The following is a 71,127-nucleotide window of genomic DNA, read 5'->3' as shown; positions in this document are numbered from 1 at the left end:
TATTTATTCTTGAATGTGTGTCACACTTTCGCATAAACCCTCAGGGCCTTCCCCTCACTCCTCCCTAAGTCCTTACTGTGGATCCCAAGGCCCTGTCTCCTGTTTGGTAGGCTCCTGCCCTCCTCTGCAGCCCTTCCACATGCTGCCTTCCCCTTAGGCAAGAACCACCAAGAAGCTTCTTGTCCACCTCTATACTTACTGCCTTCCCCTCACCGTGTTCCAGTAACATGGATCTTCTGGCTATCCCAAGACTATGCCAAGCTCTTCCCCACCTCAAGCCCTTGGCATTGCCTTTCTCCATGTGGAAAGCTCTTCCACAGGCTTTTTGCATGGTCATTTCTCATTCTCAATCCCCAGGTCTCAGATAATGTATCAGGAAGGTCTTCCCTGACTTTGGTTATATCCAGAGGAGGGCCTGTTGGATACTGTCTCCCACAGAATCTCATTTACTTCCTTCATAATATATAATATACAGATCACACTCTATCATTGTTTACTTACTATATTAGTCTATTCTCACACTGCTAATAAAGACATACCCAAGACTGGGTAATTTATAAAGGAAAGAGGTTTAATGGACTCACAGTTCCGCATGACTCGGAGGCCTCACAATCATGGTGTAAGACGAAGGAAGAGCAAAGTCACATCTTTTTTTTTTTTTTTTTTTTTTTTTTGAGGTAGAGTTTCATTCTTGTTGCCCAGGCTGGAGTGCAATGGCATGATCTCGGCTCACCGCAACCTCCACCTCCAGGTTCAAGCAATTCACCTGCCTCAGCCTCCCTAGTACCTGGGATTATAGGCATGTGCCACCAGGCCCAGCTAATTTTGTATTTTTAGTAGAGACGGGGTTTCTCCATGTTGGTCAGGCTGGTCTCAAACTCCCGACCTCAGGTGATCCACCTGCCTCGGCCTCCCAAAGTGCTGGGATTACAGGCGTGAGCCACTGCACCCGGCCTCAAAGTCACATCTTACATGGCAGCAGGCAAGAGAGTGTGTGCAGGAGAACTCCCCTTTGTAAAACCATCAGATCTCGTGAGCCTTATTCCCATCATGAGAACAGCACAGGAAAGACCCACCCCCATGACTCAGTGATCTCCCACAGGGTCCCTCCCACAACACGTGGGAATTATGGGAACTACAATTCAAGAGGAGATTTGGGTGGGGACACAGCCAAGCCGTATGGTTACTCTCAGTGCCTTAAGAGCAGGGATCTTGTCTGTCTTGTTTTTGGCTGTATCCCTTGCACCCAGCACAAGATCTGGCACAAACTAGTGTTCAATGACTATTTGTTGAATAAGTAGACTAACAGGATGGCCTATTGGTCAATCAGGCTGTACATCACAGAAGCAGTGAGTCTCCTGTGAGCCTGTTGGTTGGTCTGAGGATTTGGTCAGCCTGGAGTAGGTCAGGCAGCTGTGGAGTGGGCCACTTACTCTGTGGGGTTGGTGTGTGTGACTGACAGGTCAACTGGAAAGCCAGGCCAGGATGCTGGGGGGATACAAGAAGGAAAAGGCCCAGACCTACCCCCAAGAAGATTCTTGCCCACCTCTCTATTTAGAGTCTTACTGCTCCACATTCCCCGGCCAGGAGGTGCCATGGGGATGGCCTGGGGGAGTGAGGAGGCTATAGAGCCTGTCCCAAACTGGCAGCTGCTCCTCAGTAATTCTGCTGCAGGGCTTTCAAACCCCATGAACCTCACGTGGCTGCAAGGCTCAGGAAGAGCCTGTGGAGGAGGCACAGAGAGGGCTTTGTGGCTTCCTCCCCACCCCAGCTCGTAACCTCCCGACCTGGGCTCTCTGCTCATGGAAAGTCCCCCTCTGGACCTGGCTGCCTAGCCCCAGGAGACAGGCTGTAGGGCATGTTGCCACTATCTGCTCTCTGCAGGGGCAGAACATGAGCCTGTACCTCTAGGGGCCACTCCTTACAACTGAACCCACCCTAGGTGCCCTTCATAGACCAGGGGAAGCCCAGCTGTCTGGCTGAGGGAGAGGCTTTGGATAGAAGCTGGATATGGGACAGTTAAGCCCAGATCTTGCCACGAACACCCCTGCTATGGGGTCATGGATGTGGCTAGAGTCCCATGGAGTATGTGTAGGAGGGTGCTTGTATGAAAGCAGCTGTTTGCAATAACTGGGTTGCAGCACCCAGACCGCCAGCAATCACCGAGCTTCCATCCTGCTCACTGACAAACTGCATGACCAGGAGGCCCCACTCATGGTGACCTCATCCCCTCGCACGCTGCTGAGGGAAATGAGCTCAGGGCAGCCATCAGAGGCAGCCTGTTTACTTACAGGGACCCTGGCCATCAGCAGCTATTTGACCAGACATTCCCTGTCCTGGCCAGCATGAAGCAGAAATTTCCTTAAACACATTACTTTGGCCACAACCCATTGCTTGCTCTCTTGCTTTCAATTTTTTTCAAGAGGAAAATTCCTAGTTCTGGCCCCAAACAGAGCAGCCAGATACGGTGGGGGACCATCACAATGACCCCCAGGGGGCATTTTGAGGTTTAAGTTACTCCCATCTCTAGGGTAATCCCTAGAGCTCAGAGACCATCAAACCAATTATCTGTGACCCACGTTGGGGACGGTCATTGGGGTGGTCAGCATGACCTCCAGGCAGACCCTCTCCCTGCTTCCCTCAGGGCCTCGGCCACCCTGAGCTCACTTCCAGAGAATTTCCCAACTCAGCAACCCTGGCTGCACCCTAAACCCCTCCTTCAGTCCCTCCAGGTCAGGGATATTTTGGGAGAGCACAGGAGCTGCCAGTTTTAACAGGCTCTAGGGGATTCCCGAGATAATCACCCCCAGCAACCCTGGTTGAGAGGCACTATCTCCAGACCACCCCCAACTCTCCTTGTACCTGCTGGAACTCAGCCATTCCAGAGGCCTTGAGGGTACAGGGGTCATGGAGGTCTCCTTGGTCTGTCAGGTGTTCTATGATTCTCAGCCACCTGAGCCAGGACCAGAGCGATGCCCTCCCAGAAATATCAATCATGGAGGCAGACACCCTCCGCCTGTCTGGATGTGCCCATCCTGGGGCTGGGCAGGCAGGCACAGACATGTCAGGGAGCTTGAAGACTTAACTGACTCAGCTCTGCCCTGTGGCCTGATCCTATTTAGCTCAGCATCCTGCCTCACTGGGTAGGGGCTCAGGGGCAGAATCAGGTCGGAAGAGGGTGTTGAACCTGTGTTTCATCGTACTTATCTGTACATAAGACGAGAAGATGTCAAGGATCCACATCAGAGAATGGGGTGGAGGGAGTGGCTCACACAGATCTCAGCTGGCAACTTCTTAGAAGGTACCAAAGAAAGGGCCAGATTTTCTCCCCCACTGTCCCCACCCTCAACCACCATAGGGTCAGAATTCCCTAAACATGTGGTTTACATGAATTCAATTTGTCAACGTGTCTACTGAATCCAACATTTGTAAGATATGAAAGCTGGAAAGTCTGTAGATAAGAACGGAAGCTATTATTTATTGAACATCTAGTGTGTGCCTGGCATCATGCTCAACGATTTTTTTTCTCCAAGACAGGGTCTCGCTCTGTTGCCCAGGCTGGAGTGCAGTGGTGTGATCATGACTAACTGCAGCCTCGACCTCCTGGGCTCAAGTGATCTTCCAGCCTTAGCCTCCTGAGTAGCCAGGACTACCAGCACAGGCCACCATGCTGGGCTAATTTTTAAAAAATTTGTTGTAGAGACAGGGGTCTGGCTATGTTGCCCAAGCTGGTCTCAAACTCCTGACCTCAAGTGATCCTCCTGACTTGGCCTCCCGAAATGCTGGGATTACAGGCATGAACCACCATGCCTGGCCCATGCTCAACACTTTACACACGTTATTTTATTTAATCCTCACAACAATCCTGATGAGGTTAAAGAACTCCAAAGGACACAAAATACATATGGCAGAGCTGCGATTCAAACTGAGTTCTGTCTGAACCCAGAGCTTCTACAATTAGGCATCTCCCAATTTGACCTCTAAAAAGTAATTAATTAACTCAGGAATCAATCATACTCCTGTAAACCAAACAAGGCCTACAGTTAATGATGAGGTACTCTAACCCTTTCATTCTACAGATGAGGAAACTGAGGCCAGCTCACAGTGAGTCTAAGCTGAGCATAGGCTAGTGTCTTGGACTCTTAGGTCACTGCCCTCTCACCACCCCAACCTGTCTACCCAGGCAAGGGAATGGCTGGAAAGCTGTGAGTTCTACGGAAACACACACATGAACAATCACACAGACACACAGAGACATGTATACACAGGCGATAACACACACAGGCACTTAGACCAATGCATCGTTCTTATCTCTCTACTTTCCACAGTTCCTTTCCTGGGCCCACCCTTTAGATGGCCACATTCTGGCTCTACTCTGGCCATAGACACCTCTTCAAATTCCCAGTGCCTAGTGTGGGGACAGTCATAGAATAAGCACTTTAAAAATATTTGTTGAGTAAATTAGTAAATCATAAATCAAGAATGAGTGAATGAATGCTTCTGCACAGATAGGCATATGTGCTTTCCAAGGCTCACTGACATATTATTTATACCAAAATAACCTCACTTGAGTACCCCCACAAACACACGTAGGCAGGTGGTAAACCAATTCAACTATGCAAGCAGTAGAGACCCACACTTCCCTCAGAGATACTCACATTCATGGGCTTACACAGATGTGAATACTTACACACAGGGAAACACACAAGTACATGCTTTCTACGGAGGAACCAGCAGCAACCAGCAATGCAGCCGCCTATACATACAACCCCAGAAGTCACACAAACCCACACTGACCTGCTCAGCTAGACAAAGGCAAAGCTGTAGGCCCGAAACAGACTGGGAGTGAGACATTTGTCCACAGAGACCCCTGGGCTGCCCCTGGCTCCCACACTGTCTGCCTCCTTCCCCCTTCTGTCTGCGGCCAGAGGGGGTTCCTAGAGGAATTCCTTTTACAGACTGGCTGAAAAAGCTGGCTCTTCCTCCTCCCCCACAGACCCAGGCCAGAGTCCTAGGTCAGGGAAGCAGATGTTATATGTTGGGGGGAACTCCGCCTTCCCAAGGACTCTGCCGTTGGTCCCCAGTTGTCTCCCAAAGCCTGGCTAAGGCCAGGCTGGATGCTGGACACTGGACTCTGGATGGTGGCAGAGCACACTCAGGTTGCACTGCCCCAGCTCTACTGCCGAATAGATGATTTAGGAGCATCTAGTGAACAGCGCTTTTCCAGAAGCCTTGCTTCCTCAGGAAACAGCTCGGCCACCGGCCTGATCTTCAAAACAGGCCTAGGATGAAAACACTCCTGCTTCTTTGCAAAAACATGGGTAGCTCCTCTTGCTCAAAGCCCCTAGTGTCATCCTAACCACAGCATCTCAAGGCTGTAGGAATTAAAGGCCAGGGTTCTAGTCCTGCTTCTGTCTCAACTCTGTGGACTGTGTCCACTTTTGTAAAATGAGCCATTTCAGTGTGATGACTTCAGATCTAGCTGGAATGGTGTCAGAATCTAATTCCCCAGGCAACCCCTGGGCAGGGGTGAAGGGGCTCCCACCCCAGGGACAGTGGCCCAGTAGGGGCCTCCTCTCAAGTGACAGTCATATTACAAACACAGGACTTGTGCCTGGAGTGGTTTGAGGCTGAGGTGCCTAGTGCTGGGGCAAAATGGGGACTCAGGAGAAATGTCCCGTTCAAACTGGAGATAGATACCTACTTTCCTTCTCCCTTGTACCCACTCACCAGATACTCAAAGATACTCACATACATGGGCTTACACAGATGTGAATATTTACATACAGGGAAACACACAAGTACATGCTTTCTACCGAGAAACCAGCTACAACCAGCAATGCAGCCGCCTACACACACAACCCCAGAAGTCACACAAACCTACACTGATCTGCTCAGCTAAACAAACGCAAAGCTGTAGGCCCGAAACAGACTGAGAGTGAGACATTTGTCCACAGAGATCCCTGGGCTGTCCCTGGCTCCCACACTGTCTGCCTCCTTCCCCCTCCTGTCTCCAGGCCTCTGCTGGAGGTGGACGAAGGGCTGCAGCCCCACCCAGCCAGGCAGGCCTGGAGACAGGAATGCTGCTTAGCCCAGCTGGCCAGACAGGGGTGACTGTTTATTCCCTGATGTGAGGAACATCTCAGGCAATCAGGGGGATTTGGCTGCCAGCAGCCCCTGGATGCAAGGTCTCAAAAATTTCAACTTGATCAGAGCAGGCTGATGGCTTGAGCAGGCAGTGGGGGTGGAAGGGAGGGGCCGTCCCCTTCCTGCCCCACATTCAGTGCCATGTGTGCCTCTGGGCTCACCTCCTGGGTCTGCAATGATGGGGCTGGGAAGGTTACAGGAGATGAGCTCAGAGCTCTGACTGAGTGGGTGTCGGGGGACTTCCCATGGTATCCACTTCTGACATTGCAGGTGCCTTCTGCTCACAAAACAGAGCAGAGCTCACAACCCCAGCCTGGAAAGAGAACTCATTTTCTATCCACTAGGCCTGGTGTCGGCACTCTTGTCTTCCTATGCCACCAGCCTAGGTCTTCTTTGCTCAGACAGTCCCTCTAGCTGCAGTCTTGCACCTGCTTGCCTTTTTTTTTTTTTTTTTTTTTTTTTTTTTGAGACAGAGTCTCTGTTACCCAGGCTGGAGTGCAATGGCGCGCTCTCAGCTCGCTGCAACCCCTGCCTCCCAGGTTCAAGCGATTCTCCTGTCTCAGCCTGTCCAGTAGCTGGGATTATAGGTGCATGCCATGTCCAGCTGATTTTTGTGTTATTAGTACACGTGGGGTTTCACCATGTTGGCTGGGCTGGTCTCGATCTCCTGACCTCAAGTGATCCGCCCACCTCAGCCTCCCAAAGTGCTGGGATTACAGGTGTGACCCACTGCACCTGGCCATGCCTGTCTTTCTTATTCCTGCTCTAGAGTCAGCCCTGGTTCTGCCTCTTTTCACCTTGCACGAGTCACCTCCAAACCTGTTTCTTCTGTAAAATAAACAGAATAGTATCTGCCTTGCAGGGATATTGTGAAGATTAAATAATTCTTTTAATATGCACATCATGCAGGAGGCACTTGATACACGGTAGTGTCCTTTTCCCTCCTCCCTTCTCCTACTGCTGCAGACTGCATCTCTGGTCTTCCTGAGGGCCAGGCCACTCCAATGTAGTTTATAGCCACAGCCCTGGTCAGACCAACCCATTGCTGCTTCCGGACTTTGAGGTGCCCTGGGGTTTCCGAGGCCAGAAGCCAGTCCAAGCTGACCGAAGCAGGCACCTTGAGACTGAGGCTGCAGAAGGCCCCAAAACACAGTGGCTTTTGTGTGTGTGTGTTTCCCATCTCTTATTTACTTATTTAGAAATGGAGTCTCACTCTGCTGCCCAGGCTGGAGTATAGTGGTGCGATCTTGGCTCACTCAACCTCCGCCTCACTGTAACCTCTGCCTCCCAGGTTCAAGCGATTCTCGTGCCTCAGCCTCCTGAGTAGCTGGGATTACAGGCATGCACCACCATGCCTGGCTAATTTTTGTATTTTTAGTAGAGACGGGGTTTCACCATGTTGCCCAGGCTGGTCTCAAACTCCTGACCTTAAGTGATCCACAGGCTTCGGCCTCCCCAAGTGCTGGGATTACAGGCGTGAGTCACCATGCCCCCGCCTCCCATCTCTTATTTTGCACAGGTTTGAGTGCCTTGTGGGAATAGTCCAGGGGTCAGGACAGTCAAACTTCATCAATCCAGACTCACTAGTTTGGAATTCATACCTTTCTATAGTTAACAAAGGATTTACATTAAAAATAATGATGCTCCAGGATGGCAAAGGGTGTCAGTTAAGATCTACCCACGTTTATTCCCTGTAAGACCCAATTTACTCTGTTAAATAAAAAGGAATGTATTGGTCACCTAAGTGAAAATTCTGGCTTTAAGCACAACTAGATTCAGAACTCAACATCATCAGGGCAGCAGCTCTGCTTTCCACTGTGTTGGCATCAGTCTGAGACTTTGCATGGCAGCAAGATGGCAGCCTCTCACATTCAGGACCACTGGAGATGCAAGTCTCTTTTCCAGGACCCCCAGCAAAACTTATGGTTCATTTTGATGAGATACTATTATTATATCAAAATGAGATACTATTATCTCAAAACTCATGGCTCATTTTGATGAGATACTAGTTGGGTCCCAGGCCTAGGTCTGAAGCAATCACTGAGGCCGGGAGGAGGTAACTCACTAATTGGCTTGGACCTGAGTCAATGCTCTACTTGTAGAGTGTGTGGGTGGCAGTCAGTCAGCTTTCCAAGACCAATGAGAGTAGGAAAGGGAGTTGGTTCCCCAGAGAGGAAGCTGAGGTATGGTACCAGGAGGGTGAATGAACCCTGGGTGACAAGAACAACAGATGGCCTTATCCAAAGGAAATCGATGGCCAAATAACTAATAAGACAAATATTTTTCTAGCCCTTTAAAAATATAATTGATGTGCTAGTTTTAAATCCCTACAGACCTCTGATAGGCAATATATTATGGGCTCATTTGGGATAGCCTGCACTTGCTCAAGAATAAAACTGCATCTTTAAAGTAGCCTGCGATCCATGCTTCCAACAAATTGAGACTGGCCTTCCTGACCCACCAGTGGGCAGTTTGACTAAATTAACCAATGTCACCAGCGATGGCTGGAAAGCCTGGCAGCACCACATGCTGTTTTCACTGGGGTCCTCCTTTGGCCAAACGGGGTTAGAGCAAAGTTTGATTCCAGTGGCTCCACTCCTTGACATGGTCAAAGCTCCTGCCCTTGAATCCCTAGTGATTTCTCTTTCACCACCCTCCCCTAACTCATTACTAAAACCTGCTCTTGTTATCAGTCATTTGCACATAGGTATGAATAAGTTTCAAGTTTAGCCTCTCTCAGGATCATCTGCACTTTAAATAAAACGCAAGGCGGCCGGGCGCAATGGCTCACACCTGTAATCCCAGCACTTTGGGAGATCAAGGTGGGTGGATCACCTGAGGTCAGGAGTTTGAGACCAGCCTGGCCAACATGGTGAAACCCTGTCTCTACTACTAATACAAAAATATTAGCTGGACATGGTGGCACGTGCCTGTAATCCCAGCTACTCGGGAGGCTGAGGCAGGAGAATCACTTGAACCTGGGAGGTGGATGTAGTAGCGGTGAGCCGAGACTGCACCACAGAACCTCAGCCTGGGAGACAAGAGTGAAACTCCGTCTCAAAAAAAAAAACAAACAAACAAACAATGCAAGGCACTGTCCTTTCTACCCTACTAACCTCAAAAGTTATTTCTGGGGAAACAGCAAATGGGACTCCCTGAATTCAAGCAACAAATGTCCACAACCTTCTTTGAAACCCCCACTCATCCACAATGTCTTGTCAATGAATTTTTTTTCCTTCAAGTCTAATTTCATTCTCTTTTTGCTGACATTCAACTATTACCCTCTACTGTGATAGGGACGTTTCTTGTATCCTTGCACCCCTTTATTCACTCAACAAACTCTTCTCCAGCACCCACCATATCTTAAATACTTGGGTATATAAAGACTGCCTAGTCACTGTCCTCAAGGAGCTTGCAGTTGAATTTTAATGCAGGAAACCAGATTTTTTATTTGTCTGTCTATCTCTTTGTTTGTTTGTTTATTTATTTATTGAGATGGAGTCTCTCTCTGTCACCAGGCTGGAGTGCAGTGGCACAATCTAGGCTCACTGCAACCTCTGCCTCCCGGATTCAAGTGATTCTCCTGCCTCAGCCTCCTGAGCAGCTGGGACTATAGGCGCACACCACCACACTTGGCTAGTTTTTGTATTTTTAGTAGACAGGGGGTTTCACCATGTTGGCCAGGATGGTCTCGATCTTCTGACCTCAGGTGATCCACCCGCCTCAGCCTTCCAAAGTGCTGGGATTACAGGCGTGAGCCACTGCACCCAGCCTAATTTCCAGATTTTTAACACAAGCAAAGTCTAGCCCAGTGGCTGATATAAAGTAAGTATTCAATAAATGTTGCTTCCCCTTTTCAGGGCTGCAGTATATGGACACTACAGCAGAACACTGGAAATTTTCGAAAAACCCTTTCCAGGTGGACAAGGGCACCAGCCAGAGTGGGTGGAGATGGTGGTTTCTATCTTTACTTGGGAATGTCATGATTTGTTTTGGATGTTCCAAATGTCAGGTTGGAGATGCAAGCAGAGGAGAGGGGCTTATTCTAACCAGATCAGGGCTAGAGGCAGCCCAGGACACTGTCTCCATGGTGCACAGCCCCAGACAGTTTGGAAACACACAGAAACCCATCCAGAGGCAGGAGATTGACAAAGGCAAAAACAAACAAAGACCGAGATGGAAAACTCATGAGGTGGGGCACAGTGGAGAGGAGGGTAGTGGGGAGAGAGACAAGTGGGGGCCATGGAGGGGGCTTAGAGAGGGGTGTGGTCCTGTTTTTGTGTGAGCTAAATCCAGCCCCAGGGCCTAAGAATCACCATGGCAACAGGATGAATGCTGCTGACTCCATGCCAACACAAGCCTCCTGGGCTTAGCAGGAATGGGCTCAGATGCGATGGGGCCATGTTCTCAAGAAAAATATCTGAATCGGGCTGTTTAAATCACAAACTCTCCACCCCTCTCCTGGTTTTGCAGGCAATCAGTGTTTAATGAAATGAATTAAACAGAAATGACACGGAACCACTTCCCCTACTCTCTCTCTCTCTCATATACATGTGGACTTATTCCCACAGAGCAAAACTCTTTCCCTTTCTGGTAGAAACTGACAGCTCATGGGATGCTGCACATTTTCAGAAGCAAGGACCTCACCTGTGAGAGGTTCCCCCTTACAATGGCATTAGTGACAGAAGACAGATGGGGTTGCTTTTCACAAGACCTAAGGCAGCTGGGGGCCCCTATGAGGTGGCTCCAACTAAACCACTTTTACCTTTCCCAGAGCTGCTTGGCCTATGGGATCTCCCTGAGATTTAGGGTTGCTGCTAAATAGAATGTTCAGTCTCGTGTAGGGCTTGTCTCCTTCCTGCCTCTCCATTCCCAGGTACCCAGAGGTCTCACACTATCCCCTAGTACACTAGTCCAGCGCTAACTCATCCATTAGACATAGGAGGCACAGTGCCTAAGGCCCACATTGCAAAAATGTTTTGATTTCTTTTAAAATTAGAAGAAAAAAACTTTTAAGTGGAAGAAAATGGTTTAGTACATATTAATATATTCATCTTTATATCAATGCAGTAATAAAATGTAATTTTAAAGAGTTTTTTTTGGCCGGGCGCAGTGGCTCAAGCCTGTAATCCCAGCACTTTGGGAGGCCGAGACGGGCGGATCACGAGGTCAGGAGATCGAGACCATCCTGGCTAACACGGTGAAACCCCGTCTCTACTAAAAAATACAAAAAACTAGCCGGGCGAGGTGGCGGGCGCCTGTAGTCCCAGCTACTCGGGAGGCTGAGGCAGGAGAATGCCGTAAACCCGGGAGGCGGAGCTTGCAGTGAGCTGAGAACCGGCCACTGCACTCCAGCCTGGGCAAGAGAGTGAGACTCCGTCTCAAAAAAAAAAAAAAGAGTTTTTTATGGAGGAAAGGGGGCCCAGAAAGGCAAAAGTGCCCAGGGCCCATGGAAGTCATAATGTGGCCCTGCCCTAGTCTTCCCTCCTGCCCACTCAAACCCTCTAGACTCCAGAGTTTTCCTTCCCCCATATCAAAACGTACCTGCTATCTCATGTCCCTCTACTAACCCTGGAGCTCCTGGAGGGCAAGACCATTCGTTATGTATCCTCTGTGCCCACAGTCGTATCAGGTATTGTGTTACCATTTCTTCTTTTTGCGGGGAGGGGGGTTGGAGGTGGGATGTATGGGATGGAGCAGAAAACTCAGAAAAAAAAAGACAAGGCTAGGTTTGAAACAAATATTGCCAGAATGAGAGGCCCACTCCTCAGCCCTGCTCTCTAGAAGTAAGCTAATGTGACAGCAGAGTCAAGCCAAAGCAGGGGTTCTTCACTTGAGACATATAGCCAGGTCTCGGGGAGCAGAGAATTCCTGGAAACTGCAAAAACTTCCCATCTATGCAGTCTGACTTTGTCCACATCCCCTATACTGAACTCCACTGAAACTGTTTCTGCTGAGTTTGCCAATATCTCCAATCCAGTAAATCCAACAGACACTTCTCAGGTATAACTCTGGTTTCTCAGCACCTTTTGACACTGCTCATCTAGCCCTCCTCTTTGGCTTCCATGACACTTTGCTATCTCAGTCTCCTCCTATTTCTCTGGTCACTACTACTGTCTCCTTTGCAGGCTCTCTGCTCTGTTGGGCCCTTAAAAATAAGTAATAAAAATAGCAGCAACAGATATATCAGTGATTTACTCTGCACTGGGCACTACAAAAGCATCAATCCTTTTAATCCTCAAAATAATCCTAGATCTGTTCTCCAACCACCAGCTACAGTGATTCTTCTAAAAACCATATCTCATCATTTCCTTGCTTAGAACCTTCTAATGGCTTTCCTCTGCCCACAGTTTTTAAAGTCTTTCAAGATCTGGTCCCTGCCTACATCTTCAGCCTGATTTCTCATCACTGCCTCTTCCTTTACAACCCGCCTGCTTTTAGCTTCTCCAAGAACTTCAGGTCTTTGCATGTGCTGTTCCTACTGCCTGAAACATTTTTCCTCCACTGTTTAGCCTAGAACCAATTCCTCTGGGGGAAGGAGACTGGTTATGTGATTGACACTGAAATCAGTCTGCCAGGTTCAACTCCCAGCTCTGCCACATCCTAGCAATAAAACCTTGGGCAAGCTATTAAACTCTCTGGGACTGGCTGGACATGGTGGCTCACACCTGTAATTGGGAGGCTGAGGAGGGTGGATCACTTGAGGTCAGAAGTTTGAGACCAGCCTGGCCAACAAGGCAAAACCCTGTCTCTACTAAAAATACAAAAATGGCCAGGCATGGCGGCTCACACCTGTAATCCCAGTACTTTGGGAGGCCAAGGTGGGCAGATCACTTGAGGTCAGGAGTTCATGACCAGCCTGGCCAACATGGTAAAACCCTATCTCTACTAAAAACACAAAAATTAGCCAGGTGCGGTGGCATGTGCCTATAATTCCAGCTACTTAGGAAGCTAAGGCAGAAGAATTGCTTGAACCCAGGAGGCAGAGGTTGCAGTGAGCCGGGGGTTGCAGTGAGCCGAGATTGCACCACTGCACTCTAGCCTGGGCGACAGAGTGAGATTCCATCAAAGAAAAAAAAAGAAAGAAAGAAAGAAGGAAAGAAAGAGAAGAGAAGAGAAGAGAAGAGAAGAAAAGAAAAAGAAAGAAAGAAAGAAAGAAAATAAAAATACAAAAATTAGCCAGGCATGGTGGCGTGTGCCTGTAATCCCAGCTACAGGGAGGCTAAGGCAGGAAAACTGCTTGAACCCAGGAGGCAGAGGTTGCAGTGAGCCAAGATTGCACCACTGCACTTCAGCCTGGGTGACAGAGCGAGACTCCGTCTCAAAAAAATAAAAAGTGGATAAGGCCTGTTGTGAAAATTGATCAGTATAGTAAGGTGCCTTGCAATGTTACATGTGTCACCTGAGTATTTTCTGACCCTAGACCATGTTAGGACTTCTTGCCAAGTATTTCCCTCAACTTTATAATACCATAAACTCCCAACTTCACTCTTGAAATGTTTGTCCATCTGCCCACCTTGCCAGGCTGGCAGCTCTGTGAAAGCAGGGGCTTTCTGACTTTGATTCTGCTCATATTCCTAGTGCCTGGCATACAGTAGGTACTTATGTTTGTTAAGTCGTTAACTAGAAATCCAAGACCTCCTAGATATCATATCCTGGTGATATATGCTCTCCAGCAAAAAGCTAGTTTGAACAAGGAAGGATGGAAGATAAGGTTTTTAACAACAAGGCATACAGGGCAGACTCATGCTGAGGCTGAAAGCATTCACAAAAGCAACTTAAATCATTAAGAAAATATCTTTATTTATTTTGAAATGTTCCAATAATCAATGTAAAAACTGTGGTAGTGGCTCTTTCACAACTTTACAAATTATAGAAAAATTATTTTTCACCTTCTTTGCAGAAATCTCACTCCCAAATTGTACAGGGCTCTCTTATGGCTAAAACCCAGCAGGAAGAAGGGAGCAGAGAATACAGCAAGCAGGGCTCTGGCTCTCTGGGTGGCCAGAAGGCTTTTCCTACACATTAAAGCCCAGGTTGAGTCCCAAAGACCTGTGACCCCCTCTGAAGGAGGCTCCATTCACACGGTTCTGTGGCACACTGGGGCAGGCCTCTATCTCGAAGGCCAGTAGGCCACAGAAGGCCTGAAAGCATGGCACTCGTGGTTGCAGGCCACAGTCAAGGCAGCTTTGTGAGAATGAGAACAGGAGGCGAGCCTATAGCTCAAATCCCTTTCTCTAAAACAGCCAGGAAAGAGGCTGTGGACACTGGCCAAACAGTGCACTAGGTTTAGAAATTTCCCCTTTTACTCAGCTCACAAAGACTAATTTGTCAAACAGCTATTAAAAAAAAAATCAGAAAACAAACATTTGGTTCCATTTCAGCTGTAATCAGCAGTTGGTAATTTTCAGAAAAAGATGAGTTGAGTTGCTCATTAAGTCTGTATTTTTTGTCAGGCCCCTAACTCCTTTCTTTCCCATCCATAGTTTTTTGGGGAGGTGGGGAGGTACAGCTGTAGGAGAAGGCTGTTTGTTGATTTGAGAAAACTGTTAAAATGTTTTGCACTCACATACAAAGGCTGATGGAATTCAAAAATGATCCCACTGATTTTTATGAGAAACATGACTGTTCCTCTTGGGTGTCTCAAGTCAAAACAAGGCAACCGCCTAGTGATTTATAGTTCCCACATTTTCCGCCTTCCAGAAGGCATTAGAGAAAGGGCCAACCTCCGCCAGGAGAGATTGTAAACACACCACTGACAGCTTGGACACTTTGTTTTTAAATGCAGCAGGGCTTTTTCCTTTGGCCCTGGCTGAAAAGCCAACTCCCTAGGACAGTTTAAGAAGGAGCAGATGGAAGCGCTCCCCCAAAACCTAAGAGTGAGGGACTAGTAGTCCCGGTTGCCTGGAGTGTGGCTAGGAACATCATCAAAGGCAATCGATACATTTAGGACATACGAAAATTGTCCTGTGGTTCCCCAACTGCTGGCCCGTAGGCTCAACCTGGCTGGACATGAGGCATAGGAGGCACAGAACAAGTTACCATAAGGCACATAGTTGAGGTAGCCCCCACACCAGGCCCAGAAAGATTATCTTTTTGCACGATTCCAAAAGTGTTGGAAAGCAGAGGAGTTGATGACACTCACTATGAGCAGCAGCAGCAGATACAGGGATATCATGACGGTAAACCAATGGCTGGAAAACCAGGAGAGCTGGCTCGAAGTCCTGTTTAAGAGGGAAAAAAGAGTGGTGTTGGCAAAAAGAGAAAAACATTTTTTTTATAAGTGTGTACAACAAGTCTGGCTCAAAGAAGACAAAATGATGAATTTCATCCTTTGCCTGAGCCATGAAATGAAGCTTCGTGCTTCCTCGCTCAAGAAACCTGGGGCTGTTTGCCCGGGCACTGACACGCCTTTCAACAGGATATTTTCTAAATGTGCAAAGACAGCTATGCAATGAGCTCATCCTGATCTTCCCGTTTGCAGCTCCTCTTTTACCATTTACAACCCATCTTGATATTTATAACAATGACCTAGCTCAGGGTGCCTGCCCAGATGATGGCAGGTGGCAGGTTATTTAGTTAAAGTCTTTTCACTTTTAGACACATGCAGATATAAATCCAAGCTGGGGAAATCCTCTTTGGCCCACTAGGAGATGATCTAAACCACCCAAGTGTGCACTAAAGAGAGGCTCCAGGGAGAAGTGGGAAAGGAATGGAATTTTCAAGGATAAAAAGTCAGATGATTTTAAACCAAAGCATAATGTCACCCGGACCCAAGCACCTTATGTCGATTTCCCAAATTTGGGCAGGGGTCTAGAGAAGACTCTACTGGTTTATAAAGTCTGGAAGTATGGAAACCACTGGTGTGTACAAGCAGGAGTGGGGATTATTTAAAGTGACCCCTTCTCCTGTCATATCTACTCACCTGCTGCTGGCCTCTGCAAGGAGCACCAGCGTGGATTCCAACAGTGCAACAAAATCTCAAGAGTGGCCCCCAACCCTGGTGAGCCCCATACATACCCCCACACTGCAGAGATGGAACTAGGCATCCACCAAAGCTGATAAGGTTTGAAGGCCCACATCTGCTATTGAGTTCAATGCTCTCATTTTAGAGATAAAGATGAAGCATCTCAGGTCCAGAGAGGGGCAGTCGGTGGTTCAGCAGCCACTGTGGGAAGCTACTGAGCTAGCCTGTGCACAATCCCACCCAGTGTCCAGTCACTGCCCTGCCTCTCAGCTTAACCTCATCGGTGGGTCTCAGACTGCAATCATGGGCCTAGTGGCTAAGGGGCCACACTGTTTAGGGCAGTCAATTTGGACTCAGTCAGTCCCTCATGCTATTTGTGTTTACCAATCTTTCTCTCTTCTCACTGGAATATAGTCCTCTTAGGGTCGAGACCACATCTTCTTCAGCTCTTATCTCTCACCCCTCACTGTGTCCAGCATGGTGCTTTATATACTTCACCCCTAGCGGAAGTCTAAGGCTGGGGGAGGGGAGGCTGATACCTACAACAACTAAGAAAGTCAGCACTCTGAATACAGCCATTAGTTGTTCTCCTGGACCTTACCTCTTGGGTGGCTTCTGTGAATACACCAGGAGGTACTTCACTCGCAGGAGCTGGTTATTGGTGACCACAAAGTACTTGGGAGGGATGTCTCCCCCTTCACTATGTTTGATTCTCGCTCGTCTGCGATCTATCTCCTTGGAATCTGAATAAGGAGAGTAAAACACACCTTCACTGGGGGAAATAGAACTAAGGAAGCACATTATGAATAGAAGTAAGTCAAGCCTCCTGGTGCTGAGGGGGAAGAAGGCCTGGCAGGCTGAGGAACAGACCTGTGTGTGCATAAAGCAGCACTGAAAAAACTAGAGAATCTGGCAGACAGGCAAATGGGAGGAGGAAAAAAGGAGTAGGAAAATATAAGGTATAGAAGGAAGAAAAAACAAAACTCAACAGCGGGGAGAGCAGAAGGAAGAAGCAAATTGATGGCCATAGCAAAGAAATACGCTGGGACTGGGAGCTAGGAACAGGACTTGATCTGAACATACTTCTTAACAGGCATTTTTTACATATATATATATATATATATATATATATATATATTTTTTTTTTTTTTTTTTTTGAGATGGAGTCTCGCTTTTATTGTCCAGGCTGGAGTGCAACATCACAGTCTCGGCTTACTAAAAACCCCCGCCAACCCCCTTACATGCCATCCAGGTCAACCAAGTCCTGGCCCCTCCCCACCCTCTTTTTTTGAGACAGAGTCCCTCTGCCACCCAGGCTGGAGTGCAATGATGCAATCTCCACTCACTGCAACCACTGCATCATGATTTCAAGTTATTCTCGGTGCCTCAGCCTCCCTAGTTGCTGGGATTACAGGCCCCCGCTGCCACACCCGACTAATTTTTATATTTTTAGTGGTTTTGTATTTTTAGTAGAGATGGGGTTTCGCAGTGTTGGCCAGGCTGGTCTCGAACTCCTGGCCTCAGGTGATCTGCCCACCTCCGCCCCCCAAAGTGCTGGGGTTACAGATGTGAGCCACTGCGCCTGGCCCCATGGCCCCTTTTAAGCCTTCACTTTCTGCTGAGAAAGCTGAAGTGGTTTCCTTAAGGCAGGAGACTGTACTGCTTCTCCTCAGCCAAGCTCTGGAATAGTCTTTTTTTTTTTAAGATAGAGCTTTGCTCTTGTCATCCAGGCTGGAGTGCAGTGGCGCGATCTCAGCCCACTGCAACCTCTGCCTCCCAGGTTCAAGCAGTTCTCTTGCCTCAGCCTCCCAAGTAGCTGGGATTACAGGCGCCTGCCACCACTCCCAGCTAATTTTTGTATTTTCAGTAGAAACGGGGTTTCACCATATTGGCCAGGCTGGTCTCAAACTCCTGACACCTCAGGTGATCGGCCTGCCTCAGCCTCCCAAAGTGCTGGGATTACAGGCGTGAGCCACTGCACCCGGGCTTAACAGGCATTTTAAATGAACCATTCTGGATCTGAGATTCTTAGAACATTTATCTTCCACCCTTCGTACCGAGACTTGTTTTAAAACAAACAAATAACCCTTTTCTTTTAATAACACAAAAAAGCTCTACAAAAAACAAAGAAGACCAAAGCTGCGTGACAGCAGAGGTTGGAAGATTTTGTTGTTTAATGTCACGGTTTGCAAACTTCCTAACAATTATAAATGCAAATATCCATGACGTCTGGTTTGGAGGGTGGTGTCAGACCTGGGCCTGTATCTCAGAATTTCAGTTGTTTTACATTAGAGGCCAAAACAGTTTTCTGAATTCTCTTGGAACCAACAAGCCAGATCTTTCTCTTTTTTTTTTTTTGAAGTCTTGCTCTGTTGCCCAGGCTAGAGTGCAGTGGCACGATCTTGGCTCACGGGAACCTCTGCCTCCTGGGATCAAGCGAATCTCATGCCTCAGTCTCCCAAGTAGCTGGGACCATAGGCACATGCCACCACACCCAGCTCATGTTTTTATTTTAGTAGAGTGGGGGTTTCACCACGTTGGCCAGGTTGGTCACAAACTTCTGACCTCAGGTGATCCGCCCGACTTGGCCTCTCAAAGTGCTGGGATTACAGGCGTGAGCCACCGTGCCCGGCCCCAACAAGCCAGCTCTGGAGACTGGAATGACAGTTCTGTAACTCTTCTGCCTTTAAGGAGAGCCACACAGTGGTGGGGGGAGACAAGGCGAACAGTCTCAGGGACACAGTAGGGGAGCGGGAGGAGGCAGCTGGCTAGTCATCACTCTGGAGAGCCCAGGACTCCCCAGCGCCTTGGCTGCCCTTCACATCCTGGAGGGCTCTGACCCACGCCGGTGCAGATCGGAGGGTCTGGACCCAGCGTCCTTTGCTTCATTTAGCAAATATTTATTGAATATCAAGTACGTACCAAGGCTTTCTGCTGATACCAGGTGCCCAAGAATGAACGAGACCTCATTCCTACCTTCAAGCGGCCCATGCACTGGCCTCATCATTCCTTTTTTAAAAACATAAAATCTCTCCTCCTCCTGCAAAGCTTTCCCTGGCTGTTTGGACCCACCATGATTACTACTTCCTCTGAGCTGCCTCTGTGGACCTCACCAGCCTCCTTACCTGGCACCCCCTACCTACCCCCTTGTAGTGAATGGTCTCCATTGTGTGTTCAGTCTCTAAGAAAACTGCTCACTCCTTGGGCAGGACCCTGTCTGGCACTGCCCTGGATCCAGCCCAACCCTTGCGCATGCAATGGGTGCTCTACCCAACAGCTGGGCCAGCAAGAGCCTGTACACCCAACAGAGGCCTGTAACCCAGGTCTGGGCCAAGTGCTCACTCACCCTTCTTCTTGGTTTGGCACTTGACGTCCGGATGGTCAATGACCTCACACACAGCCACACAGCTAAGGATGGGGCCGAGGAGGCTGTGCTGCCACCCGTGGCCGTGGGGGCTGTATATGAGGGCCAGGCTCAAGTCACTGGTGAGGTAGGTCCCCTCTCCGAACAAGGATGTCTGCAATAACAAGGCCAATGGAAAAGAAACACAGATGGGTGAATGTACAGCGGCACAACACGACGACACAGGTCTCTCTTCAAGAGTTGTAAACACAAAATTTATAACCCCCCTTTTTTCCCCCAGCAAGACACAGGATCAAATAATCCTGTGATATCATCTTAGGGTTATTACTAAACACATTCCTGCCTGACAACAGTTTAACTGATTGTGGATTTGGCCATCTGGCCTGGCAAACTAGCAGTTCCTTGTGGTCAAGGCTGAGTGAGAAAAGCATAGGTATAAGCATCCAAACCGACCTCGGTTTGAATCCTCCAGCAAGTGGCAAGTTATATAAACTCTCTGTGTCTCAGTTTCTAGATCTACAAAATAATGTTACTAGTAGCTCCTTTACAAGGTTGCCAGTGAGGATTAAATAAGGCAATATACATAAAAGAGTGGGATACCTGGCACATGTAAATAAATGAGGGGCCAGTACTCCACTGCAGGCTTTTATGTTCTAGTATATAAAGTAATTCCTGTTACATGAATGCAGTAAGCATGGTTACTCTGATGGGCTTGAAATGCAAAGTCACACCCTTAGGTACAGGTAGGGGTCCCACCTGATAAGGGAGGTAATCTGAGTCATTACTTGGAAAATAAATGAGTCTCTCACAAATAAAGAAAAACAAAAATTAAAAATAAATAAGTTAGAAATTAGTCTCTTAGACCAGAAACTGTAACCAAATGAGGGTTACATGCAGGGCAAGGTACGTCTCACTCTTTGTATTGGTGTTGACCCAGAAAACATCTAAAAATCTAGGCAGCATCTCCCTAGTGGTGCCCTCCATGAGGAAGCATGCCAGGTGAAGGACCTGTAAGTTGAGGCTACAGCAGGCATAGTGAACACACCTTTGCCCATGGTAGATGACCAGTAATCAACCACAATCACTAACACAGTAATATCAAGCATGGCACTTATTCCTAATGATCCAGAATCCTCAACTGAACATTCCAGGTAGTTGCTACCAATGAATGGACATTGACACTCAAGTTGAAATTCAATTGCTATCCCTGGGCCACACGATCAGTATCTCAAGATGATAAGTGGACTTGAATAGCTCACAGAATATCTTATGCTCTGGAATTGAGAAATGTTCTTTTCAGTGGCACCAGGCTTCCAAAATCCTAAATCTGTTAAATGAAGCTTAGGAGAAATGAAACAAACCTTTGCTTGGCCTTTGGGAAGCTCTTTGCCAAGTTAGGCAGGGTCTCCATCTCTCAAAAGCTGACACAGACCTTCTCCAGTGACAGAAGATCAGATCTTCTCTGATCTGACCCCACATCCATTCTCTGCTTATGCCATCATGTGTTCACCCTTCCTTGAGAACCCCATGCAAGGCTGCCATGAGCAGTGGTGCACAACAGTGGGAAGCTTGGTGTATCTCTGCCATGAAAACAGTATCAGTATCAACTGGCAGATGGACTCCCTCAAGCAAGCCCTTCATTGAAAACCCAGGCAGAGGAGGTCATAAGAGGATTGATTCGCTTTACCAAAGCATTTTTATAAGATGCCTATAAGCAGCAAACTCCTTGGGGCACTGAAATAAAGGTTTAGTGTACAAGAGCGTAATCTGCAGGCAACTTCTCCAGGCCAGCACCAGTGTAAAGCGGAAGCCCCCTGGATTCCAGTACCCTGGACATAATGGTACGCTAAGAGCTAGTGGTGGACTGAGAGACAGTGACTGTCATCCTTTTACACTAACAAGCCCGTCATCCTTAGCAAAACCCAAAGACATTAATCAGATACAACAGGGAAATGTCTCCAGTCTCAGGGCGGCAGCAGCCACAACTGAGCCCATGGCTCATGGAGCCAGCTCGTCACAGACAAGGCAGATACTGCCATGACTGGGGGAAAGACCTGAAGCTCCTCCAACTACCCTAGGTGCCCATCCATCATCATATAAAAGCAGCAACCTCTTCCTTGGTACTTAGTACACAAAGAGCCCTTTGCCTACATGAACTGTTTCAATCCTCTGACATATGAGAAGGAGGGTAATGGTGTCCTTTTTCACAGATGAAGAACCTGAGACTCAGAGTTTAATTTACCTCAGGGCCATAGAGTTGCTAAATAAATCTCTGTAGCTCCAGGGTCTGTCTGTAATGCTCCTCCTATGCCTGAAGGGTAAAATAAATGCCTGCAGAGAAGTGGGTAGGTGACTCTGTTTTGACTCATAAAAATGGGACAAAAGAAGCTCAAGCCGGGAGGGAAAGGACCCCTACTCAGTGTATCTTGGCATATCCTTCAGTTTCTTCAAGGGCTGATTTCCTGGAGTGTGGCTCCCAAGGAAAGTGCTTCTCAAACTTCAATGTGCATACAAATCACCTGGGGACCTTGTTAAAGTGTGGATTCCGTTTAGGTGGTCTGGGGCTTGAGCTTTGCATTTCCAACGAGCTACCAGGTGATGAAGACGCTGCTGGTCCAGGGAACACACAGAGGAGCTAGGGTTGGCTACACATTGGGATCACCTGGAGAGCTATTGAAGCAACTGATGCCTGTACTCCACTCGGAGATTCTGATTTAATCGGTCTGGGATGCAGCCAGGCATCTGAGATTTTTTATTTTATTTATTTTTATTTTTTATTTTTTTTGAGACGGAGTCTCGCTCTGTCCCCCAGGCTGGAGTGCGGTGGCTGGATCTCAGCTCACTGCAAGCTCCGCCTCCCGGATTCCCGCCATTCTCCTGCCTCAGCCTCTCGAGTAGCTGGGACTATAGGCACCCGCCACCTCGCCCGGCTAGTTTTTAGTATTTTTTAGTAGAGACAGGGTTTCACCGGGTTAGCTAGGATGGTCTCAATCTCCTGACCGCGTGATCAGCCCGTCTCGGCCTCTCAAAGTGCTGGGATTACAGGCTTGAGCCACCGCGCCCGGCCTATTTTTTATTTTTTTTTTTGAGATGGAGTCTCGCTCTGTCACCTAGGCTGGAGTGCAATGGCACGATCTCAGTTCACTGCCACCTCTGCCTCTCAGGTTCAAGCGATTCTCCTGCCTCAGCCTCCTGAGCAGCTGGGACTACAGGCACCCACCACCATGCCTGGCTAACTTTTGTATTTTTATTAGAGATGGGGTTTCATCACGTTGGCCAGGCTAGTCTCGAACTCCCTCAGCCTCCCAAAGTGCTGGGATTACAGGCGTGAGCCACCAAGCCCGGCCTGGCATCTGGGATTTTTAAAAGCTCCCCGAGTGATTCTAAATATGCAGCCAAGGTCGGGAACTATCTTTAAATCGATGCTTCTCAAACTATAACCAGTGCAGGAATCACCTAGAGATCTTGTTAAAATGCAGGTTCTGATTCAGAAGGTCTAGAGTGTGCCCAAGATTTTGCATTTTCACAGGCTTCCAGGTGATGCTGCTACTGCTGGTCTGCAGACCACATTTGGAGCCAGAAGGCGATAGTAAACCTACCCACCCCCCCCAACTCTACACCCCACCTGCAAACTCCTAGGGTTCTGAATCTCCCCCTCCCCACTCTCCCACCTCCATCCCTACTTCCCCACATCAGCAGGGTGTCCCTTAGGCCCCACCTTGTTCAGATGGCAGTGCAGGCCATTGTGGATAATGGAATGGAAGTTTTCTAGGCGACTACCATGAAAGGCATAGATTAGGTCTCGTTCTCCTTTGGTCTCATAAAATTTGGCGTTGGCTGGGTCAAAGTATTCAATTTCAAACAGGAAGTCCGGTGCGGGAACAGGCGTGTGAGGAGCCCCAGTCAGCTTTTGGATCTTTTCAAACTTGAAAACATGAAGAGGGTCAAAATTTTATTTGGGGAGCTGGTAAATGTGCTGCAAAAATAGCCCCCTAAACCCTTAGGCTTAACTCCCACAGACTCTGCTCATGAGAACAACAGGTTTCATGAGGATAGAGACATAAGCAAACTCAGAGCTTATAGCACAAGACTGCTTTCCTTTAATAACATTTTTCCCGGCCGGGTGCGGTGGCTCATGCCTGTAATCCCAACACTTTGGGAGGCCGAGGCGAGTGGATCATCTGAGGTCAGGAGTTTGAGACCAGCCTGACCAACATAGTGAACCCCATCTCTGCTAAAAATACAAAATTAGCCAGGTGTGGTGGCTAATTTTAGTCCCAGCTACTTGGGATTTTATAGTCCCAAATAATCCCAGCTATTTAGTTCCAGCCCTTTAGTCCCAGCCACTTGGGAGGCTGAGGCACAAGAATCACTTGAACCCAGGAGGTGGAGGTTGCAGTGAGCCGAGATCATGTCACTGCACTCCAGACTGGGCAACAAAAGTGAAACTCCATCTAAAAAAATAATAATAAATAATAACATTTTTTCCCTACAGGAGGCCGAGAAGCATGAATTGTTCCTTCTAAGTGGAGATCACTTCTAATTTTCCTAACACTTTTACATCTATTTCCTACATTCCATTTTTACAATAATCTCATGATTATTGTAAAAATTCCCTCTCGTCCTTGTCCATGCACCCCTCTGCAATGTGATTTTGCAGGTGGGATTCTACCAAGATCCCATCAAGAGATGGAACTTACTTCTCCACACTTGAAACTATGCTTGGCCATGTGACTTGCTTTGGCCAATGGGACATTAACATATATATGGCAAACAGAGACTTGAGAAGGGCTTATCCTTCCTTGTTTGCTGCTGAGAACCCCTCACCATTGTCCTGGCTTGTCTCCTATGGAGTATGAGTGTCACAGAGGAAGGCTTCCAGCATGGTGGCCATCCCAGCTGAAGCCCCAGAAATGTAAGTGAGGCCACCCTAGCTCATCTAGCCAAGCCCAGAACCACCCAACCAACCTGCAAAATCATGAGAAGCAATCAGCATTTGTTGCTGTTGTTTTTGAGACAGGATCTGGCTCTGTCGCCCAGGCTGGAGTACAGCGGTGCGATCATAGCTCATTGCAGCCTTGAACTCCTGGGTTCGAGCAATCCTCTATCTTCAGTTTCTTGAGTAGCTGGGATTATAGGTACAACCATTATATGCAACTAAATCTTAATTTTTTCATAGAGAGAGGGTCTTGCTATGTTGCCCAGGCTGGTCTTGAACTCCCAGGCTCAAGCAATACTCCCACCTCAGCCTCCCAAAGTACTAGGATTACAGGCACAAGCCACTGCCCCTAGTCTATTTAAGTGGTTTTTTTCTTTTTCTTTTTTTGAGATGGAGTCTCAGTCTGTCTCTCAGCCTAGAGTGCAGTGGCACCATCTCGGCTCACTGCAGCCTCCACCTCCCAGGTTCAAGCGATTCTCCTGCCTCAGCCTCCCAAGTAGCTGGGATTACAGGCATGTGCCACAATGCCTGACAAATTTTTGTATTTTTATTAGAGACAAGGTTTCAAGATGTTGGCCAGGCTGGTCTCGAACTCCTGGCCTCAAGTGATCCACCTGCCTCGGCCTCCCAAAGTGCTGGAATTACAGGCGTGATCTTGTAGAGTTTAGTATTATTTGGAATGGGGACTGTAGACCTGTGAATTTCCTCTCCATAGTGCTTACACCTATAGTCCCAGTTACTCAAGACAAGCCAGGACAATGGGCCACACCTGGCCCATTTTAGTGGTTTTCTTTTTTTCTTTTTCTTTTCTTTTCTTTTTTTTTTTTTTTTTTTGAGATCAAGTCTCGCTGTCGCCCAGGCTGGAGTGCAGTGGCCGGATCTCAGCTCACTGCAAGCTCCGCTTCCCGGGTTTACGCCATTCTCCTGCCTCAGCCTCCCGAGTAGCTGGGACTACAGGCGCCAGCCACCTCACCCGGCTAGCTTTTTGTATTTTTTAGTAGAGACAGGGTTTCACCGTGTTAGCCAGGATGGTCTCGACCTCCTGACCTCGTGATCCGCCTGTCTTGGCCTCCCAAAGTGCTGGGATTACAGGCTTGAGCCACCGTGCCCGGCCTTTTTTTTTTTTTTTTTTTGAGATAGAGTCTCGCACTTTCGCCCAGGCTGGAGTGCAGTGGCGCGATCTCAACTCACTGCAACCTCCACCTCCCGGCTTCAAGCGATTCTCCTGCCTCAGCCTCCCAAGTAGCTGGGATTACAGGCACCCACCACCATGCCCAGTTCATTTTTTGTATTTTTAGTAGAGATGGGGTTCCACTATGTTGGCCAGGCTGGTCTCAAACTCCTGACCTCATGATCCGCCCGCCTCGGCCTCCCAAAGTGCAGGGATTTACAGGCATGAGCCACCGCGCCTGCCAGTGGTTTTCAAATAGGTCACAGACCAAAGCCAGTGTATGGCAAAGTTTTCTCTGGATTATGACTGAATGAGCAAAATAAGGGCAATATAACAGATATATTGATGTAAGGTTGCCATGTACCTTTCTTTTGAAGAACAGTTCTTTATTCTGAAGTCAAGGCCATCCTCCTTTCTTAGTACTATAATATCCTTTTATAAAATGATGATACATGGTAGGCTAACATACTTGGGCAATACAAAAAGTTGACAATCCTGGGTCCCAATATTCTACATTTTAACAGAAATTTAACCGGTCCACAATCAAAAGTCTAGGAGCTATTTACTGCCTTATCTACTTTAGCACCCGACATCTAATAGGTGCTTGATGCCCATATTATGAGTGAGGTAAGAATAAATGAAAGAATAAATATGAATTCAACAGATGACAACAGTGAAACCCAGAGATTCACTAGGAATTAGCCACCCAGCCTGGACCTGAATACAGATCTCCTGACTCCTACTCCAGGGCTCTTTATGGTGTTTTAACATCTAACACAGAAGAATGTCCCTTAGATACCAGAATCCAAGGTACCAAATTCTACGCCACATAGGGAAGATGTGTCTTTGGCAGGAGCTTGTAAAACTGAATACTCTTAAATTGAAATGAATTAAGTGATGAATGGTATGGGTAAGAGAAGAGCACAAGAGCAGGAATCAAGTCCTACACCCTGGTCCTTGTCATCCAGCCTGTCCCTGGGAGACCCCAGCCAGGCAAGGTAAACCAAATTATGGAATGTCTGACTCATGATAGAAACTGTGCTGGGGGGCGGGGGGGTGACACACATTTTATCATTGCCCCACTTGGAGGTAACTAACAGTATCTCAATTAACAAATGGGAAAAAGGAGGCCCTTTTTGATAGAAATGGCATTTGAACCCAGAGCACGAGGTTTTCCACTTCTCTGAGCTCTGCCTCTCCATCTCCTGACAACTGAACCAGATCAGTGTTTCTTAAGGTATGGTCAGGGTCACCCTTATCAGAATTACCAGCGGTGCTTGTTAAATAAAGTGAATCCCAACACATACCAAGCCCTTAGTATGTGCCCTTAGGCATTATTCAAAGTGTGAAAATTCATTCAATTCTCATAGTCAGTGCCCTGAGGGAAGTATACTATTATCATCCTGATTTTACAGATGAGGAAGCGGAGGTACTGAAATGCACCTGGTACCTACTCAAGGTCACATAGCTGAGATGAGACAGAACTCAGCTTTGTACAGCCAGTGGGAAAGTTCCTGGGCCTGACTCCAGACACAGGAATAGAAAGTCTAAAGGTGAGGACCAGGCATCTGCATTCTCAAGCTGCCCAGGTCACTGGTACACAGGGAAGTCTCAGAGCCACTGGATTCAGTGCTGTCCTAGAGCCCTTAGGCCCCTAAAGTCTGTGATCCTAACGGAAACAAAGTCTCACCTCTGCCTTCCCTGCACTGTGGATTGTCAGGATCTTTGAGGATAAAATCCAGCTCACCAGGTCCCAGGCCCGTTTGTGGTTGTCTCCAGAGGACTGGAGAAGTTCTTTCAGGTTAGGTAACTTGCTGGCATCTGCGAGCTGAAGCGACAGAAGAACTTCCATTAGCAAGGATCCCAGACACAGTGATAATCAGGGGCCCTCTAGTGGGAAGGCAGGCAACGTTCACTCGTTGCACATCTCAAGGGATCTCCTGAGGAAATTCACAGGTCTACAATCCCCTTTCCAAATAATACTAAACTTTACAAGCTCTAAAATCTGAAAGGTATTTTTTTTTTTTTTTGGTGGAGTTTTGTTTTGTTTTTGAGACAGGGTCTCACTCTGTCGCCCAGGCTGGAGAGCAGTGGCATGATCTTGGCTCATTGCAGCCTCTACCTCCTGGGTTCAAGCAATTCTCCCACCTCAGCCTCCTGGGTAGCTGGGACTACAAGCGTGTACCACCACGCCCGGCTACTTTTCATATTTTTTGGTAGAGATGAGGTTTCACCATGTTGGCCAGCCTGGTCTCGAGCTCCTGACCTCCAGTGATCTGCCTGCCTCGGCCTCCCAAAGTGCTGGGATTACAGGCATGAACCACCATGCCCAGCCTTGGTGGTGGTGTTTTTTTTTTTTTTTAAACTCTTTGGGTACGAAACCTGACCTGAGCTGATGGAGGTTTAATCTTTACCTATCCCCTTCCTGTTAGGATAGATGCATTCTGCTGCAGGAATATTAACATGCCATGAGTATGGCATGCCACCCACTGGAGGTGTGACTGAATACGTGATATACGCATATGTGGGTAAAGCGCTACAGTACAAAGCCTTTTCCCTTCTGTGTGAGAATTAGTTAACTTCTATTAAGTTGTTCCCCTGGAGACTGGATAAAGGTAGTACGACAACTACATATATAACCAGGCAACACTGCTTAAGGTGAAAATGACCCAGCATGGTACCCGGCATCTGGCCTGGGAAGAACTGTAAATGGGGAATGCACAACTTTGGGTTTCCCAGAGTGTGACAATGTCTTGTTGGAACCCTGGCAGCTTTGTTGATGACAATCTCATGAGTGAGACCAGCCTCTGAGGAAAATGGAGCTTCACTTAGGCCAGAGCAGTTCCTGCACCCACCCCATGTGGATTTTGTCAGGCCTCTGAGCCCAAGCCAAGCCATCGCATCCCCTGTGACTTGCACGTATAAGCCTAGATAGCCTGAAGTAACTGAAGAATCACACAAGAAGTGCAAATGCCCTGCCTCGCCTTAACTGATGACATTCCACCACAAAAGAAGTGAAAATGGCCGGTCCTTGCCTTAAGCGATGATATTATCTTGTGAAATTCCTTTTCCTGGCTCATCCTGGCTCAAAAAGCTCCCCCACTGAGCACCTTGTGACCCCCACTCCTGCCCGCCAGAGAACAACCCCCCTTTGACTGTAATTTTCCTTTACCTACCCAAATCCTATAAAACGGCCCCACCCTTATCTCCCTTCACTGACTCTCTTTTTGGACTCAGCCCGTCTGCACCCAGGTGAAATAAACAGCCATGTTGCTCACACAAGCCTGTTTGGTGGTCTCTTCACACGGACGCACATGACAGATTTCATTTTTTTTTTTTTTTGAGACGGAGTCTCGCTCTGTCGCCCGGGCTGGAGTGCAGTGGCCGGATCTCAGCTCACTGCACGCTCCGCCTTCCGGGTTTACGCCATTCTCCTGCCTCAGCCTCCCGAGTAGCTGGGACTACAGACGCCCGCCACCTCGCCCGGCTAGCTTTTTGTATTTTTTTTAGTAGAGACGGGGTTTCACCGTGTTAGCCAGGATGGTCTCGATCTCCTGACCTCGTGATCCGCCCGTCTCGGCCTCCCAAAGTGCTGGGATTACAGGCTTCAGCCACCGCGCCCGGCCAGATTTCATCTCTTTACTCCCAAGTTTTCACTTCTGGGGGCAAAGACCAGATCTTGGACCTCTATGTGGACCGCTGCAAGGACTTCCACAGAAACAGAATGGCTGATGCTGTGCTGCTGAAAGCTGTCACTAGTCCTAGAGCCTTCAGATTTAGGCTGATGCCCCGTGGGACCTGTGATAGGGCTCAGCCTAGCTGTCATTACAGCACATTATTTACCATTCTAAAATTAGGAAGAATTGGAATCCTGAAACATATTCAGTGCCAGGATTTCTGATAAGGGACTGGGGACCTGGACTAACAGATAGCAACAAAGTATCTGTAGCTTTTGCTCAGAAGTTATGACTGACTAGAGGTCAAACCTCTCCAGCATGGCATTTAAACACCTCTAGCCTAATCTCAACCCCTTACCATCCCCTCTGTCACAGACTGGTGCTATCCAGGAACATGTCCTGTTCCAAGAATATCCCTTCCCCCACCTCTACTACCCGGGCACTTCTGGCCCAAGAGACCGTTTTCTCCTCTAAGTCCCTAAAGCCCATTGCCCCAGTACTCCCTTCCGAGTATGCCCAGACTCCTGGAGGTCAAGAACTGTCTTGTGTATTTCCACTTCTCCTCTTTCCTGGATGCAGAGGAAAGAACATGAACTCTGGAATCAGATCTCAGTTAGAATCTCTGTTGAGCTTCTATCTCCTCTCCAACAAGGGAACCTCACTACCTCCCCATGGGGTTGTCAGGAAATTGAAGAAGGTCACAGAATCTCAGGGCTTGGTCTATATATGTCCATTTCTTTTCTTTCCATTTACATTTCTCCCCAGACAACACTGTCCTCCCAAACCCTGGCAACCTTTCCTTCTGCTTTGCTAGCGATGTAGTTGGCACTTCAAGAATACCTGTGGTGGCCGGGCGTGGTGGCTCACACCCGTAATCCCAGCACTTTGGGAGGCTGGGGGGTGCGGGTCACAAGGTCAAGAGATTAAGACCATCCTGACCAACAGGGTGAAACCTCATCTCTACTAAAAATACAAAAATTGGCCGGGCGCGGTGGCTCAAGCCTGTAATCCCAGCACTTTGGGAGGCCGAGGCGGGCGGATCACGAGATCAGGAGATCGAGACCATCCTGGCTAACACGGTGAAACCCCGTCTCTACTAAAAAAAATACAAAAAATCTAGCCAGGTGAGGTGGCGGGCGCCTGTAGTCCCAGCTATTTCGGAGGCTGAGGCAGGAGAATGGCGTGAACCTGGGAGGCGGAGCTTGCAGTGAGCTGAGATCCGGCCACTGCACTCCAGCCCGGGCGACAGAGCAAGACTCCGCCAAAAAAAAAAAAAAAAGAAAAAAAAAAAAATTAGCCAGGTGTGGTGGTGGGTGCCTGTAGTCCCAGCTACTCAGGAGGCTGAGGCAGGAGAATCGCTTGAACCCAGGAGGCAGAGGTAGCAGTGAGCCAAGATGGCCCCACTGCACTCCAGCCTGGCGACAGAGGGAGACACGGTCTCAAAAAAAAAAAAAAAAGAATACCTGTGGTTCTTTTCCATTTTTCTAGAAAATTGTTACTGACTTTGGGAGTTCTTCTTAGCTCTGCAGTTGAAAACTAGAAACAGAGCCAGGTGTGGGGGCTCATGCCTATAATCCCAGCTACTCAGGAGGCTGGGGTGGATTTCTTAAGGCCAGGAGTTAGAGACCAGCCAGGGAAACACAGTGAGATGGCTCCAAAAATAAATAAATAAAAAGAAAATTAAAAACATCTTAGGACCACTTTATTTCTATTTCCAGAGATTCAATCAATAGCCTCATATATTGTAATGAAACTATCTCAGGTCAGGTGCAGTGGCTAATGCCTGTAATCCCAGCACTTTGGGAGGCTGGGGCGGGTGGATCACCTGAGGCCGGGAGTTCAAACCAGCCTGACCAACATGAGAAACCCCGTCTCTAATAAAGATACAAAATTAGCCGGGCGTAGTGGCACATGCCTGTAATTCCAGTTACTTGGGAGGGAGGCTGAGGCAGGAAAGTCGCTTGAACCCAGGAGGTGGAGGTTGCGGTGATCCGAGACCGCGCCATTGCACTCCAGCCTGGGCAACAAGAGCAAAAGTCAGTCCCCCCAAAAAAAAGAAAAAATAAATTAAAAAAAAAACACTATCTCTACAGGCCTCATGAGATATCATTGAAAATCTAATATTTATTTTTGTTTTGTTTTTTTTTTTTTTTTTGAGACGGAGTCTCGCTCTGTTACCCAGGCTGAAGTGCAGTGGCCGGATTTCAGCTCACTGCAAGTTCCGCCTCCTGGGTTTACGCCATTCTCCTGCCTCAGCCTCCCGAGTAGCTGCGACTATAGGCGCCCACCACCTCGCCCGGCTAGCTTTTTGTATTTTTTAGTAGAGACGGGATTTCACCGGGTTAGCCAGGATGGTCTTGATCTCCTGACCTCGTGACCCGCCCGTCTCGGCCTCCCAAAGTGCTGGGATTACAGGCTTAAGCCACCGCGCCCGGCCGAAAATCTAATATTTATTAAAAGAAAAAAATTTTTTGGAGACAGGGTCATGCTCTGCTGCCCAAGCTGGAGTGCAGTGGCACAAACATGGCTCACTGCAGGATCCATCCCACCCTCACCAGAAGTGATTCTCCCGCATAGCTGGGACTATAGGCACATGCCACCATGCCCAGCTAATTTTTTTTATTTTTAGTAGAGATGAGGTCTTGCTATGCTGCCCAGGCTGGTCTCAAACTCATGAACTCAAGTGATCCTCCTACCTTTTTTTTTTTTTTTTAAATGTACGTGTGAGCCTGGGCATGGTGCTTTACGCCTGTAATCCCAGCACTTTCTGTAATCCCAGCACTTTAGGAAGCTGAGGTAGGCAGAACTCTCCAGCTCAGGAGCTCAAGACCAGCACGGGCAACATGGCAAAACCGCATCTGCACAAAACAAAACAAAACAAAACAAAATAATCAGCCAGGCATGGTGGTATACACCCTATAGTCCCGGCCACTTGGGCTGAGGTGGGAGGATCGCTAGAGCCTGGGAGGTAGCAGATGCAGTGAGCCATGATTGTCCCACTGCACTCCAGCCTGGGTGACAGAGTGAAACCCTGTCTCAAAAAAAAAAAAAAAAAAAGGATGTGTGGAGTGTAAATGCTCCATGAGTATTGGTACTATTCCTATGCCTTGCTTACTGTTCTACCTCGCCTGCTTCACCCCCAGGCTGCATGGCCTTGCGTTATTCAGGGAGCATTTTCTAAGCATCTACTTTGTGCCAGGCCCTGCGCTTTTAGAAGTGGACATTAGATTTAAAATGGGCCCCTTAATCAAGTGGGGAGGCAGAAAGGTAAATAATTATGACTTAAAAGTATTCATTGTCACCGGGCATGGTGGCTCTCGCCTGTAATCCCAGCACTTCGGGAGGCTGAGGCAGGCGGATCATCTGAGCTCAGGAGTTCAAGACTAGCCTGGCCAACACGGCGAAACCCCATCTCTACTAAAAATATAAAAATTAGATGGGCGTGGTGGCAGGCGCCTGTAATTCCAGCTACTCTGGAGGCTGAGGCAGGAGAATCTCTTGAACTCAGGAGGCAGAGGTTGCAGTGAGCCACCACTGCACTCCAGCCTGGGTGACAGAGCGAGACCCTGTCCCAAAAAAACAAAGAGTATTCACTGTCATAACAAAGTTGGATACAAACTACTAAGAGGACAAGGTGGGACTTCTGTTGGGTAGGTGCTAAAGGAAAAGTGGGTGGGGTTGGGACCAGCTTCACTGAGGAGGTACTGTATGATCTGGGTTTGCTACACAAAACCACAGAAGTATGAAAACGCAGCGTGTAGCTAGGGAAGTGGGTGGTGGCATATGGTTAATTGTGCAGTTCTCCCAGGCATCTGGGGCTCTATTCCTCTACTAGCTGTATGACTTTGAGTGAGATGTTTGACTTCCTGTGTCTCAGCTTTCTCAAATACATAATTGGGATAATATTAGTAGCTACTTCATAGGGTCCCGGTGGAGATTAATCAAGTTAAACAAGTGCTCAAACCAACAGAAAAGTGTTACGTACTCTAATGTTACTGCGACTGCAATGACTGCCATCATTAACAACAGGTGATTCTGTGTGGCTGGAACCTAGAGTGCAGGGAAGTGGTTGCCAAGAGGAACAGTGGGAAGGTGACCTCAAGTGAGGTCATCTCAAATGATCCTGTGAAGGACCTTGCACTCCACTTGGGAACCCCAAGTTTTGTTCTGTAGGTTATATACGGAGTCACTGAAGACACATCCCAAACGGTGTACCCTCAGGTAGCTACCCATACAGGATTGCTGCCTGCACAGTCCAAAGGGCACTGATCCCCCTTCCTTCTTTTCTGTTCCTTGTTATCTCAGAGCCAGAGCTGAGTCATCTTCTCTCCCAGGATTACTACTATTCCCATCACTCCTGTCTTCAAATCCCACCTGTGAGCCACAGCCCTTGTCAATAGTCCATATCTGGGCCCACAGAGCCCCACAAAAGGACAGTCAGCTAGCCAGGCGCCTTTCAGGGACTCAGTCGGGACAAAGGGGAGAGACATCTCCCAGCTTCAAGCTGGACCCAGGCCTCTTCCAGGCCCTCCCACTGCATCTGCCCAGACAGGGTCCCTGCTGCATCCTGCCCTCCTGGCTCCCCATCATCTGTCCACACTCTTTAACTCCTCAACTGACCTTCTTTATGTTCCATTTCACTTTTCATGTTACTCTGAAAAATAAATCTGCTTTAACAATTTAATGGGATTCTTCCTCTTGTGACTAAAACCTGTCTGCATTTTAGCAGGGCCTTTTGGGAACCAGGCACACAAGTAGGGTTGCCATTTAAAATATGCTGTGCCCGGTTAAATTTGAATTTCAGATAAACAACAACAACAGGCCGGGCGCGGTGGCTCAAGCCTGTAATCCCAGCACTTTGGGAGGCCGAGACGGGTGGATCACGAGGTCAGGAGATCGAGACCATCCTGGCTAACATGGTGAAACCCCGTCTCTACTAAAAAATACAAAAAACTAGCTGGGGGCTGGGCGCGGTGGCTCAAGCCTGTAATCCCAGCACTTTGGGAGGCCGAGACGGGCGGATCACGAGGTCAGGAGATCGAGACCATCCTGGCTAACACGGTGAAACCCCATCTCTACTAAAAAATACAAAAAACTAGCCGGGCGAGGTGGCGGGCGCCTGTAGTCCCAGCTACTCGGGAGGCTGAGGCAGGAGAATGGCGTGAACCCGGGAGGCGGAGCTTGCAGTGAGCTGAGAACCGGCCACTGCACTCCAGCCTGGGCGACAGAGCGAGACTCCATCTCAAAAAAAAAAAAAAAAAAAAAACTAGCTGGGCAAGGTGGCAGGTGCTTGTAGTCCCAGCTACTCAGGAGGCTGAGGCAGGAGAATGGCATAAACCCGGGAGGCAGAGCTTGCAGTGAGCTGAGATCTGGCCACTGCACTCCAGCCTGGGCGACAGAGCGAGACTCCATCTCAAAACAACAACAACAACAACAACAACAACAAAAGACCCTTTTTTTTAAAAGACAGGGGATGGGGTCTCATTCTGTCACCCAGGCTGGAGTGCAGTGGCAAGATCATAGCTCACAGCAGCGTCGACCTTCCGGGCTCAAGCAATCCTCCCACCTCAGCCTTCAGAGTAGCTGGGACTAAAGGTATGTGACATCATGCCCAGCTAATATTTTGTAGAGACAGAGTTCCACCATGTTGCCCACGCTGGTCTCAAAACTCCTGGGCTCATGCAATCCACCAGCCTCAGCCTCACAAAGTGCCGGGATTACAGGCATGAGCCACTGTGTTCAGTCAACAAATTTTTTTTTAGTATAAATAACCCATGCAATATTTGGGACACATTTATACTTAAAATCCCAGCACTTTGGGAGGTTGAGGCGGGTGGATTACCTAAGATCAGGACTTTAAGACCAGCCTGGTTAACATCGTGAAACCCTGTCCCTACTAAAAATACAAAAAATTAGCCAGGCGTGGTGGTGGGCACCTTTAATCCCAGCTACTTGGGAGGCTGAGGCAGGAGAATCGCTTGAACCGGGGAGGTGGATGTTGCAGTGAGCCAAGATCACGCCACTGCACTCCAGCCTGGGCAACAAGAGTGAAACTTCATCTAAAAAAAAAAAAAAAAAAAAAAAAAAAAAAAAAAAAAAACTTATTGGTTGCTCAGCTGAAATTCAAATTTAACTAGGTGGCCTATATTTTTATTTGCTAAATCTAGTACTCCTACCCTTAATAAGGCCCTTAGGAATCCAGTCTGGCCTCTTTGCCTAATAGTACTTCCTGCCACCAGCTCCCTCCCCAACCCCAATGCTATTCCAAGTGACCTACGGCTTTCTTCCTCTGTGCTTCTGTGGCTGCCTAGCATGACATCCCATTGAGTCTTCAAGGTCAGCAATCACCTCCCATGTGAAGCCTTCCCTGACCACCTACAACCTCTGTACTCAAAAACTGTGTTCTATGTTCAACAATTACAGCAGAGCCCCATGTTGGTACCTGACCCTCTGGGGCCAACTCAAATCTGGTTGGGACAAACACTCCCTGAGGCCAACCACATCTTACTTACCCTGGAGCCCCATGCCAGCCTGGAACCTGGCATGAAGTTAAGAACAAAGAGTAATAGCAACTATTTATTTGAACCCTTACAGGTGCCAGCCACCAGAATAAATGCTTTGCATGAATTTATTCTGTTATCTCGTGTTATTCTCACAACCTATTTTGAAGATGAGGAAACTGAGGCTTGGAGATGCTAAGCACCTTGCCTAGGGGCACACAGCTATTCTGTGGCAGGGCAGGGATATGAAGCCAGGGGGCCCGACTCCGGAGTCTATTCTCCTGCCATACCCTTCTACCAAACGAATGGAGAAATTTAGTAGTGGACTGAGTATTTTAGCCCAAAGGAACAATTCTGGCAGAACTTTTAAGAGGCTGCTTTGGGAAGCTAATTAGATATGATATTGGAATTCCCCCCAATCCCAAAATAATACAACTGAGACAGCCACTGGCTGTGCCTAAACCAAAGGTAGGGAGAAAGATGTATGTGATATGTAGTATAGGGGTATGTGGAAGAAATCACCATCCAGGCAAGCATTCTGAATCACACTTCAGTATATGGCAGTGGAAGTCATTTGCCAACTGGTCCAGAAGAATAATTGTTGAAGAGGAAGGCAGGCATTTCCAGGGATGGGGAGGGTTTCCCACTCCAGGTGGGAAAGAGCATGGCAGATGGGCAGAGAAGTGAGCAGAGTGTGTCCCAAAAAGTGCTCCTAGGCTCAAATGTTCCCCAGGGCCTGAGAGGTAAAGAAAATGAGTAACAGGGGAGTCCGGGAAAGAGTTGTGAAGACTGTTGAACTGGTGACTCTGGCCTCCATTAATAGCTAAGGCCAACCAACCCTCAGCTCCAACTTCTTCCTGCCCTAGGGCAACCTCCACCAAAGGCGGCAAGGCCTCCGATTTTTGTTTCAAAAAGAAATCAACAAGCTGTCTTTTTAATTTCCCAATTTCTAAAAAGCTAGAGGACAAACAAAATCCATCAGCTCACAGGCAACACATCTGCAGCCTCTGCTATGGGGAATAAGGAAGGATATAGCTGGAGAGATAGTTGGGGGAATCTGAATGGTGAGCAGAGCTGAGAGTTTCAGGGGTTTGGGAAGAGAAGCCTCTTAGGAAAGAGGTAGTTTGGGTGAACAGGCCTCATGGAGGAAAGAGAGGACCAATGAGCTACAAAGAGGCAACTCAACCTCCTTGCTTTGAGCTGGAGCAATCACCTTGATCACAAGCTCCTGGGGAGGAGGCAGCCCAGGAATCTGTGTTTACAGATGTGGGTACAAGTGATTCTTAACAGGAAAAGCTGGAGATACTCAGGTTTTGATCTTAGACAATGTTGTCCTAGAAAGTTGTGGCAGCAGGAAAGAACAAACATCTGAAAAACATACTTGTCTAGGAAAGTGTCAGTGGCCATAGTTACTAGATGTGGGTGGAGGTGCTGCGAAGGAAATGAACCAAAAGTCTGCCAAGGTCACCATTTTCGGGACCATGGTGACACCCAGAACAGTGGGGCAGGTGGGATGATTGGAGCTGGGAGGCTGCTGAGATGAAGGCTGAAGAGGTGGATACCGCAGGTACAATTTGCTTTGCACAAACCTACAGTATGAAAGGCCAGATTTGCCAAAACAGATTAGGGATCAGAGTCTACAAAAGAACTCTTCACAGGAGGAGCCAGCATGGGGACCCTAAAGGGTTCTCCTAGGAACTTTTAAAAGTCCCAGTGCCTGGCAGCAAGAGTGGTGTGCCATCACTACATCTAGTGATTAGCTGACGATGATGAAGATAATAATAAAATCTACAACCCTGAGTTGTTAGGAGGACTAAATGAGCTATGTGTAGAAACAGCTCAGGACAGTGCCACACAAACAGTAAGTGCTATTAGTGGGGTACAGGTGTTGGTTGCTATATTATCAATCAAATGCTCCCTCTCTGCTGCTCACCAATCTGCTAAGGAAAGGTCTGCATTTCTGGGATGGTTGGAAAAGAAAGAGATGGCTAGTCCTGGAGGGATGGATCCCACCCCTTCATCCTCCATATCACCATCCCATTAGCTGATATCTTTCTAGACACATACCTACCCACTGACAGTCACATCATATTACATGTATCTATGTCTGTACTCGTATACTTTCAGACCTGTGTACTTTTTCTCCTCCACTCTTCAGATGCCATCTTTGAGAGGAGCAGAGAAATAAAAAGGTAATCTGAGGGACCAAGAATCTTACCTTGAGATATCAAGTATAGACCTAATAGGCACTTTTATTATTAACAAATCTAATTGTTATCATTTCCTTACCATCCAGCAGTTACGGATGCTCATGAAAATAATCAAATCAGTTAATAGAAAAATAGAAAAGCTACATATTATCTGTAAGTAAACAAACAAAAAATCTCAATGCCCAGGCTGCACTTCAAACCAATCAAATCAGAATCTCTGAGGATGGGGCTCGGACGTCAGGGGTTTTTTCCTTAGTTTCCCACGTGATTTCAATGACAGTCAAGGCTGAGGATTGTAAAGAATGATCTTTCCAAACTGGGCTCAGTGGCACAACTCCTGCTTGAGACCAGGAGTTTGTAGACCAGCCTAGGCAACATAGCGAGACTCCTGCCTTTTTTTCTTTTAATCCAATAATAATAATAATAATAATGATCTTCCCCAGTTAATGTCAATATTCAACTTCCAATATGGAAATAAGCATTGAAAGCCTTCCTTAGAAAGGTTAGCCATAAGCCAGGCACGGTGGCTCACACCTATAATCCCAGCACTTTGGAAGGCTGAGACAGGCGGATTGCTTGAGTCCAGGAGTTTGAGACCAGCCTGGGCAACATGGTGAAACCCCATCTCTACTAAAAATACAAAAATTGGCCGGGCGTGGTGGCTCACACCTGTAATCCCAGGACTTTGGGAGGCCGAGGCAGGCGGATCACGAGGTCAGGAGATCGAGACCATCCTGGCGAACACGGTGAAACCCCATCTCTACTAAAAATACAAAAATTAGCCAGGCGTGGTGGTGGGCACCTGTAGTCCCAGCTTCTAGGGAGGCTGAGGCAGGAGAATGGCGTGAACCCGGGAGGCAGCGGAGCTTGCAGTGAGCGGAGATCGTGCCACTGCACTCCAGCCTGGGCAACAGAGTGAGACGCTGTCTCAAAATAAATAAATAAATAAATTGAGACGCTGTCTCAAAATAAATAAATAAATAAATAAAAATAAAAATAAAAATAAAATAAATAAATAAAAATACAAAAATTAGCCAGGCACACTGGTATGTGCCTGGAGTCCCAGCTACATGGGAGGCTGAGATGGGAGGATCGCTTGAGCCCAGGAGGCAGAGGTTGCAGTGAGCCAAGATCACACCACTGCACTCCAAACTGGGCAACAAAGCAAGACCATGTCTCAGAAAAAAAAAAAAGAAAAAGCCATGAACCAGCAATTTCACCTCTCAGAATGTATTTCAAAAAGATAACAACAGATATAAACAATGATTAATGTAGAAGGATGCTTATCAAAGTATTATTTATAAAAGTAAAATTTTTAAATTGTAAAGAAACCCAAAGGAAGGACTCCTCACTGCTAGGGAGTGGAGGCACAGAATAAGGTGGAAATTTCAGGTTCATCTTTTTTTTTTTTTTTTCTAAGGTAAGGTTGATTTTATTTTTATTTATTTATTTTTTTTAGTGATTCACTTTTTGCAATGTTTGTCTCTAATTATATGTAGTTCTTTACAGGTTACACAATCAACTAGCTGAAGTGAAACAACAAAAGGAAGAAAAAGCAAAACAAGAGGCTTATGCCCAAAACAGAGCAAGGGCAAAGAGAATTCCATTAGGTAAGTGTAACTGAGGGGGAAGGACTTAATTTTTCAAGCCTGAAGTACACAACTGAAACTACTAAATTTTTATTCCTTCCACAGAAAACACTAGAGAAACTTCGAGCCAGAAATACATGCTGACTTTCTAGAAACAGTGTAAAGAGGTTTTTTTTTTTAATTGTGTATATGTAGCATTAGACAAAATTATTTAAAGTCAATAAATTTTTATTCAAGGAATTCCATGTTGTGATTTCTACCACTGTCCATCAAGGTCACTTTAGATCCCCTAAAAAGCTGGAGTCAAAAGATCTTCAAGTTTGCCCTTTTTAATGAAACTGATCCAGCTGTCCTGTCAGCCCATAATTACTTTGGCTTCTGTTATCTCCTTTTAATATGGGTATACTGATGAAGACTTCAAAATTCACCAAGAATCTTTGGGATCTAATTTCTTCAATCAGGTTCATCTTAAAGGATGAGAGGGAGTTTGCTTCAACAAAGATGGGAATGGCATCAGAAGGGGTCAGGACAGAGAGGAGCTTATATGTGCTTTAACCCAGACACTGGGGAGTCACTGTGTCTAGACAGTGCAAGCCAGAAACCAGAAAGAAGAAGGAAAAAAAGAGACTCCTTACTCCTCCAGGACCAGGAGACCCAATTAGAGCAGTCTGGCACACCAAATGAGAACAGGGTAAGCTTAATGCAATGCTTTTCAGGCTTCACTATGTATACAGATTGCCCAGATTTGTTAAAATGCAGATCCTGACTGGATAGGTCTGGGGCAGGGCCTGCTTTTCTTTTCTTTTTTTTTGAGACAGAGTCTCGCTCTGTCACCCAGGCTGAAGTGCAGTGGCGTGATCTCGGCTCACTGCAAGCTCTGCCTCCCGGGTTCCCACCATTCTCCTGGCTCAGCCTCCTGAGTAGCTGGGACTACAGGCGACCGCCACCTCACCCGGCTAATTTTTTGTATATTTAGTAGAGACGGGGTTTCACCATGTTAGCCAGGATGCTCTCGATCTCCCGACCTCCCACCTGCCTCGGCCTCCCAAAGTGTAGGGATTACAGGCGTGAGCCACTGCGCCTGGCCAGGGCCTGCTTTTCTAATGAGCACCCAGGTGAGGTTCATGTTGCTGGTCCTCAACCATACTAAGCAGCGAGGGCTTAGAGCTAACACAAAGAAGCCCTTCCCACCCACTTCCCACCCCCAGAAAGGGTCTACAGGCTAATGGAGAACCAGAACATGCTATTTTGGGGGCAGGGGGGAAACAAACAAAAATCTTTACAGCTGCGACTGTGTCAAGTGACAAACCTGAAGTTTGGAGGCCAATGGTCAAGGGGTACAGAGAATCCCAAGAATGCTACGTATGGGTTCTTTCATCCAACCCTGGTCCCAAAAAACAAGGTAAGAAATCCTGAGACCGGGTATTCAGCACACACACAACGTAATTCCTCAAACGTTTGATAAGTACTTCCCAAGCCAGGCACTGGAAATACCAAGAGCTCCCAGTGTAAAATCAGAGAGCTGGCCAGGCGCGGTTGCTCATCCCTGTAATCCCAGCAGTCTGGGAGGCCGAGGAGGGCAAATCACCTGAGGTCAGGAGTTCAAAACCAGCCTTGACCAACATGGTGAAACCCCATCTCTACTAAAACTACAAAAATTAGCTGGGCGTCATGGCATCTGTCTGTAATCCCAACTACTAGGGAGACAGGCAGGATAATCGCTTGAACCCAGGAGGCAGAGGTTGCAGTGAGCCGAGATTGCACCATTGCACCACTCCAGCCTGGGCAACAAGAGGGAAACTCCATCTCAAAATAATAATAATAATAAATCAGAGAGCTTATCGGCACGGAAATGGTCTCAAAACAAGACACCTCAGAGATAATCTGGGACTTTGGGGACAGTGACAAGATAATGCTAGATCAGACCTAAAGCCAAGAGCTTGGTTCAGCAGTGGGGAGTTCTCAGAAAATCACCAATCAATAAAGTAATTTAAGTCACTGCTCTAATTTTTGGAAACTGCAACCCTTGTGTTATAGGTGTGTAATAACACCTCACAGTGTGGAGAAAGATTTAAATGACTGAAAATAGTAAACTTTCACATTACTTCCTAGTGCTTTTAACTAAACAAATGAAAGCGAGAGACTTTTTGAGACAGAGTCCCACTCTGTCACCCAGAATGGAGTGCAGGGGCACAATCATGGCCCACTACAGCCTTGAGCCTGTGGCTCAGGTGAACCTCCCACCTCAGCCTCCTGAGTAGCTGGGACTACAGGCATGCACCACCACACAGGCTAATTTTTTCATCTCTTTATATAGACAGGGTTTTGCCGTGTTGCCCAGGCTGCTTTTGAACTCCTGTACTGAAATGACCCACCCACCCCAGCCTCCCAGAGGGCTGGGATTACAGGTGTGAACCACCGTGCCTGGCCAAGAGATTTTTTAACAGCTCCACACTTTTCTTCTTCAGGTAACTACAAAATGATCTAGTCAGTCAAGTCCAAACCTGATTCCTTTTTCTTTAAAAGTTAGACTTTGATTCAGATACAGGTCCAGATGCCCACTTCTCTGCATCATTTCAGTTTAACTCATACGACATGTGGTAAAAGAAGGCCTAAAGTGTGTTTATCTAAGAATGTATGTATGTCCCCAGAGATGGTGCCGGGCCCCACCAGTGAGCAGCCTTGCTGCTGACGGCCATGCCTACAGACAGCCAAGAATCTATGTGGTCTGGGCTACTTTCCTCAACCATGGAAATGGGTGCCCAATAAGGAATATGGCAACAGAACTGGATGGTAAGAATCTGTGTTTCTCCAGTAGCCCTCAAGAGAAAGGGTAACTGTCTGGGACTGGTACAATAAGCCCCATGGGAAGGGCAGTCTGTCTCTTTAGAGGAGGTGGCTTTTTGGGGCAACCTACATTGCTGATGTTTTTTTTTTTTTTTTTTTTTTTTTAGACGGAGTCTCACTCTGTTGCCCAGGCTGGAGTGCAGTGGTGCAATCTCAGCTCACTGCAAGCTCCGCCTCCAGGGTTCATGCCATTCTCCTGCCTCAGCCTCTCGAGTAGCTGGGACTACAGGCACCCGCCACCATGCCCGGCTGATTTTTTTGTATTTTTAGGAGAGACGGGGTTTCACCATGTTAGCCAGGATGGTCTCGATCTCCTGACCTCGTGATCCGCCCGCCTCGGCCTCCCAAAGTGCTGGGATTACAGGCGTGAGCCACCGTGCCCGGCCAACTGATGCTCTCTTAAGGGATTACAAGTGGGGTGGGGGAGAGGGGGGAGGATGTGCCCTAAACAGAGCAACTGATACCTTTGCAGAGGGGTGAGGGATAGAGTGAGATCTATTAGGGGCACGTTTACTTTACTGGTATCGTTTGAACTTTTTTATAGTGAGAATATATTCAAACATTACTTGCATAATTAAAAATAAATTTTAAAGAGCATGATCAAAACAATTCCACAGGTCCCTTTGCATGTATCCCATATTCACCAAACAAACCTGATTCCATTGGCCAAGACCTTCCAGCAGAAAGAAAATAAGTTGAGCATTCTAGTCCACTTGGAGGTATGTTTCTTGGTAAAAACTAAAGTTGCACTGTGGCCAAGTGCAGTGGCTCACGCCTGTAATCCCAGCACTTTGGAAGGATGAGGTGGGAGAATTGCTTGCACCCAGAAGTTCAAGACCAGCCTGGACAACATAGCGAGACCCCATCTCAATTTTTTTTTTTTTTTTTTTTTAAAGCTGCATTGTGAGTTTGATCCCTCTGACTCCTGACCCGAAACACTCCTCCCAAACAGGTCCTTCTCTCACCTGCCACCATGGCTGTCTTTCTGGATCTCACCCCAATACCCTCCCCTGCCCAAGGATAAAAATCTCCACAACTTAGCAGGACATGTGTAGCCCTGCATGCTCCATAGGCTGGCCTCATCTCTTCCTGTTCCCCACAACAGTTACACTAAAGCAGTTTTGTCCTTCTCTGTAAGCTCACACCTCCTGGCTTTCTGACCATCCTGCTGCTCCTCCTGGAATACTCTTTCCCTCTTCTCTGCTCTTGAAGTTCTGCCTTGGGACTCGACAAAGCATCAGCCTCCAACCCTAGTTGGTGTTCCCAGAGCCTGGGCCCACAGCTGAGAGCTAGGGGGTGTCCTTGCTGTGGGCTTCCATGTTGTACCGCGCTTACCTAGTATGGCTGAGCACACTGTTAACCTCTTCAAGGGTCAATCCTGTATCCTTAGCACCTGGCCCATAGCAAACACTCCATAAGTATCTGTTGCCAAAACCGAAGGAAGTTTCGTTCCCAAGGCTCTGATATAGCACACTCAGAAAACTGAGTATCTGAACCTGCAAGAACAAACCTCAAGGGAAGTCAGTGAACTTGCCTCTTTCTCCAACCTCACACTTCCGGTAGCCAGAAACGCCTGTGCACCATGGTCACCACTTGAGATGCCCTCAACACATCATTAGGTGGGCTACCAGGACCAGGCGGGGCCAGGAGGCTCAGCCTTTGTTTGTCCCTCAACCTCCTAGGAATGATAGCAAAGGAGGAACCAAACACTGATGATTTCATCAGAGATAACGCTAAACACGTGTTAATTATAAATACCTCCTTTAATCTAGCAATGTGGTTCCTGTCATTAATTGATTGCCTAATGTTGAACTAATTTTGCATTCCTGGGATGAACCCAACCTGGTCATAAGGAATTACCCTTTTTTATAAGTTGCTAACTTTAAGATCCTAATACCTTGAAGATAATTTTTGCATTTATACTCATGACATTGGCCTATAATTTTCTTTCCTTTTTTTTTTTAAGACAGAGTCTCACTGTGTTGCCCAGGCTGGAGTGCAGTGGCACGATCTCGGCTCACTGCTACCTCTGCCTCCCAAGTCCCGGTTCAAGCAATTCTCCTGCCTCAGTCTCCCGAGTAGCTGGGATTACTGGCACGTGCCACCATAATGGGGAGATGGGGTTTCACCATATTGGCCAGGCTGGTCTTGAACTCCTGACCTCAGGATCCACCCGCCTCAACCTCCCAAAGTGCTGGGATTACAGGTGTGAGCCACCACACTCAGCCTATAATTTTCTTTTCTTGCATCAACCTTATTAGATTTAGGGTCAAGGTTATGTTAGCCTCTTTTTTAATACTCTGTGTAAAACTGGGAATTACTTATCCCCTCAGTGATTGCTAGAACTCACCAATGACACCAGCTATGTCCAGAGTTTTCTTTGAGGGAAAATCTTTGACTACTAATTCAATGTTTTTTTGTTTTGTTTGTTTTTGTTTGAGGGAGAGAGACTTGCTCTGTTGCCTAGGCTGGAGTGCAGTGGTGTGATCACGGCTCACTGCAGCCTCAACCTCTTGGACTCAAGCCATCCTCCCACTTCAGCCTCCCAAGTTGCTGGGACTACAGGCACGCACCACCACACCCAGCTAATTCTTAAATTTTTTTTTTCTGTAGAGACAGGGTTTCACCATGCTGCTTAGGCTGGTCTCAAACGATCCTCCTGGTTTGCCTTCCCAAACTCCTGGGATTATAGGCGTGAACCACCCAGCCTTTTTCTTCTTTTTCTTTTTCTTTTTCTTTTTTTTTTTTTTTTGAGACAGAGTCTCGCTCTGTCACCTGGGCTGGAGTGCTGTGGCCAGATCTCAGCTCACTGCAAGCTCCGCCTCCCGGGTTCACGCCATTCTCCTGACTCAGCCTCCCGGGTAGCTGGGACTACAGGCGCCGCTACTTCGCCCAGCTAGTTTTTTGTAGTTTTTAGTAGAGACGGGGTTTCACCGTGTTAGCCAGGATGGTCTCGATCTCCTGACCTCGTGATCCGCCGTCTCGGCCTCCCAAAGTGCTGGGATTACAGGCTTGAGCCACCGCGCCCGGCCCTTTTTCTTCTTTTTCTACAATAGTTTAGAAAAGTTCGCCTAATAACCTGGCACCCTCCAGGTTTTTTTGTTTTGTTTTGCTTTTTTTTTTTTTTTTTTTTTAAATGGAGTTTCATTCTTGTTGCCCAGGCTCCACTGCAATGGCGCAATCTTGGCTCACCCCAACGTCCGCCTCCCAGGTTCAAGCAATTCTCCTGTTTCAGCCTCCAGAGTAGCTGGGATTACAGGCATGTGCTACCATGCCCGGCTAATTTTTGTATTTTTAATAGAGACGGGGTTTCCCCATGTTAGTAAGGCTGGTCTCGAACTCCCTACCTCAGGTGATCCGCCCCCGCCTTGGCCTCCCAAAGTGCTAGGATTACAGGCATGACCCACCAAGCCCGGCCCCTCCAAGTTTTTAACAGTGAAGAATGTTACTTGTGCAAGTCAGAATCTGATACCAATTAAATGGTGACAGCTTTGCTGATGAACAAGAATATGCTCTTCCATGGCTAGGAAGGGAGACTGCCACACTTGACAGTTCCCAAAGATACATGGAGTTCGGTGTCTTTAATGAATATCAGCTATTGGCTATTTCAATATTCTGCTTTTTACTGAATCGATTTTGGTAAGTTATATTTTTCTAGGCAATTCGAAACATTTGGATTATAAGGATAACTGATATCTTGAATGCTGACCCAGAGGTGAACTCTGCAAAAAAAAAAGTGCCTAGTGAATCAGAGAAATAACAGCTGACATACGTACTGGACGTTACAGTTTATAAAAGCACTGCCCATAGATCACCTCATCTGGGGCCGGGCGCGGTGGCTCAAGCCTGTAATCCCAGCACTTTGGGAGGCCGAGACGGGCGGATCACGAGGTCAGGAGATCGAGACCATCCTGGCTAATACGGTGAAACCCCGTCTCTACTAAAAAATACAAAAAACTAGCCGGGCGACGAGGCGGGCGCCTGTAGTCCCAGCTACTCGGGAGGCTGAGACAGGAGAATGGCGTGAACCCGGGAGGCGGAGCTTGCAGTGAGCTGAGAGCCGGCCACTGCACTCCAACCTGGGCGGCAGAGCAAGACTCCGTCTCAAAAAAAAAAAAAAAAAAAAAAAAAAAAAAAAAAAAAAAAAAGATCACCTCATCTGAAGACCAAGGTCTGGGTGGCTTTGGTGACTTTTTGGTGTCTATTTGCAAAAGGATGGATAACTTTCTAGCTAAGCAAAACAGCTGATTCACATCAACCCTATTTCTGGCCAGGCTAGAAAATCTGTGGAGGACTATGCAACGATTCCTGATTCCTCACTTCAGTCCCCGGAGTCACTTGTCATTGACAGGAGAGAAGCAGCCACCAAGTGCCTTGGGAGTGAGAGTTGACATGAGGGTGTTAGGAGTATTCTTAGCTAATGGAAACCTTCCCCAAGGCAAGGCCATGCCAAGCTGGGAATGGAAAGTCTGGGGGCTGTCATGTTTACTAACGCGGATGGAACTGCCTCTACCTCTGGTTCCACAGGGCACTTGGTCCAGGACGCAGTGGGCAGCTCCAGGACAAAGCACACTCACCAGGGCTTCAAAATCCTTACAGTCGCCGCGGGCGTAGGACGCGGGGAAGGGCCGCAGGACCGAGTCGCGCTTGTAGCTCTGCAGGGCCGAGGCGAAGAGGCTGCACCGGAGGTCGGCAGCCAACATGTCGCGGCCCGTCGCCTCCCTGGCGGCCGCCCAGCCTGAGGGCTGCATCTCAGGTCACTGCGCGTTGCCGGGGGAGACGCGCTGGTTAGGGGCAAGGGCGAGCGTGCGTTCAGCGCGGGGCTGGGCCCGCAGACAATGGGCCGTCAGCGGCCGGGTTCCCAAGCCTGGGGTGGAGCTAGGCAGAGGGCTGAGATGACAGAGGTGAGAACGTGTCGACGAGGGTCCTCTGCCGGGGTCTGGGCCGCGGCTGGCTGCCGAGGAGAGAGACCGAGGCCTGGACCGCGGGTCCGCGGGGAGGTTGGACCCAGGGATAATGGGGCCAGGGTTGGTGGCTGGGAGCGGTTCCCGGCCTGGAGGAGGGGCTATGACAATGGAGTGACAACCGCGGGAACGTGCTGACACGTGTCCTCCGCGGAGGCCTGGGGCGGGAAGCAGCCCCCGGGGGACGGCGGGCAGAGCCCACTCTCCGCGACGGGCGAGGCTGCTGCACCGCGAGCGCTTTCCTGCCCCGCCTCCCGCCGCGCCGCCGAAGCCCCGCCTCTCGCCCGGCTGCCCTCGGCGCCACCTGTCTTCCGCCTGCAGCGCACGTCCGCTTGCCTTGCCCGGCCTACCTCCCCTCCCGCCGCCGCGCTCCCACGCTGCTTAGCGCCCCGCCCAGCCCAGCCGAGGGCCCGCCCCTTCCCGCGCCAGCCAGCTCCTCCGTACGGGTTGTGCCCGCCCCTCCCAGACCCGGATCAGCTGCAGCTGCGAGAGGTGCCGCCGCCAGTGTGTGCCGGGCGACGTCGCCCACGCCCCTGCCACCCATCCTCACAGCAGCCCCTGGTAGAAACTGATTTGGGCACCCTCTCGACCCGCCCCTGTACTTGTCTTTGTCCCAGCTCGGCGGGCTGAGCCTACTTCTCTTCCTTGGGGAATTAATGCTACCTATTGTCTCTCTCTTGAATGTTTCCCTCAAAAACTGCACAGAAGGAGCCATTTAACACCCAGGGAAACTGAGGCTTAGAGTGCTGCAATGCTTGCCCAAGATCCCACAGTCAGATGGGTGAATCTAGGATTCGCACCGAGGTCTTTGGAAAAACAAAAGACTTCCTCTGCTTTTCAGCCTCCAGAATTCTCTGAATTGCTTACGTCTCTGGCCTCAAATGCCCCAAGATCCTCCTTGGGAGGCTTCTCTGACAGGGAGCTTGGGGAAGAGCAGAGGGGCATTGACTTAACTCCCTACTCAGAACCTTCATTAGAAGAAAACCCCAAAGTGTGACCTCATGGTCACGTGCAAATCTAGACACAGACCATTGTGCTGAGACCAACACAGTGCACACACTCCTACCCTGCAGGATCTTCTGAGGAAGAGACTTCTCCTTCTGCATCTAGGCTGCGCTGGGCCCTGGGCTCAGAGGAGAGGTTGTCCCATGCCATTGGATTGCGTATATGACTTCCGGAGGTAGGGCGCAGACTGGTCCCCCAGACACCACAGAACTTCCCATCTTTTTTTGCCCGGTAAAGGTTGGGGGCTGCTCCCAGGAGCCCACATCAAATCTCTGTTTGCTCTGAGGCCTAGAACCACAAGGCCCCTAGTGCTTCAAAAGTCCTGGGGGTTCTCATGGGACCCAGGAACTCTAAGGTGGCTTCTGAAGCTCAGACCCCAGGAAGGAAGAGCTTGGAGTGGGGCAGGAGACCAGGGAACCATCTCTCATTCCACCTCTTCTTCATTGCAGCCCTTAGACAAAAGCCACCCTCTGATACCTCCTTGGCCTCAAGAGTTGTTTGTCGGATGGATATATAAAATTTGCTTATCTGAAGATATTTCTCACATATGGTATGAGAATCATAGTGATAATATTCACATCACAGGGTGGTGTGGAAGGGCCTCTGATGGCCAGCATTCTCATGACTTAGCTCATGCAGAATATTAGAATTCTTTTTAAGTCTTGTCAATTCCATAGACACAAAGTTGAATTTCATTATAGTTTTAATTTGCATTTACTTAATTGATAGTGAAGTTGAATGTTTTTATGTTTACTTCATTCTAGATTTTATCATAATTTGCTAAGGTGGTCTCAGAACCACATTTCTTGCAGAGGGGTTTCAACTCTGCTTATATACATTTGATATAATCCACAGACCATACAATTCACCCATTTAAAGTGTACAATTGAATAGTTTTTAGTACATTCACAGATATGTGCAACTGTCACCACGATAAATTTTAGAGGGGCCGGGCGCGGTGGCTCAAGCCTGTAATCCCAGCACTTTGGGAGGCCGAGACGGGCGGATCACGAGGTCAGGAAATCGAGACCATCCTGGCTAACATGGTGAAACCCCGTCTCTACTAAAAATACAAAAAACTAGCCGGGCGACCTGGCGGGCGCCTGTAGTCCCAGCTACTCGGGAGGCTGAGGCAGGAGAATGGCGTGAACCCGGGAGGCGGAGCTTGCAGTGAGCTGAGATCTGGCCACTGCACTCCAGCCTGGGCGACAGAGCAAGACTCCGTCTCAAAAAAAAAAAAAAAAAAAAAAAAAAAAAAATTTTAGAACATTTTTATTACCTCAAAAAGAAACTCTCTACACTTAGGCTATCACTGCTCTACCCACGCCACCATGTCGCCCACTCCTAAGCAATCACTAACATACTTGTTTTTTGTTTTTTAAGAGACTGGGCCTCGCTATGTTACCTCGGCTACAGCACAGTGGCTATTCACAAGCATGATCATAGCACATTGCAGCCTAGAACTTCTGGCCTCAAGTGATCCTCCTGGCTCAGCCTCCTGAGTACCTCGGACTACAGGCTCACACCACCACACCTGGCTTAGAGAACACATTTTGTTTACTCCTGTCCTTTGAAATTCATTGAGGTTTGTCTGTCTCCTAGCATAAGGCCTATCCTGGAGAATGTTTCGTGTGAATATATATTCTGCTGTTGTTAGGTCAAGTGCTCTATGGATGTCTGTTAGGACTAGTTGATTTATATTGTTTTCAAATCTTAGATTTTCTTGTTGATCTTCTGTTTCTTCTATTCATTATTGAAAGTGAGGACCGGGCACGTGGCTCACACCTGTAATCCCAGCACTTTGGGAGGCCGAAGCGGGTGGATCACCTGAGGTCAGGAGTTTGAGACCAGCCTGGCCAATATGGTTAAACCTTGTCTCTAATAAAGATGCAAAAATTAGCCAGGCACAGTGGCATGTGCCTGTAGCCCCAGCTACTCAGGAGGCTAAAGCCAAGAATCGCTTGAACCCGGGAGGCGGAGGTTGCAGTGAGCGGAGATCATGCCACTGCACTCTAGCCTGGGTAACAGAGCGAGACTTCATCTCCAAAAAAAAAAAAAAAAAATCACTGACAACAAAGATATCCACCTGAACAGGTTTTTAATGCAGATGAACGTGCCCTGTTCTGGAAGAATATGCCACAAAAGACGTTTATTAGTAAGGAAGAAAATCAGGCACAAAGATTTAAGGCAGAAAGGGATAGTCTAACTATTGTTTTGTACAAATTTGGTCAGGTTTATTATCAGAACTTCCCTTATCTGTAAAGCTGCTAACCCCCAAGCTTTGAAGAGAAAAGATAAACAAAAGCTGCCACTCTTTGTACAACAAGAAGGCCTGAACAACAAGAACCCTTTTTCTGGATTGGTTGAATGCTTTATCCTTAAAGTCAGGAAGTATTATATCTTGCCAGTAAGGAGCTGCCATTTATTTATTTATTTATTTATTCATTCATTCATTCATTCATTCATTCTTTATTTAGATGGAATCTTGCTCTGTCGCTCAGGCTGGAGTGCAGTGGCGTGATCTTGATCTTGGCTCACTGCAACCTCCACCTCCCAGGTTCAAACAATTCTCCTGCCTCAGCCTCCCGAGTAGCTGGGATTACAGGTGTGTGCCACCATGCTTGGCTAATTTTTGTATTTTTAGTAGAGACAGGGTTTCACCATGTTGGCCAGGCTGGTCTCGAACTCCCAACCTCAAGTGATCCACCTGCCTCAACCTCCCAAAGTGCTGGGATTACAGGTGTGAGCCAAGTTCTTTTGATATTGGACAATGATCTTGGCCACCTGGAACCCCTTGAGTTCAACACCGAAGGTGCAAGTGATCTACTTGCCCCTAAATACGATGTCTGTAATTCATCCTCTAGATCAAGGGGTCATAAGAACCTTTAATGCTTATTACACCCCGTACTCTATGGAAGGGATTGTCAACACTGTGGAAGAGGACCTCAACCAAGAGAACATCATGAACGTCTGGAAGGATTACACCGTTGAAGATGTTGTAGAAAAACTCGTGAAGGCCATCAAACCTGAAACAATAAATTCCTACTGGAGAAAAATTGTGGCCAGATGTTGTACATGACTTCACAGGATTTATGACAGAGACTGTCAAGGAAATCACGAAAGACATTGTGGATATGCAAAAGAGGTTTGTGTGGGGTAAAGGGTTCAAGGTACGAATCTTGGAGAAATCCAAGAGCTAATAGATATCACACTAGAGGAACGAATAGAAGATGACTTGGTGGACATGAGTGCCTTCAAACCAGTGCAAGACGATGAAGAAGATGTAGAAGATGCAGTTCCAGAGAACGACTGACATTAGACAATCTGGTAGAAGTGTTCCTAGTATTCAAGACCGCTTTTACAACATGCCCTTTATGATATGGGCACTGAAACTAAAGCGAGTATGCCTGCCTCTCCTGCCTCCCTTCTACCTCCACCTCTTCCTCTGCCACTCCTCAGACAGTAAAACCAACCTCTCCTCCCCCTCCTCAATGTACCAAACGTGAAGACAATGAGGAAGAAGACCTTTACGATGACCCACTTCCACTTGATGAACAGTAAATATGTGTTCTTTTTATTTAGTGAGCTTTTTTTAATAGTAAATATATTTAAATATATTTTCTCTCTCTCTCTTTTTTTTTTTTTTTTTTTTTTTGAGACAAGGTCTCACTGTGTTGCCAGGCTGGAGTACAGTGGTGTGATCTCACTGCAACCTGTGCCTCCCAGGTTCAAGCGATTCTCGTGTCTCAGCCTCCTGAGTAGCTAGGACTATATAGATGCATGATGCCATCTCTGGCAATTTTTTTTTCCTTTCTTCTTTTTCTTTTTTTTTTTTTTTTGAGATGGAGTCTCGCTCTGTCGCCCGGGCTGGAGTGCAGTGGCCGGTTCTCAGCTCACTGCAAGCTCCGCCTCCCGGGTTTATGCCATTCTCCTGCCTCAGCCTCCGAGTAGCTGGGACTACAGGCGCCCGCCACCTCGCCCGGCTAGTTTTTTGTATTTTTTTTAGTAGAGACAGGGTTTCACCGTGTTAGCCAGGATGGTCTCGATCTCCTGACCTCGTGATCCGCCCGTCTCGGCCTCCCAAAGTGCTGGGATTACAGGCTTGAGCCACCGCGCCCGGCCTATTTTTAAAATTTTTTTTAGATAGAATTTTGCTCTTGTCACCCAGGCTAGAGTGCAGTGGCATGATCTGGGCTCACAACCTCCGCCTCCTGGGTTCATGCGATTCTCCTGGTTTTTTTTAGATAGAGGCTCACTCTGTCACCCAGGCTGGAGTGCAGTGGTACAATCTCAGCTCACTGCAACCTCTGCCTCACAGGTTCAAGCGATGCTCCTGACTCATCCTCCCAAGTAGCTGGGATTATTATGGGCGCGACCCACCACACCTGGCTAATTTTTGTATTTTTAGTAGAGAAGGGGTTTCACTATGTTGGCCAGGCTGGTCTTGAACTCCTGGCCTCAACTGATCTTCCCGCCTCGCCCTCCCAAAGTGCTGGGATTACAGGCGTAAGCCACTGTGTCCAGCCTACAGTAACAGATTAACATTAAATCATTCTTGTAGATTGTTCTCTGGTTTCTATTTGTTGTGACCAGATGCCCACAGTTACAAGAAGTAGGTTCTCTTGTAGAAGCAACATTCAATCTTTTCAAATTTTTCAGTAAAGAGAGACTCTCCCTATAGGGAAGGTAGTGGGGGGCCTCTAGGTCTTAGCTCCTATTTAGCAGAGTTACCTCCGTTCTGGAACTCCTTGCTCATTTCTGCTGCAGCCTCCGCGATGGCCACAAGAGGGCGCAGCTTCCATTTAGTGTTCAGTTCTGACCACAAGGGTCACCCGTTATGGTCGTGGGGTCAAATACCTTCTTCCCTTAAATCTGAAAAGAATTTTGAAAATTTATGTTCCTCTTGCACATTGTAAAGATCATTTCTACAGCTTTCTCGTGATAACTTACACAATATAAGTTTAAATAGATGCAAAGGATGAGTATTTTGTGCATTTTAATATTAACATTCAAAACTGTTACATCACTAAAAATTTAGGCCGGTGCTCCTGCCTGTAATCCCAGCACTTTTGGATGCTGAGGCGGGTGGATCACTTGAGGCCAGGAGTTCAAGACCAGCCTAGCCAACATGGTGAAACCCTGTCTCTACTAAAAATTCAAAAATTAGCCAGATGTGGTGGCACACGCCTGTAGTCCCAGCTGCTCGGGAGGCTTGCTTGAACCCGGGAGGCGGAGGTTGCAGTGAGTCATGATCGCGCCACTGCACACCAGCCTGAGCAACAGAACAAGACCCTGTCTTAAAAAAAAAGGGGGGGATACCCCAAAAGTCAGGTTAGTGTCTGGCTCTATGGGCTAGAGAAAGGATTGCAGCCAGGAAGGGGCAGGAGTGCATGTGCTGGCAATATCCTGGAGTTCGGTTACCCACAGGCATTTCGTAAGGGCACTGCATATACAGAACCCTTTAGATGTGGAAAAATTTAAAACTTTCTCCAAAATAAGTAGCATAAAAAGCTGAAGATTCATACTAAGCAAAGCAAAGAAACTTCTGGAACAGAAGAGTGACTCCAACAAATAATGGCTTGCAGAAAGGAAATAGCTGATAAGACAGTGCATTAAGTCTCTTATTTATGTAAGATTAGGCCAGGCGCGGCGGCTCACTCCTGTAATTCCAGCACTTTAGGAGGCCAAGGCGGGCGGATCATCTAAGGTTCGAGACCAGCCTGGCCAACATGGCGAAACCCCATCTCTACTAAAAATACAAAAAGTTTGCCGGGTATGGTGGTGGGCACCTGTAATCCCAGCTACTTGGGAGGCTGAGGCAGGAGAATCACTTGAACCCGGGAGGCGGAAGTTGCAGTGAGCCGAGATCGCCCTACTGCACTCCAACCCGGGAGACAAGAGTGAAACTCCGTCTCAAAAAATAAAAAAATAAGATTAGCCCTACTTACCAAGCAAGGACTACAGTATGGGCAAAAAATAATGTAAAATATCTCAGTAATTATTACATATGCAAATTATAGTATTTTGGATTACTGGATTTTTCCATTCTTTTTAGTTGTTTAATGTGGCTTATTAAAATCAAAAATTCCACCTCTACCTCGCATTGTATTTCAACCGGACAGTGCTGCAAAGAAAATGAACTGGATACTGTATATTACAGGTAACAAAAAACATGCATCTACCAAACAGCCTTGACTAAGAGAAGATCCCAGAGGTACTACGTGTGCGTCAACTGCCTATCACATAAAGTTGAAAAGCACGAATATACAAGATGCATTTCCTTGGAACGTATGTGAGTACCCACAGAAATAATTACAAGCAAGGTAGGGAGAAAAAAACTAAATAGGCTTCAATGCTTCCACGATGCAGGATCTGCCAACCAGTGCTTCAATACACATCATAATACTATGAAATGCACTAATCAGCTCTGTGACAGAAAGCAACAAACACATGAGAACTTGATCTAACTAACAATTCTACTATTAAACCGCCACATATAGCCTTGTCAAATACAAGGCCTCAAAAAATTTGGTTAAAACTCAGAGTTGTTCCTCTCCACGGAAATCTTTAGTAAAAGGCGAAAGATTTATGCGATCTGAAGAGAAACCAGAGTACTCTTCCCAATTCTGTAACTCAAGTCTCGGGTAACTGCAATTCCTAGATCACTAATGGTGTCTACTCATCCTAAGAATTACTACCTGAGAAAGTTCATACAAAAAAATTCTGCATGTGCAATTCTCATACTCAGAAATGTCAAGCAATATAGAATTTTTTTCAGAAAAAAATACTGTTTGCAATGTATTATGGGTATGCAAATGAACCTGAATAATCATCTTTAGACTCCGGAAATACCTTAGTAATCACACGGTGCTCTTGGGGCAACCTTTAGGGGGCGAAGCCGGGGCCTTGCTGCCCAGGATTTTTTTTTTTTTTTTTTTTTTTTGAGACAGGGTCTCTGTCATCCAGGCTGGAGTGCAGTGGCGCAATCTCGGCTCACTGCAGCCTCTGACTCCCGGGTTTAAGCGATTCTCCTGCCTCAGCCTCCCAAGTAGGTGGGATTTCAGGCGCAAGACACTGAGCCCGGCTAATTGCCCAGGACTTTTAAGCCCTGTCTCTAAAATAAAAATAGAAACATCTTAAAGATTTTTAAGTATATCTCGCACATAATGCATATAGTCTATGTGCATACACAATTCAAAGAAAAGTAATAAAACACTGATGTCTCCCATCCTCCCATCCAGTTCAAAAAGTATATTGTTAACATCTTTGAAGCCCTCGTTGGCCCATTTCCCCATCATACCCCTCACTCACTATATGGGTAGTCACTATCTGGAATTTGTATTAACCATTCCTTTGCTCTTAACTGCCCCTCCTCGCCCCAACTATTAGAAAACTCCCTCCTAGCAATCCTCCCACCTCAGACTCTCAACTAGCTGGGACCACAGGCACTCGCCACCACACCTGGCTAATTTTTGTATTTTTTGTGGAGACAGGTTCTGGCTTTCTTGCTCAGCCTGATCTCAAACTTCTGGCCTCAAGCAAGCCTCCTGCCTCAGCTTCTGGAGTTGCTGGATTACAGGCGTGAGACACAGCCGCCAGCTCTTCTTTCACTTTCTCCACGAGATTTTGCATCTATATAATATATAAAAAATGTATTACATATAATATATATTACACATATAATATATTACATATATTATATTATATATATTATATATTTTATATAGTGTATATATAATATATATTATATAATGTATTTTTATATATACTATATATAGTGTATATATAATATATATTACATATAGTGTATTTTAACATGTTTTCTAGCCTGCATTTAAATTTTTAAAGTTTTTTTCTTTTTTTAATGGTGATAAAATATACATAAAATTTACCGTTTTAACCATTTTTAAGTGTACAGTTCAGTGGCATTAAATATATTCACTGTTCTGCAACCATCATTACTTTTCATTTTCAGAACTTTTCATCATCCCAAAACACATTAAATAATGACTCCCCATTCTCACTCTCTCAGCCCCTGGCAACCACCATTTTACTTTCTGTCTTTATGATATTGCCTTTTCTGGTTGCCTCATATAAGTGGAATCTGGAATATTCGTCCATTTGTCCTTTTGTCTCTGGTTTATTTCATTTAGCATAATGTCTTTAAGGTTCATCCATGTTGTAGCATGCATTGGAATTTTATTTATTTATTTATTTATTTTTTGAGATGGAGTTTTGCTCTTGTTGCCCAGGCTGGAGTGCAATGGCGTGATCTCAGCTCACTGCAACCTCCGCTTCCTGAGTTCAAGTGATTCTTCTGCCTCACCCTCCTGAGTAACTGGGATTACAGGCATGCACCACCACACCTGGCTAATTTTGTATTTTTAGCAGAGATGGGGTTTTACCATGTTGTTTAGGCTGATCTCCTGACCTCAGGTGATCTGCCCACCTCAGCCTCCCAAAGTGCTGGGATTACAGGCGTGAGCCACTGCGCCCGCCCAGAATTTTATTCCTTTTTAAGGATGAATAATATTCCATTATATGGGTACACCACATTTTGTTTACCCATTCATTTGTTGATGGACATGTGTTGTTTACACCTCTTGGTTATTGTAAATAATGCTTCCATGCAATTATTTTTAAATTTAAATTTAAATTAACTATCAGTAAAATTGAATTCTTCAGGTATACAGATCTATGATTTCTTCTTTTTTTTTTGTCTTAAAAAATTTTTTTTTTTTTTTGAGATGGGATCTCACTCTATCACCCAGGCTGGAATGCAGTGGTGCAATCTCGGCTCACTGTAATCTCCACCTCCCTGGCTCAAGTGATCCCACCTCAGCCTCCAGAGTAGCTGGGGCTACAGTTGTGGCCACCGTGCCAGGCTAATTTTTGTATTTTTAGTAGAGACAAGGTTTCACCATGTTGCCCAGGCTGGTCTAGAACTCCTGGACTCAATGCCTCCGACCATCTCCGCCTTTCAAAGTGCTAGGATTACGGGCTTGAGCTACTGCCTGTTTTGTTTTGTTTCTTTTAGAGACTGGGTTTCCTATGTTGCCCAGGTTGGTCCGAAATCCTGGCCTTAAGCAATCCCACAACCTCATCCTCCCAAAGTGCTGAGATTACAGGCATGAGCCACTGTAAGAGACACGGTCTCTCTGTTGCCCAGGTCTCAGCCTCCCAAGTAGCTGGGACTCCAGGTGCAAGCCACCATGTCCTGCTACTTTTTGTATTTTCTTTACAGGCGTGACCCACCACACCTGATCAGATTTATGATTTTAAATTTATTATTATTTTTTATTTTATCCTCACTGCATACTGAGTGCATCTAAGTTTTTTTTTTTTTTTTTTTTTTTTTTGAGACGGAGTCTCGCTCTGTCACCCAACCTGGAGTGCAGTGGCGCGATCTCGGCTCACTGCAAGCTCCGCCTCCCACGTTTACGCCATTCTGCTGCCTCAGCCTCCCAAGTAGCTGGGACTACAGGCACCGGCCACCTCGCCTGGCTAGTTTTTCGTATTTTTGAGTAGAGACGGGGTTTCACCGTGTTAGCCAGGATGATTTCGATCTCCTGACCTCGTGATCTGCCCCTCTCAGCCTCCCAAAGTGCTGGGATCATAGGCTTGAGTCACCGCACCCAGCCAAGATTTTTTATACATATATATAGATTTGCATAGTCACCACCACAATCAAGATACAAAATAGTTTCATCACTCCAAAATTTCCTCATGCTGCTCTTTGTGGTCACACCTTCCTCTACTTGTAATCCTTTATAAACACTGACCTGTCCTCCATCACTAGTTTTGCCATTTCCGACATTTAAATGAAACATTCAGTACATACCCTTTTGAACTGGCTTCTTGTGCTCAGCATGATGCCTTGAGATTCACTCATGTTGTTGCATTCCTTTCTGTTCCTGTATGGCTGTACCATGAGTTGTTTACCCATCCACCTGTCATTTCCAGTTTTTAGTGACTGCTAACAGAGCTACTGTAAACATTTTTGTACAGATTTTTGTCTGAGCAAGAGTTTTCACTTCTCTAAACACCTAGAAGTGGGTATTGCTAAGTCTTATGGTAGGTGGATGTTTAACTTTATAATAACTGTTTTTACAGAGTAGTTATCAGTTTATATTCCCACCATCAATGCATAAGAGTTTCAGTTACTCCACATCCTCTCCAACATGTAGAATTGTTCGTTTTATTTTTTAAACCACTTCGGCTGGGCGCAGTGGCTCACGCCTGTAATTCCAGTACTTTGGGAGGCTGAGGCGGGCGGATCATGAGGTCAAGAGATCGAGACCATCTGGCCAACATGGTGAAACCCAGTCTCTACTAAAAATAGAAAAATTAGCTGGTCCCGGTGGTGTGAGCCTGTAGTCCCAGCTACTCGGGAGGCTGAGGCAGGAGAATCACTTGAACCTGAGAGGCAGAGGTTGCAGTGAGCAGAGATCGTGCCATTGCACTCCAGCCTGGCGACAGAGAGAGACTCTGTCTCAAATAAATAAATAAATAAAATAAAATAAAATAAAATAAAATAAAATAAACCACTTCACTGGGTGTGTAGTGGTATCTCTGTGGTTTAATTTGCATTTTCCTAATGACTAATGATGTTGAGCATCTTCTCAAGCGCTTGTCATCCATGTATCTTCTTTGGTGAAGTGCCTGTTTAAGGAGCATAAAATATATAAGACATGCATAAAACATAAAGAAAAACAACTGGCCGGGCATGGTGGCTCACACCGGAAATCCCAGCACTTAGTGGGGCCAAGGTGGAAGATTGAGGCCAGGAGTTCGAGACCAGCCTGGCCAACATGGCAAAACTCCATCTCCACTAAAAATACAAAAATTAGCCACACGTGGTAGAGGGAGCCGGTAATCCCAGCAACTTGGGAGGCTGAGGCATGAGAATTGCTTGAACCTGGGAAATGGAGGTTGCAGTGAACCAACATCACCCCACTGCAATCCAGCCTGGGCAACAGAGAGAGACTCTGTCTCAAAAAGAAAAAAAGGCTAGGCATGGTGCCTCACGCTTGTAATCCCAGCACTTTGGGAAGCTGAGGCGGGCGAATCATGAGGTCAGGAGTTCAAGACCAGCCTGGCCAACACAGTGAAACCGGGTCTCTACTAAAAATACAAAAATTAGCTGGGCATGGTGGTGTGTGCTTGTAATCCCAGCTACTCGGGAGCTGAGACAGGAGAGTCACTTGAACCCAGGAGGCGGAGGTTGCAGTGAGCCGAGATGACACCACGGCACTCCCACCTGGGCAACAGAGCTAGACTCCGAGGAAAGGGAAGGGGAGGGGAGGGGAGTGGAGGGAGGGGAGGGGAGGGGAGGGGAGGGGAGGGGAGGGAAGGGAAGGGAAGGGGAAAAAAGGAAGAAAGAAGGAAGGAAAGGGCCGGGCGCGGTGGCTCAAGCCTGTAATCCCAGCACTTTGGGAGGCCGAGACGGACGGATCACAAGGTCAGGAGATCGAGACCATCCTGGCTAACACGGTGAAACCCCGTCTCTACTAAAAAATACAAAAAACTAGCCGGGCGTGGTGGCGGGCGCCTGTAGTCCCAGCTACTCGGGAGGCTGAGGCAGGAGAATGGCGTAAACCCGGGAGGTGGAGCTTGCAGTGAGCTGAGATCCGGCCACTGCACTCCAGCCTGGGCGACAGAGCGAGACTCCATCTCAAAAAAAAAAAAAAAAAAAAAAAAAAGAAGGAAGGAAAGAAAGGAAGGAAAGGAAGGAAGGGAAGGGAAAGAAAGGTGCTGGGCACAGTGGCTCACGCCTGTAATTCCAGCACTTTCGGAGGCCAAGGCATGTGGATCATGAGGTCAGGAGATTAAGACCACCCTGTCTAACATGGTGAAACCCCGTCTCTACTAAAACTACAAAAATTAGCTAGGCGTGGTGGCACGCACCTATAGTCCCAGCTACTCGGGAGGATGAGGCAGAAGAATGCTTGAACCCGGGAGGCGGAGGTTGCAGTGAGCCAAGATCATGCCACTGCTCTCCAGCCTGGTGACAGAGCGAGACTCCATCTCAAAAAAGAAAAAAAAAGAAAAACAACAGATATACAGTAGACCCTTGAACAACATGGGGGGTTAGAGTTGCTGACCCCTCTCGCAGTTGAAAATTTGCATATAACTTTTTTTTTGGTGGGGAGATGGGGTCTCACTGTGGTCCAAGCTGGAGTGCAGTGGCTTGATCTCAGCTCACTGCAACCTCCACCTCCTGGGCTCAAGCGATTCTCCTGTCTCAGCCTGCTGAGTAGCTGGGGCTATAGGCATGTGCCACCATGCCCAGCTAATTTTTGTATCTTTAGTAAAGACGGGGTTTTGCCATGTTGGCCAGGCTGGTCTAGAACTCCTGGCCACAAGTGATCAGCCCGCCTCGGCCTCCCAAAGTGCTGGGATTACAGGTGTGAGCCACCTCGCTGATGCATATAACTTCTGACTCTCCCTAAACTTAACTACAAATAGTCTACTGTTGACTGAAAGCCTTACAGGTAACAGTTGACTAACACATATTTTGTGTGTTAAACGTATTATATACTGTATTCTTACTACAAAATGAGGTAGAGGAAGGAAAATGTTATTAAAGAAGAAGAGAAAATAGGATGGGCATGGTGGCTTTCGCCTGTAAACCCAGCACTTTGGGAGGCCAAGGCAGAAGTATCACTTGGGGCCAGGAGTTCAACACCAGCCTGTTCGAGATTTTGTCTCTACTAAAAAAAAAAAAGAAAAGAAAAGAAAAAGAAAGAAAAAGAAGAAAGGAGGCGGGGCGCGGTGGCTCAAGCCTGTAATCCCAGCACTTTGGGAGGCCGAGACGGGCGGATCACGAGGTCAGGAGATCGAGACCATCCTGGCTAACACGGTGAAACCCCGTCTCTACTAAAAAATACAAAAAACTAGCTGGGCGAGGTGGCGGGCGCCTGTAGTCCCAGCTACTCTGGAGGCTGAGGCAGGAGAATGGCGTGAACCCGGGAGGCGGAGCTTGCAGTGAGCTGAGATCCGGCCACTGCACTCCAGCCTGGGCGACAGAGCGAGACTCCGTCTCAAAAAATAATAATAATAAAAAAAAATAAAAAAAATAAAAAAATAAATTAAATTAAACAAATAAACAAAAGCCCCATTAATCTGTTAGTGTAGATTGATCAACACTATATGAGATTAAAGCAAAATCATTTGGTAATCCCATGAATGCATAAGCATATTGATATATTTTATATATAGTATAAAATCTATCCATTTTATATATAGTATATACATATATACTTAATATATTTATATTATATTATTTTACTTTTGATACAGAGTCTTGCTCTGTCACCGAGGCTGGAGTGCAGTGGTGCAATCTAGGTTTACTGCAACCTCAACTTCCCGGGCTCAAGTGATCCTACCACCTCATCCTCCCAAGTAGTAGAGACTACAGGCTCGCACCACCCCACCTGGCTAATTTTTGTATTTCTTTGTAGGATCAGGGTTCCACCATGTTTCACCCACAGGCTGGCCTCGAACTCCTCGGCTCAAGCCATCCTTCAGCCTCGGCCTCCCAAAGTGCTGGGATTACAGGCATGAGCCACCAAGCCCAGCTATGTCTTAATCTTATTACAATAGGAATAGATGGGAATCTGCTTAAAGTAGAATAACAACCAAAAACATCACACATAACCAAAAGTGTTGTGAACTTTTTAGAGTCCAGAAGAAGACAAAAATAACAGTATCACTGCTTCCATTCAATTTTTCACTAAGGGCCTTGCCAGGAAAGTAAAACAAGAAAAGTCAGGCAGAGGGAAAGGTATAAGGAATGAAAAAAGAAAAACAAAATTATTGTTATTCTTAGTCCATATGATTATCTTCATAGAAGATCCAAAAGGATTTGGAAGTATATTATGCAATATGGTAACCACTGGCCACATGTGGCTATTGAGCATTTGAAATGTGGCCAGTCTGAATTGAGATGTACTGTAAGTATAAAATACACACTAGATTTTTTTTTTTTTTTTTTTTTTTTTTGAGACGGGGTCTCGCTGTGTCACCCAGGCTGGAGTGCAGTGGCACGATCTTGGCTCACTGCAACCTCTGCCTCCCGGGTTCAAACGATTCTCCTGCCTCAGCCTCCTGAGTAGCTGGGACTACAGGCACATGCCACTGCACCCCGCTAATTTTTATATTTTTAGTAGAGACAGGGTTTCGCCATGTTGGTCAGGCTGGTCTTGAACTCCTGACCTCAGATGATCCAACCACTTCGGCCTCCCAAAGTGCTGGGATTACAGGCGTGAGCCGCTGTACCTGGCCAGTTATTTCTTAAATTAAATTAGCGTGAATTGTTGCTGGAAATGGAAGTGCAAGCCACACCATAAATAATGGATCGGGGTGAGTCCAGGCTTTGGATTAACAAGTTCTAGAAACTCCATGACCCTTTATGGAGACTGGTATGGCTAAAAACAAGTTAACTTTCCTTTCAGTTCTCTAAACAGTGAAAGCTATCCAGGACCCTTCCAGAGTGAAGCGGAGCAAAGGCCAGCAGACGAATGTCCCCTAAAACCCAGGAGTAAGGAAACACTCTCTCCCAAGGCTCAATGCGGGGAGAGCTCAGTGTTCAGAGAACCCACCCGTTAGCCTGTCCCCTTAGCCCCTTGCTAAGTCCTATGAAGTGTAGCTATTATCATATGGTGAGAACTTTGCATCTCCATGGGTCTCTGTAGCTTCTCATTACATTATGAGTATAGCAAGCATGCAAGACTATCAAAACAGATGTATGCTGCCTGGCACAGTGGCTCACACCTTTAATCCCAACACTTTGAGAGGCAGAGTTGGGAGGATCCCCTGAGCCCACCGATTTGAGACCAGCATGGGCAACATGTCTTTCAACATAGGGAGACACCCATCTCTACAAAAAATTTAAAAATAAAATAAAATTAGCCCGATGTGGTGGCTCGCTGACTATAGTCCCAGATACTCGGGTGACTGAGGCAGGAGGACTGCTAAAGCTGAGGCAGCAGGTGCTTAAGCCCAGCAGTTTGAGGCTGCAGTGAGCTATGACTGCCGCCCTGCCCTCCAGCCTGGGTGACAGAACCTGTATCAAAACAAAAACAGGCCGGGTGCAGTCGCTCACGCCTGTAATCCCAGCACTTTGGGAGGCTGAGGCGGGCGGATCAAAGGTCAGGAAATCGAGACCATCCTGGCTAACATGGTGAAACCCCGCCTCTACCAAAAATACAAAAAAATTAGCTGGTGGCAGGTGCCTGTAGTCCCACCTACTCGGGAGGCTGAAGCAGGAGAATGGCGTGGAGCAAGACTCCATCTCTAAAAAAAAAAAAAAAATACAAAAAATTAGCCGGGCATGGTGGCAGGCTGAGGCAGGAGAATGTGGTGAACCCAGGAGGCACAGCTTGCAGTGAGCTGAGATTGTGCCACACTCCAGCCCGGACAATAGAACGAGACTCCGTCTCAAAAAAACAAAAACAAAAATAAAAACGAAAACAAACAGCCCTGGCTCCAATAACCTTCCAGTAGTCAAGAAGATGACCTTCAGCCAGTACCACTATAGCAACCTCTGCAAGGGCTTGGGGGTCTTGCTCTCAGAACAGAGCTTTGATCTTACGAACAAGTTCCTGACCTACTTCCCCGGGAGGAGCACCGAGGATGGCCTAAAGCACGAGTATTTCTGCGAGATCGCCCCCTCCCCTACTGACCCCTCGATGTTCCCCACGTGGCCCGCAAAGAGTGAGCAGCAGTGTGTGAAGTAGAGTACCAGCACGCTCCCACCCGACCTGCGCCCTGCCAGGGAGTCAGCCAGCTGGGTGATGGCCACCTGAAGGAGACTGGCTTCCACTTCACCATCACGAACCAGGGCGCCTTTTCAGCCTCAAGTTCTGAAGGTCAGAGCCAAATCCAAGTCATGGGGAGGACTCAGCCCAGATCACGGGGGCAGCTGCTGCAGCTGAGCTGCCTTGAGTCTCAGAACTCCTCATCTTTATTTTGTGTTCCACATTTTGTTTTGTATTTTGGTTTGTAAATTTGTAGAATTAAATCACATTTTCCTTGTCGTGGGAGGGAAAAACCAAGCAAACAAACAAACAAAACCAGATGGATGTTTGCTCACCAATGAGCCATATCAAAAGAAGCCAGTACAAAAGGCCACATGTTGTATGCTTCCTTTTATATGAAATGTCTGGAATGGGCCTACTAGAGATAGAAAGTAGATTAGTGGTTGCCAGAGGCTGGGTGAATGAGCGGGTGGGAAGTAACTTCTAATGGCTACTGTTTTATTTTTCTAAGTGGCAAAAACATTCTGACTGGGCACAGTGGCTCACCTGTAATCTCAGCACTTTGGGAGGTCAAGGTGGGGAGATCACTTGAGGCCAGGAGTTCGTGACCAGCCTGGCCAACATGGTGAATCCCTGTCTCTACTAAAAATACAAAAATTATCTGGGCATGGTGGCAGATACCTATAGTCCCAACTACTCGGGAGGCTGAGGCGGGAGAATCTCTTGAACCTGGGAGACGGAGGTTGCAGTGAGCCAAGATTGCACCATGGCACTCCAGCCTAGGGAGCAGAGCAAGACTCGGTCTCAAAAAAAGAAAAAAGAAAAACAACAATAACAAAAAGACCCAAAACAAACAAAAAATTCTAAAATTATATTGTGGGGATGATTCTACAACTGTGAATATACTAAAAACTATTGAATTGTAGACTTTATTTATTTATTTATTTATTTATTTATTTATTTATTTATTTATTTTGAGATGGGAGTCTCGCTCTGTCGCCCAGGCTGGAGTGCAGCGGCACAATCTCTGCTCTCTGCAAGCTCCGCCTCCCGGGTTCACGCCATTCTCCTGCCTCAGCCTCAGAGTAGCTGGGACTACAGGCGCCGCCACCACACCTGGCTAATTTTTTGTATTTTCAGTAGAGACGGGGTTTCACTGTGTTAGCCAGGATGGTCTTGATCCCCTGACCTTGTGATCCGCCCGCCTCAGCCTCCCAAAGTGCTGGGATTACAGGCGTGAGTCACCGCACCCGGCCGAATTGTATACTTTAAATGGGTGGATTGCTTGGCTTTTAAATTATAGCCAGTAAATCTATTTTTTAAATGTATTAGACAAATTTAAATTACATGCATGTCAAATATGATTGACTTGCTAGCAAAGGAGCAGCAAAGTGAAAAAAAAGTGTTGGTTCAGAGAAGGTGTGAAAGTCGGGAAATGAAATGTTCACACCAGCGGCTGTAAAAGTCTTAGAGCTGGCTGGGCATAGTGGCTCAGGCCTGTAATCCCAACTCTTTGGGAGGCTAAAATGGGAGGATTGCTTGTGGCCAGGAATTCCAGACCAGCCTGTACTGCTTTCCTTTCACTGGTTGCCCGGTGAGCACGTTCCTTAGAAAGGAATTCCCTGTAGGCTGGTCACAGCCCACACTGTAGCGCAGAGGGTGAGAGGACAGCACTATTTTTTTTTACTTATTACTTTTTGTAGCGATGGCAGGTCTCGAACTCTGGGCCTCAGGAGATCCTCCTGCCTAGGATAAGGAGACACGAAGTCTGAAACTGGAATAGCAAGATTGCATGCCCAACAGCACCGTCCCGTGGGGCAGGAAACCTGAAACAGAGCACTCAAGCTCCAATTTTAAATAGGACATTGCCAGGAATTCTCAAATGGCATACAAAATTCAGTATATCCCCGGAGTGCACGGTTAAAAACAACATCAGAACGCCCCTGTGCCCACCACACAGTTTAAAAAAACGGAAATTGTCGAACTTTTTAAACAAACCCCTGTGTGCCCTTACCCAGTCACACCTCTAGCTCCTCACCGAAGGGATGAACTACTATCCTGAATTGTGTCAATCATTTACTTGCCAATTTTTTCTCTTTCAATTTAATAGCAGTCTTTATTTAAAATAAATCAAACTCAGACGTACAAATACACAAAACAGATAAAACCTGAGTCTCTGACCAGGAAAGCGTTATTTTCCAGCCAGCCAGTCTTTGGCTTCTCCCCCTAACGGTGACATAAGGCATTCTGTGACATGCTCCGTTCCAGAATCAAAAATTGATCCGATTATTTGCATACCCATAATGCACTGCACACAGTACAAATTTAAAACGGCAAAATCAAACATTTTTATTCTAAGTATATTCTGTGAAAATTAGACTTTTGTTTAAATAGTACTCTGAAAAATTTTTTCCATGTATAGAACCTTGGCATTAACTAGTCACCATCACTACACTAGGAGTTTCTGTTACCCGAGAGGCGAGTTGTGACCTTAAACGTCATACTCTGGTTTCTCTTCAGATCGTATAAATCTTTCGCCTTTTACTAAAGATTTCCGTGGAGAGGAACAACTCTGAGTCTTAAACCAATTTTTTGAGGCCTTGTTTCGGACAAGGCTGCATGAAACTGTCTTAAACGTTAGAATTGGTATTGGTGCTGCATAAAACTGTCTAAACGTTAGAATTGGTATTGGTTTATCCTTGTAGCCATTGTTGTCGTTAAACGAGTTTATTGTCCTAGCGTGTGTTGTTATAGGTGTGTTCATTGTTGTAGGTGTTATGTCATTTCCGATTTTGCTTTGATTTTTTTATTAGGCTTTAGTTTTTCATACCTTTAAACTTCGTGTAAAGTGTAAACGGATTTTTTTAGTGAAGTTCTTTCCAACAAGTCCGAAGTATTTAGTTCAATGTCATTAATATGGAAGATTCTTTAAAAAGTGTTTTAACTGGTTGTGGACACGGCTTATGCCGGTAATCCCAGCTCATCGGGAGGCCAAGGTGGGAGAATCACTTGAGGTCAGGAGTTCGAGACCAGCCTGGGCCAACATGGTGAAACCCCATCTCTACTAAAAATACAAAAACTAGCCGGGTGTGGTGGCGGGTGCCTGTAATCCCAGCTATTCGGAAGGCTGAGACAGGATAATTGCTTGAACCCGGGAGTCGCAGTTTGCAGTGAGCCGAGATTGTGCCACTGCACTCCACCCTGGGCCACAGAGCTAGACTCCATCTTAAACAAACAAACAAAAAACCAAGGATTCTACACTGCTTTCTTAGTCTTCTGAATCCTGTGTATTTTTGCATTTAGCACATTTCAATTAGGACTAGCTGCATTTCAAGTGCTCAATCAGCGCACGTGGCCCACGTGGCCAATGACTAATAATTGCCCTGCCACCTCTGTTAAGTATAAAACGTTTGAACAGAGCACAGTGTATAGATTCGTTCTCCCTTCCTATAGGTTTTGGGGTTTTGCCAGATTTTGGCCATTGGAACTCCTTGAACCTGTGCAAGATTTTATTTCCTTAAAGTGTGGAATGGAATGTCTGGGTCTTAGGGCAGGTAGGTAACTGTATAATTTCCCCAAATTATGTACTTATTTGCAGTTCCACAAATGGCCTGTTATATTCCCATTGCTTCTCACCCTTACTGGCCTTGAAATGCTCAGAAGTTGCCGGGCGTGGTGGCTCACCCCTGTAATCCCAAGCACTTTGGGAGGCCAAGGCAGGCAGATCGCCTGAGGTCAGGAGTTCGAGACCAGCCTGCCCAACATGGACAAAACCCCATCTCTACTAAAACAAAAAATTAGCCGGGCGTGGTGGCAGGTGCCTGTAATCCCAGCTACTTGGGAGGCTGAGGCAGGAGAGTCGCTTGAACCTGGGAGGTGGAGGTTGCAGTGAGCCGAGATTGTGCCATTGCACTCCAGCCTGGGCAACAAGAGTGACACTCCATCTCAAAAAAAAAAAAAAAAAAAAAAAAAGGAAAAAAATAAATGTGGCCAGGCACGGTGGCTCACACCTGTAATCCCAGCACTTTGGGAGGCCAAGGCGGGTGGATCACAAGGTCAGGAGATCAAGACCATTCTGGCCAACATACTGAAACCCCTTCTCTACTAAAAAAGAAAAAAAAAAATAGCCGTGCGTGGTGGCGGGTGCCTGTAGTCCCCACTACTCGGGAGGCTGAGGCAGGAGAATAGCATGAAATCGGGGGACAGACCTTGCAGTGAGCAGAGATCGCGCCACTACACTCCAGCCTGGGTGATGGAGCGAGACTCCGTCTCAAAAAAAAAAAGAAAAAAAGAAATGCTCAGAAGTTAATCTTTGTCCATCTGGTAGTTATGAAATTGTAACTCAGAGTGGTTTTCAAATTTTATTTTATTTTTTGAGACAGGATCTTGCTTTATCACACACGCCAGAGTGAAGTGGCATAATAACCTCTCACTATAGCCTCAACTTCCTGAGTTCAAGTGATCCCACCTCAGTCTCCCAGGCAGCTGGGACTGCAGGTGTGCATGACCACACCGGCTGATTTTTAAAAATTTTTATTTTGTTTTTATGTTTTTGTACAGACAGAATTTCTCCATGTTGCCCAGGCTGGGCTGCTCTGGATCTTCTGAGCTCAGGTTATCCTCCCACCTCGACCTCCCAAAGTGCTGGGATTACAGATGTGTGCCATTGTGCCTGGCTTTTTTTTTTTTTCCTTTACAAATGTCTAATCTGCCAGCATTATAGTAGTTTAAATGTACATCTCCCTAATTACTAATGAGGTTGAACATCTTTTCAGAGATTTTTTGGCCACTCATGGTTTCTCCTATAAAATGCCTCTTTGTACAATTTTTTTCTTAGAGGTGAATCTTTTTCTTAGTGGGTATAGTAGTTTGTTACACAGCTTCTAGGCTTCAGAAACTTTAAAGAGTAATTCTTTGTTGGTTATATGGTGCAACTACCTTCTCCCGGTTTACAGCTTCTCTTTTTGCTCTTATAGAGTCTCTTAATGACTGGTTTTAATGTCAGATTGATCTGGTTTATTTTCTTCATTCTCATTTGCACTTTTGTGTGTTTTGTTTAATAAACAACTCACCACCTCAAATTATTAAATAAATTCTCTATCTTTTTATTGTTATTTTTTATTTTATTTTATTATTATTTTTTGAGATGGAATCTGGCTTTTGTCGCCCAGGCTGGAGTGCAGTGGTGCGATCTCGGCTCACTGCAACCTCAGCCTCCCGGGCTTAAGCGATTTTCCTGTCTCAGCTTCCCGAGTAGCTGGGATTACAGGCATGGGCCACCATTTTTGTAATTTTAGTAGAGACGGGATTTCATCATGTAGGCCAGGCTGGTCTCGAACTCCTGATCTCGTGATCTGCCTGCCTCGGCCTCCCTAAGTGCTGGGATTACAGGTGTGAGTCACCACGCCCAGCCTCTATATCTTTTTAAGTGATGTCTTTCATATTTAAGTCCTTGATTCGTCTGGAATTGAATTTTTATGCATAGTGTGAAGTGTGAATCTAGTTTTATTTTTCCCCTGGAAATGATTGGCAATTGTCCAGCACTGTGTATTGAGTTGGTACCTCCTTTCCCTAGGGATATGCAGTGACATGTGTCCATGGTTCTGTTTGTCTAACCTTGAGCCAATATTGCACATCCTAATTACTATGAGTTTATAATAAGACTTGAAATCTGGTGGAGGTCATCTCTCTACTTGGTTTTCTTTTTAATAGTAACTTGGCTATTCTTTCTTCTTCCAAAAATGTTTAGAATTCTTGTCAATTTCCATGAAAATCCCTATTGCATCTGAATTAAATCTATAGATCGATTAGGGAGAATTGAATCTTTATCTTATTAGTGGACATGATTTTTCTCTCCATATGTTTAGGTATTCATTTTTTTCTTTCTTCCTTTTTTTTTTCTTTTTGAGACAGAGTCTGGCTCTGTCACCCAGGCTGGAGTGCAGTGGCCGGATCTCAGCTCACTGCAAGCTCCGCCTCCCGGGTTCACGCCATTCTCCTGCCTCAGCCTCCCGAGTAGCTGGGACTACAGGCGCCCGCCACCTCGCCCGGCTAGTTTTTTGTATTTTTTTTAGTAGAGACAGGGTTTCACCGTGTTAGCCAGGATGGTCTCGATCTCCTGACCTCGTGATCCGCCCATCTCGGCCTCCCAAAGTGCTGAGATTACAGGCTTGAGCCACCGCACCCGGCCCTTTTTTTTTTTTTTTTTTTTTGAGACAGATTCTTCCTCTGTCGCCCAGGCTGGAGTGCAGTGGCATGATGAAGGTTCACTGCAACCTCTGCCTCCCGGGTTCAAGTGACTCTCCTGCCTCAGCATCCCGAGTAGCTGGGATTACAGGCGCCTGCCACCACGCCTAACTAATTTTTGTATTTTTAGTAGAAATGGAGTTTCACCATGTTGACCACGATGGTATTGAACTCTTGACCTTGTGATTCGCCCGCCTCGGCCTCCCAAAGTGCTGGGATTACAGGCGTGAGCCACTGTGCCTAGGTTTTCATTATCTTTCAGTAAAGTGTGATAACTTTTCTACTAAAAATCTCACACTTTTTATTAATTTCTAAAACTACTTCTCCTAACTACATTGCTGTTGTAAGAAACTCAGTGAACCTGTATGGGATCTTATATCTGGCAACCTTACTTGATTTATGAACTCTATATGTAGATTATTTTCAGTTTTCTACCTACATAACCTTATTATCTGGGAGTATTTTTCAATTTTTCCTTTCTAATATTTATAATTTTATTTATTTATTTATTTATTTATTTATTTATTTATTTATTTATTTATTTTGAGAAGGAGTCTTGCTCTGTCATCCAGGCTGCAGTGCAATGACGCGATCTCGGCTTATGCAACCTCCCACCTCCCGGGTTCAAGGATTCTCGTGCCTCAGCCTCTGGAGTAGCTGGGATTACAGGTGCACCCCATCACACCCAGCAAATTTTTGTATTTTGGTAGAAACAGGGTTTCACCATGTTGGCCAGGCTG

The 71,127-nt window shown here is 46.9% G+C and overlaps 1 protein-coding gene and 3 non-coding genes across 5 annotated transcripts; 1 reads left to right on the top strand and 3 right to left on the bottom strand.

Annotated features, from left to right (window-relative positions):
• Positions 1–13,925: 13,925 nt before the first annotated feature.
• On the bottom strand, positions 13,926–47,626 carry PARP16 (poly(ADP-ribose) polymerase family member 16). Of its 2 annotated transcripts, XM_030931507.1 has the most exons (6): positions 46,989–47,626; positions 27,279–27,416; positions 23,197–23,403; positions 19,461–19,632; positions 16,716–16,857; positions 13,926–15,371 (listed from the first exon to the last, which is right to left on the bottom strand). In XM_030931507.1, the coding sequence occupies exons 1-6, from the start codon at positions 47,160–47,162 to the stop codon at positions 15,236–15,238; spliced, it is 969 nt and encodes a 322-aa protein (XP_030787367.1). In that variant the 5' UTR covers positions 47,163–47,626; the 3' UTR covers positions 13,926–15,235. The 2 variants fall into 2 exon arrangements, with proteins under 2 accessions (XP_030787367.1, XP_030787368.1); XM_030931508.1 differs by lacking the exon at positions 23,197–23,403.
• LOC115898008 lies at positions 45,852–45,982 on the bottom strand. The gene has a single exon (XR_004057774.1). It is a non-coding gene; the product is annotated as a small nucleolar RNA SNORA24 (small nucleolar RNA).
• Positions 47,627–54,878: 7,252 nt separating the features above from the next.
• Positions 54,879–54,995, bottom strand: LOC115897755. The gene has a single exon (XR_004057551.1). It is a non-coding gene; the product is annotated as a U5 spliceosomal RNA (small nuclear RNA).
• An 11,646-nt stretch (positions 54,996–66,641) lies between these two features.
• On the top strand, positions 66,642–66,758 carry LOC115897754. The gene has a single exon (XR_004057550.1). It is a non-coding gene; the product is annotated as a U5 spliceosomal RNA (small nuclear RNA).
• Positions 66,759–71,127: the final 4,369 nt, after the last annotated feature.

Source organism: Rhinopithecus roxellana, chromosome 5, assembly GCF_007565055.1.
Source record: "Rhinopithecus roxellana isolate Shanxi Qingling chromosome 5, ASM756505v1, whole genome shotgun sequence".
NCBI classification, from domain to species: domain Eukaryota; kingdom Metazoa; phylum Chordata; class Mammalia; order Primates; family Cercopithecidae; genus Rhinopithecus; species Rhinopithecus roxellana.
The sequence above is the reverse complement of the archived record's forward strand: the minus strand, read 5'-3'. Positions and strand labels throughout refer to the sequence as shown.

Excerpts from the sequence above, each read along its gene's own strand:
- PARP16 (XM_030931507.1), bottom strand. The coding sequence starts at position 47,162 with ATGCAGCCCTCAGGCTGGGCGGCCGCCAGGGAGGCGACGGGCCGCGAC. Across the intron at positions 23,404-27,278 it reads ACAGTGCAGGGAAGGCAGAG|TTTGAAAAGATCCAAAAGCT; the intron begins GTGAGACTTTGT and ends CATGTTTTCAAG. Across the intron at positions 19,633-23,196 it reads TGCACTGCCATCTGAACAAG|ACATCCTTGTTCGGAGAGGG; the intron begins GTGGGGCCTAAG and ends TTGTTATTGCAG.